Genomic DNA, 63,127 nt, shown 5'->3' on the forward strand with positions numbered 1-63,127 from the left:
TATATTTCCATCACCATGTAATATTAGGTATTACACAATGCTCCAAGTGCACTGAGCAATAACACGCAATCAACCTTACCAATTTCTCACACACAATTAAGTGATTTACACTTACAACAGGAAGTAAATAGAAATGAGATAGTAAACAATGCGAGGTAGATAATCAAACCATAAACTAGAGAACATTGGTTGTCGTCTAACCCTATCTTGGTTTCAATTAAAACTCAAGAACACAATAAAGGATTAGGGAAAAAAAGGATATGACACTTACAAAGTTGGAATCCGATTGCAGCCTTCGATCTTCCCTAAACGACCCGACCTTCGGATCTACCGATCGTCTTCAAGTTTTTTTGTTCTCGAATCTTGATCTTTGATAGATCTTTCTGTACGCGATCTGGTTCGCCCTCAAGTGGCTCTGATACCACTTGTTAATATCTGTAAAAATAAACAGACAACCAACTACTGTAGTACCAAGATCCACATCGAAACAAAATCAAAGAAATGAAAAATACAAACACAACACACACAATGTAAACAGAAAAATGAACATATCATTTACGTGTTCGGATCAAAATGATCCTACTCATGGTAGGGCTTCACCCTAATCAATCCACTAATAATATACCATGGATTTACAAAGACTTACAATGAAAGAAATTAACAAAACTCGAAAACTAACTTACAGAGCAACAAAGACGATAAACCAAAGTACACGTTCACATCAAGAGCAATCCTCGCACTCTCACATCGACAACTTCTCCCACACACCACCCAAGGAATTTGAAGGGAAATCAGTACAAACCTGTTGGCTTTTAGGCTCTGCTAGTTAGGGTTTCTTCTTGCTTGTTGATGCCTCTTTCTCTTTCTTGTGTTCTTTTTGTTTTCGCGTGTCCTGGTTAATAGCCGATTAGAATGCCCTTATATACAAAGAGGGGAAAAGATAACAACCATTTGATTGAGGGTTTCCAAGAAGAGATCAATGGCTACTACAAAAAATCAACGTTTTAGCGAAGAAAAATTCCGTCACTGAAATATCAAAATTCGTCACTAAAATTTTTAGCGACAAAATTAGTGACGGGTACCTTTTCGTCTCTAAAAAGGGTGTTGCTGAAATTTAATGACGGAGTTAGCGACGGAATTTTTTTAGCAACGGAATCAGCGACGAAATTAACAAAGGAGTTGATCTTGTCGCTAAATTTTAATTTTTTTATTTAATTTTTTTTATTTTTTAGAGACGAGGTTGAGCTCATTGCTAAATTTTAATTTTTTATTTAATTTTTTAATTTTTTAGCGACGGGGTTGACTCTGTCGCTAAATTTTAATTTTTTTATTTAATTTAATTTTTATTTTTTAGCGACGCTGTTGCTAAATTAAATCCCAAAATTCAAAATTCAACGTGCGTCAGGCCCCGGCCTCCCTTCATGTGCGCCATGTGGCCGTGCCTTTGCTCACCACATGGCAGCGCTGGGAAATTACTTCCAACTATTATTTCAAGTTCTCTATCGGATTCGAACTCCCAACCTCTCATGACCAAATTTCGCGCGTGTGCCAGTCGATCTAGAAGTCTTCTTGTTTATTAATGTATATAAAATATATTTATAATATTCTCTTCTAAATAATTCAGAATTATATTTATACATTAAAATTTCTCAAACTTATTTAATGATATTAATTTTACTATTATTAATGTTAGTGAAGGGAAATGAATATTAATTTTAATTTTATTTTGGTATTAATTCAAATAAAATTTTATTAATTATTATATTAGCAGTGAAAAATTATGTTTTTATTTTTATTTTAATTTGTAATATATTTAAAAAATTATTAGTTTAATTTTTACTAATATTAGTGTTAATAATATGTTTAAATGTAAAATTTTTTATTTTTTATTTTTTAGCGATGGGGTTGACCTGTCGCTAAATTTTAATTCTTTATTTAATTTTCCTTTATTTTTTAGCGAACGGGGTTAACCCGTCGTTAAATGTTAATTTTTTATTTATTTATTTTTTATTTTTTAGCAACAAGTTTCACCTTGTGGCTAAATTTTAATTTTTTTATTTTTTAACGACGGGTTGACCCGTCGCTAAATTTGAATTATTTATTTATTTATTTTTATTTTTTAGAGACAAGGTTGACTCTGTCGCTAAATTTTAATTTTTGATTTAATTATTTTTTCTTTTTTAGCGACGAGGTTGGCCTCGTCGCTAAATTTTAATTTTTTTTATTTTTTAGCGACGCGTTTGACTCCGTCGCTAAATTTGAATTATTTATTTAATTTTTTTTATTTTTTAACTACGGGGTTGATCCCTCACTAAATTTTAATTTTTTATTTAATTTTTTTTATTTTTTAGAGATGCAGTTGATCCTGTCACTAAATTTGAATTATTTATTTAATTTTTTTTATTTTTTAACTACGGGGTTGACCCGATCACTAAATTTTAATTTTTGATTTATTTTTTTTTATGTTTTAGCGACGGAGTTGGCCCCGTCGCTAAATTTTAATTTTCTTATTATTTTTTTTTATTTTTTAGCTACGAGGTTGACCCCGTTGTTAAATTTTAATATTTATATTTAATATTTTTTATTTTTTAGCGATGAGATTTCTGTCGCTAATTTCGTCACTAAATTAAAAAAACATTTAAAAAAATTAGCGATGAAAATTTCGTTGCTATCCGTCGCTAATTAGCGATAGAATAATTTTGTCATTAAATTTTGTTGCTAAAAACTATTTTTCTTATAGTGGGCCCGCAAATAACTGAGCCATTTTACATGACATATATAAACCAAATGCAACATAAATGCACATGAATTGAAATCCAAATGTAAATGAACAATTATCAATTGATTTTGAATCACAAATCAACAATTATGAATTGATTTTGAATCACAAATCAACACTTTATTTGTGTTTTGTTGAATAACAGTGGCCTTTAAAGTAGGAGTCGTGGGTTAAGGGCTACATAAAAATAGCCAGTGGTTTTCCCATTATTTCCAATTCTGTTAGTTGCGTCTATGGTGGGAAATATCCACTTCTGATTCCTGTAATGCATGGCTGATAAATAGCCAGAATTGTTTTGAAATAAAGTATGATGAATTAAGCCCAAACTCTTTTCTTGTGTACTTTCTTCTTCTTTTCCTCCATGTTAATATTTTAGGTGATTCAAAATGTATTTGATTATTGCATTTTATGTTTGCAATTGGATTTCATGTGAATTTGCATTTCATTTATATTTGCATCTCATTTGGTTATCTGTTGAATATACATTATGTTGGATATATAGATTGATGGGCCGAGTTTTATTAGCAGCCCAACCCAAGCTCTCATTTGGCCCATCTCTATTGTTTGGCCCAAGTTTCCAGCGCCCAAGTATTTAAGGGCTTGTTCATGCCTTAACCTGCAAAAGCTTGCAATCTATCTGTCTCTCTTGTTTGAAACCCTAAATCTGTAACCGACGGACTCATTGTGAATCCTCTCTGTTCTTGGCAAGAATCGACTTCAGGTATATGTATATCTCGATGCAAATCGCCTATGACGTGTGAGATTGGTTGGTAAGAAGCTTGTTTCGTTTCTATTACTAGTTCTGAGATCGAGTTGTATTTTTCGTTATATTTTGCTTCTATTTTGATTCTGATAGCTTTGTTTCTTGAGGGATTCAGATGTAATCTTGGTTGTATAATCTCCTATTCGTATAGTGGATTGACTAGAGGCGGAGCCTCTACCGTGAGTAGGATTCTTTTGAATCCGAACACGTATATGCTGTGTTCTTTATTTTTCTGTTGTGTGCGTGGTGTTGCAGTGTTGTATTCTTTCCGATTTTGTACGGATATTTGTTTTGGATCTTGGTACTGTGGAATCTGGTTGTGTGTTTGGTTCATAGATTTCTCAACACTCCAATTTAGCAAATTCTTTTAAAAGTGGTATCAAAGCTAGGTTACCACAAACCTGGTTACTGCCATGACTACTCGCAACTAGTCAAATGCCAAGTTTCGTAAATCGTAATGAAATGCATTAGATATTGGGTTAGCATGAATCCAGTATTGACGAAGAATATGCGACATTGTAGACTGTGTTAGCCGAGCTCCAATCCTTTCGAGCCTCCCAAACACATTCACCCAACCAAACCGAAATAAACCCATTTGCCTCCATTGAATCCTCACAACATATGAAACCTCCATCAGCTGGTTACTCACAATCTTCCACAAACTATAACAATCACCATCTCAAATTGAATTTCCCTAAGTTTAATGGAGAAGATCCACAAGGGTGGATTTATAAGGCAGAGCAGTGTTTCAATTTCAAAGAAGTGGCTTTCGAGCAACACGTCGAACTCACCTCCTTCCATCTTGAGGGAATAGCCTTTAATGGCATAGGTGGCTCGCCAAGATCTGCGGGCCAATGACCTGGATGGAATTTACCAAGGCTTTATTGCTTCGTTTTGGACCAACTGACTATGAAGAGCTTCGGAAGCGCTTATGAGACTCAAGTAGCTTTCTACGGTATCTATGTACCAGGGAGAATTCGAGAAGCTTTCTCAAGGAGTGGATAACTTACGATAAAAGTTCTTGATTGGTTGTTTTGTAGCTGATTTGAAGGATGAAATTGCGTTGGATGTAATGATTAAGTAGCCTCGTTCTCTAGCGGATACGATTGGAGTGGCTTGATTAGTTGAGGAATGTAATTATCTACAAAAGAAAGGGTTTTCAGTACTACCCCAAAACCTACAACCAACAACCCTGCTGGTATGTTGGGACTGCCACCTATGTCAGAATCGTCGATCAGAAACAATACCAACCCTACGATATTCAAACGAATCACTAGTCAGGAAGACCAGGAACGAAGAGAGAAGGGGTTATGTTACTATTTCGATGAATGGTTTGTTTCTAGCCACCAATGTCAGAGGCCGCAACTTTTCATGATAGAAGATGTAAACGACATCGAAGATGAGTCACTTGAAGGATTGATCGAACAACAAGCAAGTGAAGCACTACTAGAAATCTCTTTCCATGCCATTGTTGGCACCTTGCACCCTCAAACTATAAGACTCCAAGGACGGATATGAGAGGTAGGGAGGTAATTGTTTTGGTAGATAGTGTAAGCACCCATAATTTTGCACTGGTTAAAAAGTGTGGGTTAACAATAGCCAATGACCATATTTTCCAAGTGATGGTGGCAAATAGGAATAAAATTGATTGCACTGACAGATGTTTGGGCTTGCCTTTGGAAATCCAGGGGTACCAGTTGAAAGCGGATTTTTATGTATTACCTAAGGTCGTTTATCCACTCGTCTTGGGGGTTCAATGGCTGGCCGCTCTTGAGCCAGTGGAGACTGATTTTTAGGAGCTCACTATGACCTTCAAGGAAGTAGGCAAGACCTATACTCTTCAGGGGATCAAATAGATAGGGTTTGAAGCTTTACAAGACAAAGAAAGTCATTGCATCCAAGGCTCCAGTTTATTTCTTCAACTAATGTTCCCTGGTGAGACCAAAAACAAAGACATTTATTCTATTGATCTTTCTCATCTCCTTCACAGATTCAAACAAGTATTTGAGTCACCTACTCAGCTTCCACGGGTCCGCATACATGACCACCAGATTCCTTTACAACCCAACACTGGACCGATTGATGTCTGGCCTTATCGATATCCATATTACCAAAAATCTGAAATTGAGAGGATGGTTCAAGAGCTCCTACTTTCGAGATTAATCCACCACAGTCGCTGCCCCTTTTCATCCCCAGTTTTATTGGTAAAGAATTCAAATGATAGTTGGCCTTTTGTGTGGATTATGGGGCCCTGAATGAAATTACGGTAAAAGATAAATACCTAATTCTTGTTATTGATGAATTGCTTGACGAACTTCATGGCTCTAGATATTTTTCAAAGTTGGACTTGCGTTCAGGGTATCACCAAATTAGGGTCCATGAAAGTGACATTCCAAGACTGCATTTCGAACATGCAAAGGACATTACGAGTTCGTGGTGATGTCATTCGGACTCACCAATGCACAAGCCACCTTCCAAAGCTTGATGAATGATATTTTTAGACCCTTTCTTCGTAAGTTCATCCTTGTATTTTTTTATGATATTTTGGTGTACAATAAATCATGGCAGGAACATTTAATCTATCTTCAAATGGTGTTTACGCATTCTGAGTGAACATCAATTATTCACCAAGGAATCTAAATGTCGTTTCGAGGTTGCACAAGTGGATTACTTGGGTCATGCTATTTTAGAAAAGGGACTGGTCGTGGATCCTACCAAAATTCGAGTTATCATGGAGTGGCCTGTTCCGACTACCACAAAAGGAGTCCATGGATTTTTGGGTTTAGCTGGGTACTACCATAAATTCATCAGTGGATTTGGAAGTATTGCAGCTCCTTTACACCATCTCTTAACTAAAGGGGGCTTCACCTGGACTCCTGAGGCCGAAATGACTTTCAATAAATTAAAGAAAGCTTTATCCTCTCCACTTGTTCTTAAATGACCTGAATTTTCTCAACAATTTGTGGTAGAATGTGACGCATGTGGTGTGGGCATTGGAGCTATTTTATCACAAGAAGGGCAGGCTATTGTGTTTTTCAGCGAAGTCCTGAAGGGATTTCCTTGACCCTATCAACCTATGAGAAGGAGATGCTTGCAATAGTGAAGGTTATCCAAAAATGGCATCCATATTTGTTGGGGCGGTCTTTTATTATGAAAATTGAGCCAGGGTAGTAATGCGTTGCTCTAGAAGGAATTTTAATTGGCTCTCTAAACTACCCGGGTATGATTACAAAATTGAATTCAGACCTGGGCAAGAGAATAGTAGGGCTGATGCTTTATCTAGACAAGTTGAGATTAATCTACTTGCTATATCATCTCCTGAGGAAGATTGGTGGAAAGAACTTCAATTGGAGGTAGAACAAGACTCTTTCTACTCAATTTTGACTTAGAAGAATTCCACTAGGGCCAAACCCCTTTATATCAGGCATGATGGTGTGTGGTATTTTAAAAATAAAATCTACTTGAGTCCTAATTGCACCGAACTTCCAACTATTTTAGCTGATAATCACTTTTCGCGAACTGGGGGTCATTTCGACTACCACAAAACATTGGCGCGCATTCAACAGAATTTTACATGGCCAGATCTCAAAAAATCAGTGAAGAACTTTTTACGAAATTGCAGTACTTATCAGTGCTTCAAAACCGATTGTATAAGCCCTGCCAGCCTTTTATAGTCTCTTCTAATTCCAAACAAAGTATGGATTGATTTATCCATGAATTTCATAGAAGGACTGCCCTCTTCGCAAGGCCATATTGTAATAATGGTTGTGGTAGATAGGCTTTCAAAGTATAAACACTTCGTTCCCTTATGACACCCATTCACAGCATCAACAGTGGTCAAGGCTTTTGTGACCAATATTGTCAAGCTCCACGAAATATCGAATTCTATAGTAAATGATAGAGATAAAATTTTTGTGAGTACATTCCGAAGCAATCTTTTTAAACTCTAGGGAACCACCCTCAAGATGAGTTCCAGTTATCATCCTCACAATGACGGGCAGATGAAAGTTGTTAATCGCATTTTGGAGCAATATTTGCGTTGTTTTCTTGGAGATCAACCAAAGAAATGGCTAAATTGGTTACCCTAGGCAGAATACAACTACAACACCAACCTACATTCAACCACGAAAACCAGTCCCTTTGAAGTCGTTTATGGTATTCCTCTTCCCACTTTGCTTCCATATATTCCTGGTATCACTCAAGTCTAGGCAATAGATGAATTCCTTCGTGACTGTACGACTATTCTCAGAACTCTAAAATGCAATCTGCAGTTGGCTCAAGAGCACATGAAGAAGCAAGTCGATCGCGGATGCCATGAAGTCCAATTTTAAGTGGTTGACGTGGTATACTTGAAGCTACACCCATATTACCAGACTTTAGTGGCCTTTCGTAGCTCCATGAACCTGTCTCTACGATTCTTTGGACCATTTGACATCCTAGAAAAAATCAGATAGGTTGCTTATCGTTTGGCCTTGCCTTCGAGAGCTCAAATTCACGATGTAGTTCATGTCAGTCTCCTACAAAAAAGATCTAGGAGAACGCCTGCCAGCTCTTCCTTCACTTTCTCCCATTTCAAATGACTCAACTATGATCAGGGGCTTTTATCGAAGACGCCACTTGGGAGAACTTGTGGAGGTTCTCTCGGACTTACCCTGACTTCATCCTTACAGACAAGGATGCTTTGGGAGGGGAGGAATGATAAGTGTGTAATGCGTGGCAAGGTGGGCTACATGGGTCTCATGAAAACAGGGGTGTTGCACATGCCCTGTTGTAGTGCATGAAAATAGAGGTGTTGCATGAGACGTGCATAGACCATGTAAGACCAAGTCTTTGTTTGTGTTTTGTTGAATAACAGTGGCCTTTAAAGTAGGAGTCGTGGGTTAAGGGCTACATAAAAATAGATAGTTGTTTTTCCATTATTTTCAATTCTGTTAGTTGTGTCTATTGTTGGAAATATCCACTTCTGATTCCTGTAATGCATGGCTGATAAATAGTCAGAATTGTTTTGAAATAAAGTATGATGAATTAAGCACAAACTCTCTTCTTCTGTACTTTCTTCTTTTTTTCCCTCCAGTTTAGCAAATTCTTTTATCACATAGATGAGTGTAGGGAGATGAAAAAAGAAATGGAGTAAGTGGTGAAAAGAGGTTGGGAATCTTAAGGTTTGGTGATGAAAGGCACGGTCAGGGCAATACTCAATTTCCTTATGGAAGACAAAACTGGGATGAAATTTCTTAAGAAATTCTCAACTTCACCATTAGAAAATTGTGGATGACAAGGTCAATTGCAATGGGTGGTCAAGCATGACATTAACACCATCTTGGGAGGTTTGGGGCCTACTTTCGTTCTGATAGGTGAACCTATGTGGCTACAGGATACACACACACACATATAGTGTTAACAAAGAAGTTGTGAAAAGAGCATGAAAATGTTACAACATTTTCTGATCGTGATTTAAAGGGTGTAAGGCTTCAACATATTGATGTTGTGGTTGGTACTGTTGTTATTGTCAACTATAATATAAAAAATATGTTGATTGATATAGATAGTTTTGTAAACAAAATTTACTCTCATGCCTTTGAATGGATGAACATTGTGTTAGATACTTTGATCTGAGCTAGGGTTTTTTAAGGAAGAAACTGGGAATAGAAAGAATTGGAGGAAGAATTAAAATAGAAAGGCTGAGAGAGAGATCAGAGAGAAATCAGGAGAGAATTTAAGAGAGAGATGATTGAAATTTAGATTATCATTCAACAACTAACTAATCCTTTAAGTTTTAGCCTATTTATAGGCTTTTAGTTATTAGAACAATTGAAAGGTACAATCAGGGAAAGCAACAAAGTATAACAAGAAGGAAATACATATAATACATAATCACTATTATATCGTTGGGGTTGTGACAATTTCTGTAATATCCCAACATTAATAAAAGTGTAAATTAAGTTTAATTAAATAATTAATATGATATAATTTTGTGTGGTTGTGTGCAGGTGCGTGGAAGCTGTGGAATGGCCAGTGGCCATATTTTTCAAAGTGAGCAGAGAAGAGACAGGGGGAGGGGCAGAGAGTGAGCAGAGAGTGAGAGAATGAGATCGGGTGAGGGAGAGAGTTTAGCAGTGAGAGAGAGAAAGAGAGGGAGAAAGGGGGGGTGGCTGCCATGGGAGCTGGCCGAGAGCTCGGCCATGGCAGCCGAGCAAGCAACCAGCAGCGGCGGGGCAGAGCAGCAGCGTCGAGAGGCGTCCGGCGAGCCAGTGGGCGGCCGCGGCAAGGCGGCCAGGGGCTTGGCCGATCGGCCATGGCCGCGGCTGAAGCAGGGGAGGCAGTAGCCGCGGGGAAGAAAAGAAAGGAAGAAGAAGAAGAAGAAGAAGAAGAAGAAAGAGAAGAAGAAGAAGGCGGCGCGCAGAGCAGTGCGCGGAAGAAGAAGAAGAAGAAGAAGAAGAAGAAGAAGAAGAAAAGAAAAATAAGAAAAATAATAGGATTTTTGGGATTTTTGGGTATGGGAAGTAATCAGGTACGTGGGTAAAAATTAATAGGAGCATGTTATATTTTAATTATAAATTTTTCGCGATTAAAATTAATTAATTTGGGTCCCGATTGTGTTATTTGCTAGAAAATGATTTAATTTGCATCGGGAGCTCGAAAGAGACAGGAATCAGCCGATTTCAGGCAAGTTCCTAATCCTTTCCTCGTATTCTTTAATTCCCGTGAGAAACCCTGTGATTTCTCGTATTTTATACCCTCCCTTCGTCTGTTTCGACTCGTTTATTAATTATGGAATTTTGAGTCGTTGATTTAAATTTAATTTATTAAGCTGGCTTCGAGGATTTTATTAGCGTGATTTAATTTAAAATAAATATGAGACTCGTTGAGATTTTAATTGTGGTGCGCTTACGTGGGATTTTAGACGGCTAAATTAATTATATTACACGGTAGATTTATTTAATTAAAGCTGCGATTTTATTTATTGCCAGCAAACGTTTTACTTCGCAGCGGGTGCGTAAGAAAAGCAAGGAACGGCCGTGTAAAGGCAAGTTCTTAACCCTCTCTTCCTGATCTTTAATTCCCGTGGAAGACCCCGTAATTTCCTGTATTTTATCACCTCCCTTACTTTAATTTGGCACCTTGCCTTATTGGTTGAACTATTATTCATTTGTTTTAATTTAAATTAAATCCGAGGCTTCTATAATTTTATTCGTTGTGAGCCTATGGGGGTTTGTACCGCCCCCACTCCTTTCGGGAATGATGCTGAACCAGTTTGGGGACTAGGTTCCTAGATGTGAGGGTTTAATTACGATTTTATTGGATTTACTTACAGTTTTTTCTCAAATTTATTTATGGTTCGGTTAGAGCTATCGAGCAGTGGGGCAAGGGTCGGTTGTTGGTGACGTTGGGGTAGACTATGGTACGGCCCTGATGTGGACCGTCGGGTGGACACCCCTAGTCACTGACCGTTGACCGGTGCCGGGCATTGCTGACAAGCTCTGCCGGTATGTGATTTACTGCATGATTAGATACATTGTATCACTGTTCATGATTTGATATGCACATGGGTACGGGATGCATATTGGGATATCCATTTATTGAGAATGCTTGGACACGGACATTCTAGTTTGGTTAGGTTGCATCCACCGCGAGCATATGCATGGCGTGTGGTTTACTATGTGGGCGGAGCATGGCCTGATGCCTGGATGTATGGGCGCCTTGTATCACGTTGATGCTCATTACGCCATTGCATTTCTATGTGCATTGCATGGATACTGGTAGTATTTAGTTCTCGGACGGGAGTACCGTTCCGAGGGAGCCTATGGCTCGGTTGTCGGGAGTACCGACGGATACAGGTGACGGGAGTACCGGCCTGGGACAGCGCGCGCAGGTTTGTGGAGACATTTGTTGCCTTTCAGGGCAGCGGCAGGTTGGTATGGGACTTGGGTGCCAAGTGTCTTATGTGGGCCCCAAGGACCGGTATGTGCTTTTATTTTATGATGCTATTGAGCTGTTGTGTTGTATCGTCTCATGGCTTGTGTGTGCCTGGGGGTTTATTTTGGGGTGAGATTTCTGGTTTTGTGTAGCCTTCAGCCTTTTCTTCCTTATGCTTGCTGAGTCTCTCGACTCACCTTGCTTTCCATCATTCCAGGTAGTGGCGGCGTGGGCCATAGCAAGGGAGTCAGCTTTAACGGCAGAGTCGGTGTGGTGTACAGGCAGTCTCGTCAATCCCTGTCAACTCTGATGATTGTGTAGGGTCTACTCTATTATTTTCTTCTGTGCCAGGTGTTTTCTCGAGTCTTGTGTATTTCGGCACAGGAGTTTGTGTTTGTTTATTTATCTTGTGACCGCTGTGTTAGCGGGGTACCCGTAGTGCATGCATGTGTTTTTCTTCGCTTCCGTTGCTCTCATCTTTGAGTATGCATGCCGGGGTGGTTTTTGTCTCTGTGTTTATTACTTTTCTCCTCCCGTAGGCGCTCCCGTTCGGGTAGTCCGGGCGGCTGGGATATCCGAGCGGGGGTGCTTACAATGATGGTATCAGAGCGTAGTTGAGTCAGTTTTTGGGACGAGTTCCTGTACACCAAGGTTGTCGGGTAGAGTTAGGGGAGTTTTGGTGTGAATCGAATAGAGTCTGGTTGCGTCACGTTGAGTTGCTAATTCGTGGGAAAGATGGTGTCCTAATTTATATTTGCGCAAGGGTGATGAGTGCACGTTAGGATGGGACCGTGAGGTGGTATAAATGAGATTTATTTAGGACTTGTGCCTGCCCTAAGTGTTTGGGTAAGAGGTTGTTTTAGCAAGGGATTGACCCTGCAATTGAGCCGGGTAGCCTTGAGGAATAAATGTCCTTCGTCCCGAGCAATGATTTGTCGAGGTAACCCTGGGGTGTTTTCTAACGATTGTTTGTTGTACTCGTACGACCGTTTTGAGTTCGTGGACATGTCATTTGGGTTGACCGACGTTTTCGTAATATCTATGGATTGGTCAGGACCGGTGACAGAGATAGAGGTCTGGAGTTCCCTTGGTCTCGCTAGGTGTTGTCAACGCTCTATTAAGTCTTGCGTCAATTTCATGAGAGATGAGGTCATCGTAAAATGTGAGATGGAGGTCCATGATTGGATTTTGCCAGGGGTGGTACGGAAGGGTCCCACCATGTAAGAATGTGCTATAGGAGTCCAATGATAAATGGTAGACCCGTAGGTACCGAGATGTGTACATGGTGTACTGAGACGGGAAACTAAAGGTTGGGTAATGTGGTAGCTCGTGTGTAATTGATAGTTAAATTGTCTGTACATATTTGGTCAAGAGATGTGTTATGTGATGAGGTGTGAAGGTAAATTGAGGTTCTGAGGGGTTTGCATTTCCTTGGAGGTTTAGGGCATCAACCCTAAGTTTTAATCAAATCTAGATGGATAACTCGAAACACTAATACAAAGTCCCAAAAGAGATCTGTGATGAGAATTCACTGAAAGACTATTATGGAATTGAGGACTTGGCTTTTACAGTGGTTTTGCTGTTTGGAGATTTGGCATTACTACCTGGCTAGGGTATAGGTGTTTAGTTCTCACAGGTGGAGCGGAGTTCAGGTGACGCCGCGATTGGCGTGTCGAAAGACTAAGGCTGTGAGATTCTGTAATAAATAGGGTAAAGCAAAGATGATAGTAGACATTTTGGATCGCTGTGGAGCATTTGTGATAAAGTGAATTAGGAATAAGAAGACCCCTCTAAGATTATTGTTGTGGGAGATACCCAGGTGTATGGCCAAGGCCGAAATTGGATATAGGGTTAAGTAACTGTTGGGTTTTGCTGCAAGGATAGTAGTTGCTATGAGTACGTGCGGTGCTAATCACGGACCACATGCCCTAGGGTCGGTTATTGACCGGTTGAGGAGATGAGATTTTCCCTAGGTGCTGGTCAAGTGGTACATCGACAGAAGCATGACATGGCTTGTTATACCAGCCAAAAGAATGCTTAACCCACTTCAGTTACTTTTCATGGTTGATAAGACTTATGAGATGCCTTAGGAATTAGAACAGTTGCTGATATGGGGAGGTGCTTTCAGTCGAGTAGGCTACAGAGCGGATAGCACCAGTTCTAGAGCTCGTGTTCTAGCTAGCCTATTGAGTCTTTGAGGAGGTCAAGTTTAGTATTTAACGGTCAAGAGGAGGTACGGTCTAATTAGTTATTTGGAGTTAAGATCAGCAGCAAGACCAGGCTAAGGATTGGTGGTCACCGAATAAGTCATGATTGAGTATGTTGTATCGTTTCCATGTTCCCATGGATCGTAAGTACGTGGCAGTTTCGGTCACGTTATTGAGTATTAGCTTCTCGACATGCAAGATGGTGGCTTCACCTCTGTTACTACCGGTTGTATTTGTAGTTAACTGCATTTGCTTGGGGCTTTGTGCTATGAATCGGTTTATTATTGAGATTGATATGTGGTCGAGATAGTATTAAACGGAAGTGCGATGGAAACGCGAGATAGCTTTAGGGAGACAGTTGGATTATGATATTGTAATAGGCGAACCTTGTTATTTGTATGTGATATAATTGGTGACGTTCCTCTAGCTGGTTAGGGTATCAGGTGTCATAACGTGGTTCAAGCGAGGTGATGGATTGGGAAGATATGCTAGTATATTAAGTCAAACCGGATGTGTAGTAGACTTTGACTCGGGAGAACTGGAAAATGATGATATGGAATGTCCTGGAGGTGATGTTGGGTAATATATCGAGCGGTGTAAGTGTATCTTGAGGACATGGACTGAATGCGAATTTCGAGGACGAAATTCTATTAAGGAGGGGAGAATTGTAATATCCCAACATTAATAAAAGTGTAAATTAAGTTTAATTAAATAATTAATATGATATAATTTTGTGTGGTTGTGTGCAGGTGCGTGGAAGCTGTGGAATGGCCAGTGGCCATATTTTTCAAAGTGAGCAGAGAAGAGACAGGGGGAGGGGCAGAGAGTGAGCAGAGAGTGAGAGAATGAGATCGGGTGAGGGAGAGAGTTTAGTAGTGAGAGAGAGAAAGAGAGGGAGAAAGGGGGGGTGGCTGCCATGGGAGCTGGCCGAGAGCTCGGCCATGGCAGCCGAGCAAGCAACCAGCAGCGGCGGGGCAGAGCAGCAGCGTCGAGAGGCGTCCGGCGAGCCAGTGGGCAGCCGCGGCAAGGCGGCCAGGGGCTTGGCCGATCGGCCATGGCCGCGGCTGAAGCAGGGGAGGCAGTAGCCGCGGGGAAGAAAAGAAAGGAAGAAGAAGAAGAAGAAGAAGAAGAAGAAGAAAGAGAAGAAGAAGAAGGCGGCGCGCAGAGCAGTGCGCGGAAGAAGAAGAAGAAGAAGAAGAAGAAAAGAAAAATAAGAAAAATAATAGGATTTTTGGGATTTTTGGGCATGGGAAGTAATCAGGTACGTGGGTAAAAATTAATAGGAACATGTTATATTTTAATTATAAATTTTTCGCGATTAAAATTAATTAATTTGGGTCCCGATTGTGTTATTTGCTAGAAAATGATTTAATTTGCATCGGGAGCTCGAAAGAGACAGGAATCAGCCGATTTCAGGCAAGTTCCTAATCCTTTCCTCGTATTCTTTAATTCCCGTGAGAAACCCTGTGATTTCTCGTATTTTATACCCTCCCTTCGTCTGTTTCGACTCGTTTATTAATTATGGAATTTTGAGTCGTTGATTTAAATTTAATTTATTAAGCTGGCTTCGAGGATTTTATTAGCGTGATTTAATTTAAAATAAATATGAGACTCGTTGAGATTTTAATTGTGGTGCGCTTACGTGGGATTTTAGACGGCTAAATTAATTATATTACACGGTAGATTTATTTAATTAAAGCTGCGATTTTATTTATTGCCAGCAAACGTTTTACTTCGCAGCGGGTGCGTAAGAAAAGCAAGGAACGGCCGTGTAAAGGCAAGTTCTTAACCCTCTCTTCCTGATCTTTAATTCCCGTGGAAGACCCCGTAATTTCCTGTATTTTATCACCTCCCTTACTTTAATTCGGCACCTTGCCTTATTGGTTGAACTATTATTCATTTGTTTTAATTTAAATTAAATCCGAGGCTTCTATAATTTTATTCGTTGTGAGCCTATGGGGGTTTGTACCGCCCCCACTCCTTTCGGGAATGATGCTGAACCAGTTTGGGGACTAGGTTCCTAGATGTGAGGGTTTAATTACGATTTTATTGGATTTACTTACAGTTTTTTCTCAAATTTATTTATGGTTCGGTTAGAGCTATCGAGCAGTGGGGCAAGGGTCGGTTGTTGGTGACGTTGGGGTAGACTATGGTACGGCCCTGATGTGGACCGTCGGGTGGACACCCCTAGTCACTGACCGTTGACCGGTGCCGGGCATTGCTGACAAGCTCTGCCGGTATGTGATTTACTGCATGATTAGATACATTGTATCACTGTTCATGATTTGATATGCACATGGGTACGGGATGCATATTGGGATATCCATTTATTGAGAATGCTTGGACACGGACATTCTAGTTTGGTTAGGTTGCATCCACCGCGAGCATATGCATGGCGTGTGGTTTACTATGTGGGCGGAGCATGGCCTGATGCCTGGATGTATGGGCGCCTTGTATCACGTTGATGCTCATTACGCCATTGCATTTCTATGTGCATTGCATGGATACTGGTAGTATTTAGTTCTCGGACGGGAGTACCGTTCCGAGGGAGCCTATGGCTCGGTTGTCGGGAGTACCGACGGATACAGGTGACGGGAGTACCGGCCTGGGACAGCGCGCGCAGGTTTGTGGAGACATTTGTTGCCTTTCAGGGCAGCGGCAGGTTGGTATGGGACTTGGGTGCCAAGTGTCTTATGTGGGCCCCAAGGACCGGTATGTGCTTTTATTTTATGATGCTATTGAGCTGTTGTGTTGTAGCGTCTCATGGCTTGTGTGTGCCTGGGGGTTTATTTTGGGGTGAGATTTCTGGTTTTGTGTAGCCTTCAGCTTTTTCTTCCTTATGCTTGCTGAGTCTCTCGACTCACCTTGCTTTCCATCATTCCAGGTAGTGGCGGCGTGGGCCATAGCAAGGGAGTCAGCTTTAACGGCAGAGTCGGTGTGGTGTACAGGCAGTCTCGTCAATCCCTGTCAACTCTGATGATTGTGTAGGGTCTACTCTATTATTTTCTTCTGTGCCAGGTGTTTTCTCGAGTCTTGTGTATTTCGGCACAGGAGTTTGTGTTTGTTTATTTATCTTGTGACCGCTGTGTTAGCGGGGTACCCGTAGTGCATGCATGTGTTTTTCTTCGCTTCCGTTGCTCTCATCTTTGAGTATGCATGCTGGGGTGGTTTTTGTCTCTGTGTTTATTACTTTTCTCCTCCCGTAGGCGCTCCCGTTCGGGTAGTCCGGGCGGCTGGGATATCCGAGCGGGGGTGCTTACAATTTCCCTCCTCGAGAGATTTCTTATCCCCAAGAAATTATACCAACGGCCATTGTTTTCTTCATCCAATTCTTATTTCACTATCTAGTTCATTCGTTTTGTCTTGTTCCTTTCTTTCTTTCTTCTTCTAAGCCTTTTCTTATTTTCTCTTACATTCTTTTTCTTTTTCTTTTCTTACAAATATAAAATGTAATCCTTAAAGATCTCCATGTCAAAGCTCTCTTCTCCTATTGATTTGTAAGTTCCAGTGATTTCCTTGGCCTTCATGCATTCATTACGCCTTTCTTCAGTCTCTAACTTCTTTCTTTGGTCTAAGAACTTGTTGATTGCCTGTTTATGCACACCAAAAATTCTTAAAGCACCATTCCTCTTGTCCTTGATGATTACTTGCATTGTCTGCTCCCATGTCTAATTGGACTCAACATTTATGGCCTCCAACAGTGCTTTTGTTGTTGCCTAATTACAACAATTAAATTTATTTATCTTAGGGAACAACTTAGCAGAGTCTAGGAAAAATGCTAAGGTCTATGGCACCACAGGAGCGTCAACGGGTGTCGGGCTTGATTCGTTGTCTGGGAGAGCTAGGAGGATGCAAGGAGTCTCTGGATCGCTTCTAAGAGTCTTCGAGGGTCTTGCTCCCCAAAGAGTCTTCAGATGGCTAGTTTTCCGCAGGGTCTGAAGGGTCTTCAGAAGGGTGGCGTTAGATGGGTCTACAATAAAGGAGCAATTAAAAGGCACGCAGGGAGCTTCCCCACGCGAACCCTCCGATGCCGAAATCAAATGATGGTGCCACAAAGTAAAAGTATGAATATATGTATGTGTGTATGCGGTATGTCCCAGATGAATATCTTTAGATAGGAGTCTTCTGATCCGTCTCTCGCTGTGTGGATTACGGTTAAAGTCTCCGAGTCCTGAGTTTATGTGTGTGTGTGAGAGAGAGAGAGTCTAAAAAGGTCCTCTTATGTAGCAAGGGATATTTATAGACATTGGTGCTAGGGTCCATGTTACACCTGGCATGCTGATCTGTGTCTTAACTATTTGGGTGAAAAGGCTTCGGATGAGGCTGGAGGTATCTTCGGGGACAGAGTGCCCCAATGAGTATCCTCCGGAAGGGTTTGAAGACTCCTCAAAGTCATTGGATGGCTTGGGCCTAAAGGACTTTTCAGATGAGTCTTGGGCTTTGGGGGTGGTAAGAACTAGGCTACCCCAGAGACTTTTTAGAGTCTCTGGGAGACTCTTACTCAGAAGACTCTTAGGGTTCATCTAAGTTTCGGCCTTCTTGGGATATGTTAGAATTATTAGTATAATTGTAATTATTATATGTGTGTGTTTTATTCATAATTAGGTTAAGCCCATAAGTGAGCCCATAGATGTTTAAGGCCCATTATGCCTATTATAAATAACAAACTAAGAGAGACTAATCTCTTAGCTTTTTCTCTCATAATTATTTTCTCACATGGTATCAGAGCCACCGGTGAGAAAAATCCTAGCCGCCATGTGTATCTTTTTTCAACGATCGTCAAACCCTAGCCATCACCGTCATTGTCACTTCCCATACTAGAACCCCATTGTCCGACCACCACCTGATAACACTGCCATCACCCTAAGGTTCGCCTCCACCAGATCGACTGACCGTAGAATAATCACCATCGTAGGGCCACCCATGTGCCCCCACGCACCGCAGCCAGGCATTGCCTCTGCCCTCACGCACTGGCGCGTGACAGTGCATTCGCTGATAGTTTTTCTCTGACTTCTCCAGATCTGACCTTCGACGACCCCTAAAACTACTTCCGGTGTCAAAGTCCTCACCATGTTTGATCTCAGTGAAGCAATTTCTTCCGGTGATACTCTCGCTCCTATTTTTGCTGTTACCTCTCAATTCTTTACTGTCTCCAATCTTGGGATGACTAATATTACCACTATCAAGTTGATAGGGTTTGCCAATTATCTCTCATGGGAACACTTTGTCAGAATGTGGTTCAAAGGGCAAGGCCAAGAGGATCATCTTACCACAAAGGCTGAAAGTGTGCCAGAAGCTAATCGGGCTAGATAGGAACAAGTTGATGCCCAGTTATGTAGCCTCATATGGTAGTCTATTGATTCATCCATCATGTAGCTCTTTCGCCCCTTTGAAACTTGTTTTGATGCGTGAAAGGAAGTTGAAGAGTGTTATACAAACGACATCCAACATTTGTACACTGTGGTCTCTAATATCAAGAATCTCAAGCATGAGTTGTTCATGGAATCTTATCTAGGGAAGATTCGGGCTCTCATGCAAGAATTTGATGCTCTTCTTCCTCTTACTATGATCCACACCGAATAGATTGCTCAACGATAGAAGTTTTTTATGGTTATTACTTTCTCCGGCCTGAAACCAGAGTTTGATGCCATGAGGCATCAAATCTTGACCAACTCCAATAGTCTTACTGTGAAATACTCTTTTAAACAGTTGTTGAATGTGATAGGTGCTCATGGTATGCCTTCTTCTTCTCATGTTGTTCTTCTAGCCAAATCTTCAGTTCTTGTGTCTCTAGTTTCCATCGTAAGAGGAACTAGAGGACGCAATAATGGTCGCCCACATCCACAGTGTACCTTTTGTAATAAACTGGGTCATCTTGAGGACAAATACTGGAAGAAACATGGTCGGCCAACTCTTCCACCTACATCATCTACCAGTGCAGCTTATGTATTTTAGACCGATCATAGTCCTGCTTAATCTCCACTAGGTTCGTAATTGGTACCTATGTTTGCAGCTGAGTATGATGCCGTCCCGAAGTTTTAGGCAACCCAACAGTCTCATCTTGGTAATCATGTTGCTTGTGTTGCTTAAGGCTTGTCTGTTAGTCCTTGGATTATAAATTCTAACACCATTGACCATATGTGTGGTAATGAACTTCTTTTCTCCTCACTTACCTATTCTGATACCTTGCCTATTATTACCTTGGCTGATGGCACCAAAATTGCAGTTAAAGGGATCGGCTAAATCACACCCACCTTGTCTTTTTCATTAAATTATGTTTTATATGTTCCTGATAGTCCTTTTAATTTGATTTCAGTTAGCTAACTCACCAAAACCCTTAATTGTTATGTAATCTTTACTCCTACCTCTGTTTGTGTTTAGGACTAGGGTACGGGGCAGATGATTGGCATCGAGCGTGAGTCACATGGTCATTATCATCTTGCCATGCCTAGTTCGCCGGTAGCTTGCACCAGTGCTGCTTCTCCAGATCTTCTCCACTATCATATTGGTCATCCTAGCCTCTCCAAACTGAAGAAATTAGTTCTTAGTTTGTCGTTATTATCCATGTTTAATTATGAGTCGTGTCAACGTGATAAACACGCTCATAATTCTTTTTCTAGTCGAGTCCATAATAGGGCGGAGACTCCTTTTTCCCTAATGCACTCTGATGTATGGGGGCCCAATCATGTCTATTCTACTCTTGGTCTTTCATATTTCGTTACTTTTATTGATGAATTTTCTCGTTGCACTTGGTTGTTTCTTATGAAGAGTCAGTCTGAGTTGTTTTTTATCTTTCAGACATTTACTTTTGAAATAAAAATACAGTTTGAAATTTCTATACGTGCCTTACATAGTGATAATGCCCCTGAGTATTTTTCTTCTCAATTTACTACCTTTATGAATGCTAATGGCATCTTGCATCAATCCTCTTGTCCTTACATATGTCAACAAAATGGTGTTGCTGAGCGTAAGAATAACTATCTTATTGAGACTGCATGGATGCTTCTTTTACATGCCAATCTTCTCACCAAATTTTGGGGCGATACTGTTCTAACTGCATGTTATCTAATCAATCGCATGCCATCTTTAGCATTACAGGACCAAATTCCTCATTTTCTTTTGTTCCCTACACAACCGCTTTATTCTGTTCCTCTTTGTGTTTTTGGTTGTATCTGTTTTGTGCATTCTTTTGTCAATGGCTTTACACAAATCTATGGGTTGGATTACAGTGATACATTCTTTTTTGTTGCGAAAATGGTCTTTATTCGTCTTTCTCTATTTGCCTGCCACGCGTCATTGGCCATTCTATCAACTTGATATCAAAAATGCCTTTTTTCATGGTGATTTGTAGAGAAAGAGGTATATATGGAGCAACCACTTGGTTTTGTTTCTGAAGGGGAGTCCAATGTAGTCTGCAAACTCAAGAAGTCTCTCTATGGTTTGAAACAATCTTCATGGATATGGTTTGGTAGGTTTAACACTGTGGTTCAGGCCTTTGGCCTCACTCGAGGTGAAGCTGATCATTCGATTTTCTATCACCATTCTTCTTCCTTATGTATCTACCTTGTTGTTTATGTAGATGACATTGTTATCACAAGGAGTTATCAAGTTAGAATACAGACGTTGAAAGAACATCAACATTAGCACTTTTAGACCAAAGACCTAGGCCGACTTCAGTATTTCTTGGGTATTGAAGTTGCTTAGTTAGGAGATGGTATCTTAATTTCTCAAAGAAAGTATGCCATTGACATCTTAGAGGAAACTGGTATGGTGAATTGCAAATCAGTTGACACCCCAATGGATCTAAATGTCTAACTCTTGCTGGGACAAGGGGAGCTTTATTCAGATCTTGGAAGGTATAGGAGACTGGTAGGCAAGTTGAACTATCTCACAGTCATTCATCCCGACATTGCTTTTGCTGTGAGTGTAGTTAGTCAATTCCTCAGTTCTCCATGTGATTCTTACTGGGATGTTGTTATCTGGATTCTAAGATATATCAAAAAAGCACCAGGTAAATGGCTACTCTATGAGGATAAGGGACATACAGATATTTGTTATTATGCAGATATAGATTGGGCATGATCTCTTTCTGATCGTCAATCAACCTTTGGGTATTGTGTTCTTATGGGAGGAAATCTGGTTTCTTGAAAATGTAAGAAACAAAATGTAGTAACTAGATCTAGTGCAGAGGCAGAGTATCGGGCTATACTTAATACAACTTGTGAGCTTATCTGACTTAAACAACTTCTGTAAGAACTCAAGTTTTGTGAAGTGTCCCCCATGAAGCTTGCTTGTGATAATCAGACTGTCTTACACATTGCTTCCAATCTAGTGTTCCATGAGCGGACTAAGCATATTGAAATCAAATGTCACTTTATTAGAGAAAAGCTGGTTTAAGGTGTTATTATTATAGAGTTTGTTAACTTCAATTATCAACTTGTAGATATCTTCACAAAGTCTCTAAAGGGTTTTCGACTGGAATATATTTGTAACAAACTTGGTGCATATGATATCTATACTCCAACTTGAGAGAGCGTGTTAGAATTATTAGTATAATTGTAATTCTTATATGTGTGTGTTTTATTTGTAATTAGGTTAAGCCTATAGGTTAGTCCATAAATGTTTAAGGGCCGTTATGCCTATTATAAATAACAAGCTAAGATATGCTAATTTCTTAAGTTTTTCTCGCATAATTATTTTCTCACAAGATACTTCTAGGATTTTTTTGGGTTTAATTTTGGCTTTGATTTTCCTAGGGCACCCAACAACAGCTTTAAAAGCATCTGTTGCTTCCTGCTTGTTATCATGCACCAAAGGCTCAACTGTAATAAATTTATCCTCTAATGTTGTAACAATAACTTTTCTTACAACTACCATTCCTTTCTTGGCATCCTAATTGTAGAAGAAGAGACGGGAATGTCTTGTAGGTTCCTCATTGGCTGAAACATGACCTCCATATCTAAATTTAAACCTTTTGTAATGAATTTCTAGAGTCCCAAGGTCCAAAATTCCTAGACTTAGGACCTTATTTGCCTTATAATCAGTTTCCTTAAAGCCAATATAAGATTGCTCTAGTCCGATTTGCTCAATTAAAACTCCTTTAACCACATGTGGAGCATCAAGAACTTGATCCAACCTTGGATAGATGTCACAAGCATATGTCTCATCAGTTGCATGAAGGATCTCTTCATCACAGTTCTCACCTTCGTCCTGATTTATAATCGACAGATCTAATGAATCAATGTTTTGTTCCAATTTTGATTGTTCCTTAGTTTCTTGTAAGTTAGAAATATGAGGAAGGACTCCGAAACTAGTATCCGCAGAGATGGATGATCTTTTAGTCAGAATTGCCTAATCTTATGCTAATTCATCAGCTTGTTAGAAGCATTAGATAGGAGTCCAGTGCCTAGTCGAATTGGTTCTACAGTGGAACTTGAAAGAAATTCCACTAGTAGACTAATATAAACTTCTTTGATTCTAAAATCGCTATTTCATCTAGCTTTTGGTTAACATCAATGAATTTTTTTTGTAAATCTTTTGTTTATTATCAGTACACTTCTTTCCAAGGAGTGCACACTTTCTTTGGTTTTCGTATTCTCTAATTGCTTCATGTAATGCCTTTTGCCATCTCCACAGTTTAAATTCTTTGAAAATTCACCTCTACTCACCTTTAATTAGAATTGCAGGTCAACAACTTAGGATAAACTATGCTAGAGTAATTGCTAAGGATCTCCTAGATCAATCAGCTTCAAGGACTGCCTCTGAAAAAGTTTGTTTAAAAATCACCTGAATCTACCTTTGAATTTGTCTCCAAGAATTGCCTTTAGATCAACTTCTCTGATTCATTGCTAGGAATTGCCTATCAATAATTGATAAAGAGAAATCAATAGCCAAGAATTACTTGCTTTGCTTAAAAAAAACTGTCTTTAATCAACTCGAAAGGTCACCTATGATCAACAATTGCCTATGAAATTGCTTCCAAAATTGCCTGAATTCCACTCTTAAAATTGCCTTTTTGAACGCCTAAGTCCAATTCAGTAGCCGAGGACTACCGACTCTACTTGGCCTTTAAAATCTAAACCTAGAATTGTTGCTAAGAATTTCCATAATCATAGTCGAGAATCAACCAGCTCTAATACCAAATCTTAGATCCTTAGATCTGAATAGGTTTTTTTTAGGAAGAAACCATAAATAGAGAGAATTGGAGAGAGAATTGGAACAGAAAGCATTGAGAGAGAGAAATTGGGAGAGAATTGAAGAAAGAGATGATTGGACTTCATACTATCATTCAACAACTAACTAATTCTCTAGGTTTTAGCCTATTTATAAGCTTTCTAGTCTTTCAGTTATTAGAACAATTAAAAGGCACAAATAGGGAAAGCAACAAAGTACACTAAAAAAGAAATACATATAATACATAATTACTATTATATCTTTAGGGTTGTGACACATTGATAAAAAGAAATTGGAATTGGCTAACCCTTTGACTGGCTTTAATGGTCAAACTGTGATATTAGAGGGAGTGATAGCCCTACCAATCACATTTGGGACCTGAGGAAACAAACACTAACGGTTGACTTTGTGATTGTTTTTGCTCTAAGCTCTTATAATGCGATTATTAGTAGACCCTTATTGAATGAATATTAGCAGAGTAGTTTTGACTTTACACTTGAAGATTAAGTTTCCAACAGACAATGGAGTAAAGAGATGCTTGGTGACTAATAAGTAGCAAGAAAATGTTATGTTGATGGAACTAAGCGGAAAGATATATCTTCAATCATGAAAGTTGCATAAGGATATTAACCTATGCCTTTTGTACCATTAGAAGAATTGGAATCAGTTGAAATATACTCTAATGAACTTGAGAAAACTTTGAAGGTAGGAGCTTCACTATTAGGAAAGATCTCATTCAATTGTTGAAAGAATACTATTCACATTTTTGGATGGAAGCCTTTAGATATGTTGAGAATTGATTCAAGCGTTATTGTACGTTAACTGCGAATTAACAAAAGGGTTTCCTTAATGGTATAGAAGGGAAGGAACTTTCCTTTAGATTGACAAGGTGCGATTGCCAAGTAAATTAACAAGCTATTGAAGACTCCATTTATTAGGGAGGCTCAATCACCAAAGTAAGTGTCTAATGCTCTGATGGTAAAAAAAAAAAAAAAAAACAATGGAGACTGGTGGATGTGCATTGATTTTACAAATTTGAATAAGTCTTGTTCAGAGGATCCATTCTCTCTGTTGAAGATTGATCATTTAATTGACACTGCCCTGAGGAACGATATTATGAGTTTTATGGATGCCTACCTCTAGATACACTACAAAAAATTTAGTTTTTAGTGATGAAAAATTTTATCGCTCAAATTTTAAATTCCGTCGCTAATTTATTTAGAGACGGATTTAGCGATTGATAGATTATGTCGCTAAAATTGGCGTCGTTAAATTTTAGCGATGGATGGATTTAGAGACAAAATCAGCGATGAAATTTTTTTCCGTCGCTGATTCAAGAAAAAATAAAAAAAAATAAAAAGTTAAATGTAAATAAAAAAATAAAAAATTTATATTTATTTAATATAAATATATAAATAAGTTTTTTGTTAATTAAAAATTTATTTTAATTAATTGAATAGAAATTGAAAATTTATTTATATAATCATTAATTTAGAGACAAAAATAAAAATTAAAATATTTTAAATTTAAATTCATATAAATATGTAAGATAACAAAAATGAATATGATGAAACATTTAGTTATGTAGATATTTTTCATCTAAGAAATATTTAAAGATGCATTTAAAAGTTACAATGATAAAATATTAAAAATATAATGCACACGGAGAGGAAAAGAAAATACCTTACAGATCTTGGTGATGTTCGTATCTTTTAAATAAAACTAGATTGCAACAAAAAAATTCGATAAAACTTCTTTTTCTTAGTGAGAGTAACGCAAGGGGAAAGGGAGTGCAAATGAGGGGAGGGGAGGGAATGTAAATGTGGGAATTTTGAAATTTGAAAAGGTGTGGCAGGCACTAGCGCCCTAGGGGGGGGGGGGGAGAGTCGAAATGTTAGCAATGGGTAGTTGTCCGTCGCTATTTCAAATATTTTAAAAAAATAATAAAATATAAATAATAAACACACACAAAAAAATAATATTTTATATTCAATAATAAATATAAAATAATATATATAAATAATAAACAAAACCCCAAAATTGGAGTACCATATTTTCACGCAATTCACAGGATTCAACAAGCAATCGATATTTCACGATCAATGGTGTAATACTTTTTGTAGCAACGATCCTTATATATTGTATATTATATTAACAATCAAAATATGGTCGAAAGAAAAAATCTCTATTTGATAGGGTTTCTTCCTATACCTATGAATTTGATTAGACTCATAAATGATTTATTGAAAAACCTTTTTAGGTCTTCCAATATCAATAGATTGATTGTTTCGCTCCTGTATCTTCTAAAAAGAAAAAAGATCTTTGAGAGTTATTTCCTGAATCTAAAAGAGTATTTGAATTCTTCTAATAATTAAAAAGTGTAACATGCTTAAATTTAAATGGGGTTCGTAGTGGTGGAGGAACTAGATCAAAAAAAGAGATATTCTATTTGTAAGATATCTAATGGAATTGCCACTGAAATTAAGATTTTATTTAAAGAGAATGATTAATTCATATATAAGTAATATATAAATAATATACTAAATAAAAAATAATAAACCAAAAATACTATATAAATTATATACTTATACTAAATAAACAAAAAAATATATGTATAAATAATATTTTTAGACTCCGACTTAATGTTAAACTATAGAAAAAAAATCATTCACGATTTATATGTTACAGAAATAATTTTGTAAGTTGTTGCAAAAAATACAACAATTAAAATTTATGATGTGGGGTTCGCTCGAGCTCGGTGTTTGGTGAAGTGAGGTTGTCGTGAGAGAAGTTGTTGCAAGGGAGTTTGCCATAAGGATGCTCGCTGCAAGGGTGTTTGCCACAAGGATCTGTCTCACTGCAAGGATCTTGCCTGAAGCTCATTTTCCTTAAGACTCTCGCCGCAAGAATTTTGCCTTCGCCACAAGGTCTCGTAGCGAGGATTTGATTTCGCTACAAGGATTTTACCTTCACCACAAGATCTCACCACAAGGATTTGACTTCTCCACAAGGATTTACCTTCGCCACAAGGTCTCGCCATAATGATTTATCTTTGCCACAAGGTCTCGCCGCAAGAATTTGACTTCGCCACAAGGATTTACCTTTGCCACAAGGATTTACCTTCGCCACAAGGAGTTGACTTCGCCATAAGGATTTACCTTTGTTGCAAGGATTTTGCCTTCACCACAAGGTCTCGCCGTAAGGATTTGACTTCGCCACAATGTTTCATCGCAAGAATTTACCTTTGCCACAAGGTCTAACCGCAAGGAGTTGATTTTATCGTAAGGATTTACCTTCGCCACAAGTTCTCACCATAAGGAGTTAACTTCGCCATAAGGATTTACCTTTGCCACAAGGTCTCACCGGAAAGATTTACCTTCGTCACGAGGTCTTGCTGCAAGGATTTGACTTCGCCGCAAGGATTTACTTTCGCTACAAGGTCTTTCCACAAGGATTTGATTTCGCCACAAGGATTTACCTTCGCCACAAAGTCTCACTGCAAGAATTTGACTTCGTCGCAAGGATTTACCTTTGCCACAAGATCTCGCTGCAAGGATTTGATTTCACCACAAGGATCTCGACGCAAGGATATGACCTTGTTGATGTTCAGAAATGGATTAGAAGGCTCGCAGGAATCCTCGCCCGCAATGACCCTCCAATGCCTAAGTCAATGCCGAATCAAGATAACTATTCACGAAAACCATTAAAATGCAGTCAATACGTCAAAATTTTACCAAAATTGGAAGTCCTTTTCAATGTCCCGTAGCTAGGTATTTATAGGGCGCAATTCTCAAGGATGCATGGTGCTGACACGTGTCTCTTGTTGAACTAGCCATGCACAAGCTATGTGGCTGCAATCAAGTCTTTGCCGCAAGGCCTTGCCACAAGGCTTGCAGCAAGGCCGCTGCCACAAAGGGGGCTGCAAGGCCCTTGCGGCAAGCCCTTTGCTGCAAGTGGGCTTGTGGCACACTACCGCGAGTCTTTTTATTTTTTCTTTAAAAATTCTTATTTTTCTCCACTCGATTCTCCTAGCACAACATAAGTAAATATTTCTAAATATTTGATAGAAAATATCTTCAAAATGTAACAAATTTTGTAAGTAACTCTAAGTTTATTTTTACTAATAATTTTTGTACAAATAAACAGTGATTGAATGCCTCCCATAATATTTGAATATGCAAATATATGTATGTGTCTTGTATTTAGATATGTTTTCTTATTTGTGTTTTGTATCGGATATGTAAACACTCCCGTTCGGATATTCCCAACCACTCGGACTACCCGAACGGGAGTGCTTACTGAAGGGAAAAGAATGAAACACAAGACGGGAATTACCCTGGCATGCATACACAAGAAATAAAACAGCGAAAATAAAGCTATACACATGCACGCACATGAGTACCCCACTAGTACAACGGTCACATAGTATATAAATACATACAGACATCTGTGCTAATAAATAGAAAATACAAGAAATGACCCGGTACAGTAAAAAATAAAGGGACCAAAATCCCATCAAAACATCAGAGACAACGGGGGAAACTGACTGTACACCATACTAACACGACTGCTAGGTACTACGATCCTCGCCCTCGACTTTAGCTTTGCTCTTACCTGGAACGATGGAAAGTAAGGTGAGTCGCAAAACTCAGCAAGTTTACAAGAAAAGAAGGGTTATAAGTTAAATAGAAGGAGTGAACTCCCCAACATAGTCCCACACATACACACAAGCCATGAGATGCCATAACACAATAGTATAACATAATGAAAGCACATATCAGTCCTTGGGGCCCACACAAGACACCCGACACCCAAGTCCCATACCAACCTGTCGTTGCCCTGAAAGACAACATAAGTCTTCAACAAATTTGTGCGCACTTCATCGGGTCAGTGCTCCCAACACCCGAGCCTCTGAATAACCGAGCCCTAGGCTCTCTCGGAATGGTACTCCCGTCTGAGATTGCTGAACACGTAGTAACCATGCAATGCGCATATAAGATGCAAGGCATAGGAAGCATCAACTAAATACACTGGTGCCCATATATCCAGGCATCAAGCAGATGCTTCGCCAACATAGTAAACCATACGCGATGCATATGCCTGTGCCAGATGTAATCTAACAATACTAGGATGTCCGTGTCCAAGTATAAACAGAACATGAAAACCCCAACATGCACCCTGTACCCATGTGCATACCAAAACCATACAATAGTAACAGAATATATCAAGTCATGCAGTAACCACATAATGACAGAGGTAGTCAGCAGTGCCTGGCACCGATCGATGGTCAGTGGCTAGAAGTGTCCGGTCGACGGCCTAAGAAAGACTGTACAATAGTCACTCCAATATCTCCAAACAACCGACCATTGCCCCCATTACTCAACAGCTCTAGCCTATTCCCAACCAAAGAATCCATACCATATCTGAATATCTAAGAATCTAATCCCCAAAGGAGTTTGACATCATTTCCAAAGGCATGGGAGTGACACAAACCCCTATAGGCAACCAACAAATAAAATTTCTGAAGATAGCTTATTAAATTTAATTTACACCAAAAACTCATAACTCCATAATTAATAAAAGGACTGAAATGAATGAATGGAGAGTAAATAAATTTACAATGGAAAGAACTTCGTAGAGGGAGTAGGAAACTTGTCTCATAGAAGAGATCCTTGGGCTTTTTCTATTTAAACACGACAAAAATTATATAAATTGTAATATCGTATAATTTTGTCAAAATTAATAAAATTGGGCTCTAAATAAAATTCTAATCGTACAAAATTTATTAATTGGCCTTTTGAATTACCTGATATCCTCATACTACGATTAAAAAGTGAGATTTTCCAAAATAATCCCAATTTTTCTTTGATTTTTGGCTGCTCGCGCGCACTGCCGCTGCTTCTGTTTCCTTCTAATTTGGCTTCAAAATGGCTTTTAATTGAGCTTTAAACGAGGCTGCCGAGCACGTTAATAGGGCCATTAAAAGGGCTGAATTTTTCTTTAATTTAAGAGGGAAAAAAACTTGGGCTGCTTCTATTAAACTTAGCTTTTCCAGCACTTCATGCAACTTCACCCCTCCAATTTCTTTAATCTTGATACTTTATTACTATTATTATAATTGTTACTATTATGATTCTTATACTTCTTATTACTATTGATATAAACAAAATATATTAATATCCCATTTAAATTAAATTACATAATAAATTAATAATTAAATTAAATTACGATTTACAGGTTGCAACATAATATGTTTTACTTGTATTTGCCTTATATCCGAATATTTATTTTTTTTTGCCTTGTATTTGAATATAGGTTTATTTGTTTGTCTTGTATTCAAATGCTGATGAAATATTCCGTCATTAATTCAAACGAATATTAATTTTAATGTTTATTAAATTATTTCGTTATTAATTCAAATGGAAATTTTATAAATTATTATATTAACGATGAAAAATTCAGTCTCTATTTTGATTTTAATTAGCAATTTCATGTTTTATTAATTTTACAACTTAACGATGGAATTTTTCGTCACTAATTTTGAATTTAATTTAAATTTTTATAAATTCTACATTTAACTATAAAAAATTTCGTTATCAAATGAGATTTTAAATTTAATTTAAATATTTTATGAATTTCACATTTTAGCAACAGAATAATTTGGTCTCTAAAACTTATAATTTAGTTTTTAATTTTAGCGATGAAATTATTTCATAGCTAAAAGATTTTAATTTTAATTTAATTTTTCTTCCATTTTAGTGATGGAACTATTCCGCCACTAAAAAATTTTAAATTTAGTTAAATTTTTGTTACTAAAATTTATTTATATTATAGCGATGGAATCATTTCATCACTAAAACATATAATTTAATTTTTAAATTTTAGCAACAATTATTTCGATGCTAAAAGATTTTAATTTTAATTTAAATTTTTTCCCATTTAGCTTATTTTTATTTTCTTTTAGATGTGAAATTATTTGTCTCTAAATTAAAAAAAATTAATAAAAATTTTAAATTAAAATTAAATTTTAAAATTAAAAATTATTTAGTGACGGGTGTATCTATTGCTAAATTTAAAAAATATTAAGGTTAGGGTCTTCCCAACCGCTTTGTCAATCGACTTAGAGCTTGGCGTGATTTCCTTTCTCTTGTTGTCGAACAATTTCATGTCTCCCTTAGAAAGCTTTGGTGCCATTGTGCATGCAGAAAGCATACATAGGCATGGGCATATACGCGTTGGACAAACATAAGAAAAAGAGTGAGCGAAGCCTAAAAACCACTCATGTACTTGGAAAAACCTTGCAACATCCCGACGCAAGCCCACAATAACGAAAGGAATCCAAATTCAAAGGTTTACCTGATCAGAGTCATGGATGGAGGGGGAAAGTAAGAAGGAAGAACGATCTCGATCGTAAACCGCAAAGGCAAAAGGAAAACACCAAGAGGTTGCGAGATTACAGGAATTCAAAATCTTGAAGAAGCAAAAAATAGAAACTCTAGGCAGAATAAGGCATTTATAATGGTCGTTACACGGCGTATCCGATGGTCGGGAGTCATCCCTCGCCAATCCATCGCTAGGAAGCCACCATTTGTCGCACATTTAAAATTGCGAGCAAAATAATGGGCTGTCAGTTACTTGTTTGCAACGTCCCACCTTCTGAGCGTGACGCCTCGAATCTCAACATTACACGCACCACGCATCAGAACCTTAAGAAAGTCACTTCATCGTAGGGTCAGAGCTGACTTCAGGTACCTATAAGACCTACATCTGCCCATACACGACCACACATCAGTTTGGACATCAATCTTGGACATACCCAAAGCCTTAGCCCAACCATTTATCTAAACTATGCCCTAACGCTAGCTCGACTATAAACCTCTGCTAAAGCAAGAGTCACCCAACTTCCCTTGTTTCTAGCTCAGATGCTCGCTTCATGATCAACCAACATAGAGGGCTGTGGACCGTATCGGCCTAATCTCGGCCCAGCCTTGACTCGGTCTTAGCCTTGCGTTAATCTGCAACAACATCATTACCACCGCATGCTGGGTACTCTCGCGCCTGCTTCAGATCCCATCCGCATTTAATGAAGGTCCTGTTGGCACCATGCCACCGTCAGGGAGTCCCGTCGGTCCCGAATATCCAGTCCCATCACCCTGCAATACCTGATGCAAACATGCATGTAGGAGAACCTCTCCTCATTCTATATAAACCAGCTCTATAAAGAGATAAGTTATGTTCTTTTCTAGCCTATCAATACTTTGTCAATTTACTTTTTTACTTACTTGACCGTTAGAGTTCTTGCAGGTAGCAGCTGCCCCTCGATGAACCAATCGTCGAAGCCCGTTCCCCACTGCCATAAGCCATGTTCGATCATCCCTTTAGGCCGAAAGGAACAAACATATTAAGGGGGAGTATCTTAAGTAATGTGCAAGTGATCTATGAGTCATGTTAAGATGACCAAGAGTCAGATTTAATATATATTCATTCAACTCCTATGTACTCAAATGATTGTATATACTAAATGAGAAGAACGTTGCTTATGTGCTCCACAAAATTCTCTTGCCTCTTAATATTCTCTAACAAGGATTATGTAATTTCTGTTTTAATTTGATTACTTCTTGAAGATTATGTGAAATTCCCAATTCTTGCGAAACATCTTAAATCAGCAGAGGTGGTCATGACTTCCCAATTTTCATCTTTTTCTGTTTCTTAAACCTTTCTATACTCAAAAAGTTTGAAAACATTTGGGTTTCGTTTAGTCTTAAAAAATATCTTTTACTTTTTAAGCCTAATATTTAATTTTCAAATTTCGTTTTCATTCATATAATAATATAATCAGATTAAGAATACATGACAGTGTTATACAAACATTAACTGTCATATATTCAACTCACAGGGCTTGCATTAATTGAATACTCACTTCTACACATTATTTCACCATCCAGCTATGTTTTCTCACTTTCAGACTACAGAGTTCTCCGTCAAGAAGCTGCCTGAAACAGAAACAAATTTAATGGAACAGTACCATTTGAATCCAAAGGGCCTACTCCCGATAGACCATTTTCTGCTCAAACTTTCCCAAGGCCCCTCACGAGAGAGAGAGAGAGAGAGAGAGGTTAATGGGCAGGAGAAAGATGAAGACTGCAGCCCCTATATAGTTCCATTTTATCACAATCACAGTCGGATTGGATCATCAATTAATATTAACGTACGCGTATGACATGTAATAATTTGGCGTAGCTACTGATATTTATTCGACTTAATTTATATACATCTATATAGAATTAGAATTCAGAAATCTGGGTTTTAGTACTAACCTTTCTTGTAGGTTACATTCTCCCCAGAATAATGAAAAACGCATCTTAACTTGTTCATGTAGTTATAATTATCGTCATGACGCGTAAATTCTTTGGCTTAAGTCGATCCGCTCAAGCCAACCCATCTTACAACTGAATTATTAATAGAGGTTGGATGAGAAGAGTGAATGAAAGAGCACAAGTAATTAGCAAAATATATAGAGAAAGAGGGCTAAGAAATGCTTGTTATGACTCATTTAATGCCATGATTCATCCATAATTAAATCAGAGGTTGTCCATAATTTGTAAGTAACAATTATAACTGGATTAGGTTTCTAATACTGGAAATTTGTTCCTATCCTCCTATGCATTCACACAGATTGAATTTTATTTAACAGGGTCCATGATATTCAAATATGAATTATTTGAGAAGTTATATATTAAATACTTAGTAATAATATGAGTTATAAAAGTCCAAAAAGATAATTAATAATTTAATAGATGAGAAAGAGTGACTGTAGCCTTCAGATATATATATATATAATTGATATTGCATAATGAGATTAATTAAAATTACTTGAAATGTATGTCGATGGTATTGGTGCAGCAAGCAAGCAATTGTCAGAGAGGTGAGACATGAGGTGACATTTTCTGGCGGCCCCAAGTAGACAAGGGTAGGTGGTAGGGCATTAAGAGGGCCAAAATGCACAGAAAGGGATGGCAAGTAACATGCAGAAGAAAGCACAGAAAGTAGAGAGGAGTTATTTTCACGGCCAGACTTTCTCTCCTTCAGGAAAGACAAATTCTAAGATGCCTCCTTTCCTTTCTGCACACAGTCTTCTAGAAACTTCCCATACGCCTCAAACATGGTAATGAAACTCATTGCACTTTCACTTTCATATATCAGTTGGGGAGAGAGAGAGAGGGAGAACTTGAGCTTTAATAAGGAGAAAACAACAGATGAAACAAAAAAGCGCCAGCCCACTCACAGGAATCTGCTGCTGCTATGTTCAAGAGAGTTGGATTTGCAGGTGTTTTCAAAGTGAGACTTGAAATGAACCAGAAAGACCAAAATGTGGTCAAACAAGCTTGCTACTGACGAACTGTTCTTATCAATATACTTAAATATTCAGGGTGTCATTTTAATTGGGCTACACAATTAAGTTTAATGCATTTGCCACCTATTTTATTTATGCATGGAGGTTGCTTCAACTAATTTACTTCTCTGCGTTTAGAGGCCCTGTTCCTTCAGGCGACAAATCTCACGCAAAGCTATCTTGGGCTCTATGGGGGCTCGCCTCATTGCCACACCAAAGGAATTTACCAATAATTTGCTCGATTTCATAGATCACTCTTTTCAAGAGGATGAACATAGACACCCAATACACATAGATAGTAGATAGAACAAATTGAGCCAACTTCAGACACTCCCCAAAGAAGAACAACCTACTACGCCAACCACAAATCATGTTCTTTACTTTATTAATGATGGGCTGGCAAGCCCCGTAAGACAGGTTGGTGGATAGTAGAGACACCCCCAGATATCTCATAGGCAAATCAACTCTACAAAAACTAGAAGCATTAAGAATATTCTCTCTCAAGGATTCGTCCCTACAAGAGATGAGGCAATCATTCGTCAGAAGATTGGCCTTGAGGCCAGATAAAGAAGAGAATCTCTCCAAGCAAGATTTTAATATGCTTATACCGAAGCAGGGTCACCATGGGAGAACAAGAGAAAATCATCTGCAAACATGAGCATCGCCATCTGAGTCTGCTCGCATTTTCAATGGAATTGAAAATCTGGGGACCTCGCATAGTGGCTCACAATACCATGCAAGGTATGCATCACAAGAATAAAGAGATAAGGGGACGAGGGGTCCATTTGCCTCAAACCTCGACCCCCACGGAAAAAGCCATTTAATTGACTATTAATCTTAATAAAATAACAAAGCGTCATAATACACTCGTGGATCCACATTTAGCGCACATCGAGGAAGGCCTTTATGAAGATGATATTGGAAAACCAACTCTTGGGCCACCAACACATTATCCCCGATAGAATAGCCTGGCACAAAGGCAGCTTAAAACCATCCACCAAGCTAAAGAGCATCGATTCGATCCTATTAGCCAAAATTTTGGTGATGACTTTATACAAGACATTACAACAAGAAATATGTCTGAATTGGGACAACACCTCAGGGTGGGGAACCTTAGGAATGAGACTGATAATGGTTGCATTCATTTGCCCCAGAAGGCGACTGGAAGGGAAGAAACTACTCACTGTCTCCACAACATCTAGACCTACAAACTCCCATGCCTTCATAAAGAACTTAACAGTGAACCCATCCGGCCCAGGGGCCTTGTCATCACCCATACTGAAGAGGGCGTTCTTAATTTCCTCAGTCGAAACTTTAGCAATGAGCCCTCCCCACTGATCTCTCTTCAAAAGCTTAATAATAAAAGGGGTAATTTCCTCTGAACGCAGAGGAGTTAGACGAACTCTTTGACCTTCCCTCTCCCAAGGAGTCAGAGGAAAAGACCGATAATAGGAAAGATTCGAGAGATACTAACGTTCAAGAAGAAGAGAATGGCGAAGACGTGGAATCTGATAGGGTATCGAGTGTGAGTTCATAACCGAATAAGATGAGGGTGAGAATTCAAGCCAAGAGGGATAAGAAGAAGAAGTGAGAGCATGAGAAGAATTAGCACGGGTCCACGAGTTTGGACCTAACCCATAAGGAACGTTTATGATGCAGATTGCAATATGGAATGTGAGGGGGTTGAATCAAACCCATAAGTAGTGGGAGGTTCTATCGCTTATTTCTCAAAGTAAATTGTCTCTAGTGGCTATTCTAGAGTCTCGAGTCCGAGAAATGCAAGTTGAGGGAGTTTCCTAAGCTATTATGCCCTATTGGAATTGGGAATTCAACTATGATATGTTCGATAGGGGTCGTATTTGGGTAGGTCATGTTCCGTTTGCCATTAGTTTGGTTGTTTTGAACAAATCAAACCAGTTCATTCATGTCAGAGTGTCAGGTCCTGACATCGTCACTCCCTTCTTCTTGTCTTGTATTTACGCTAGGAATGAGGAAGTGGACCAAGCTCGTTTATGGAATTCTCTAAGATGAGTGGAGATGTTGGTAGCTAGCGACCCTTGGCTCCTCTTGGGTGATTTTAATGTTTGTTGCAATAGTTCTGAGATGAAAGGTGGAAACATTTCTCTATCTTGGGGTATGTATATGTTTAATGATTTTCTCTCTTTTATCTTGCTTCAGGACTTGGCTTTTAGTGGGCCAAAGTTAACGTGGAACAACAAGCGGTTTGGAGAGAAGTGTATTTTGTGTAAGTTGGATAGAGCCTTAGTTAATGATGGTTGGCTTGTTAGCTATCCAGAGAGTAAGGCTCATTTCCTTCAGCTAAGGATCTTGGATCATAGAACTGTTTTTAGCTAGAAATAATCGAAATAAGGAGAGTCCTTTCAGGTTCCTTAACCATTTTGTTGATCATCCCCTATTCTTGGATAGGGTGGCTGCTAGCTAGAATAGGTGGGTTCCTGGGGTTCCTATGTTTCGAGTAACTCAGAAGCTCAAAGTTGTTAAGGATGCTATGAAGACACTCAACAGGTCTAGTGGTCATGTCTCAGAGCTCGTTGCGTCTCTCCGTGATAGATTGTGTAGTATTCAACAAGAGATGCATGATAACCCTCATAACCCTACTTTTCGTTGAATAGAGATTATTCGGTTGCTATTGCTCAAGAATCTGAATATTTTTGCATTCGAGCTCGAATTCGATGGTTTCCGAAGGGGGATTAGTGTCCTTTTTTTTTTTTTTTTTTTTTCTGATCTATGTTGGCTCAACGAAAGAACAATCGTATCATTAGCCTCCAAAAAGAGGATGACATGGTCGTGGACTTTAAGGAAGAGGTGGCGAGCATCATGGTGTCCTATTTCCAAAATCTTATAGGTCAAAGTGCTAATCTAGCTCCTCTACGATCAGAGGAAATTGCCCATTTTATTATTAAGCGTTTGAGAGGGATCAGTGGGGAGGGTTCATTGCTAAAGTTTCGATTGAGGAAATTAAGAACGCCCTCTTCAGTATGGGTGATGACAAGGCCCTTAGGCCAAATGGGTTCACTGTTAAGTTCTTTAGGAAGGCTTGGGAGTTTGAAAGTCCAGATTTTGTGGAGGCGATGAGTAATTTCTTGTCCTCCGGTCGCCTTCTGGGGCAAATGAATGCGACCATTATCAGTCTCATTCCTAAGGTTCCCTACCCTGTGGTGCGTCCCAATTCAGACTTATTTCTTGTTGTAACGTCTTGTATGAAGTCATCACCAAGATTTTGGCTAATAGGATCGAACCGATGCTCTCTGGCTTGGTGGATGGTTCTCAAGATGCCTTTGCGCCAGGCCGTTCGATCGGGGATAATGTGTTGGTGGCTCAAGAGTTGGTTTTCCAATATCATCTTCATAAAGGCATTCCTCGATGTGCGTTAAAGGTGGATTTAGCGAAAGCTTATGACTCAATGGAATGGGATTTTCTCATGATGGTGCTTCAATTAATGAATTTCGCTCCACAATTCTATAGCTAGATCTGTGAGTGTATTACAATGCCTCATTATTTTGTTAAGATTAACGATAAATTAAATGGCTTCTTCTGTAGGGGTCCGCAGGGTTTGAGGTGAGGAGACCCCCTATCCCTTTATCTCTTTGTTCTTGTGATGCAGACTTTGCATGGTATTGTGAACCACTACGCGAGGTCCCTAGATTTTTAATTCCATTGGAAATGAGAGCAGACTCATATGGTGATGCTCATGTTCGTAGATGATCTTCTCTTGTTCTCCCATGGTGACCCTGCTTCGGTAAACATCTAAAAATCCTTCTTGGAAAGATTCTTTTCTTTATCTGGCCTCAAGGCCAATCCTTTGAAGAGTGATTGCTTCGTCTTTTGTAGGGACGAATCCTTGAGAGAGAATATTCTTAATGCTTCAAGTTTTCGTAGAGGTGATTTGCCTATGAGATATCTGGGGGTGCCTCTACTATCCACCAAGCTGTCTTTCGGGGTTTGCCAGCCTATCATTGATAAAGGAATAGGATTTGTGGTTGGCGTAGTAGGTTACTCTCCTTTAGGGGGCGTTTGCAGTTGGTTCAGTCTGTTCTATCTCATCATCTCGAAAAGGGTAATCTATGAGATCGAGCAGATTATTCGTAATTTCCTTTGGAGTAGCAATGAGGCGAACCTCCATAAAGCCAAAGTAGCTTGGCGTGAGATTTGTTACCCGAAGGAGTAAGGGGGCCTCGATCTTAAGCCTCTTTATGTTTGGAATCAACCCTTGGTTACGAAGCTTATTTGAGGTTTGCTTGTAGGGGATAGGGAATCCATGTGGGTGAAATGGGTGCATTCTTATAGGGTGAAGGGGACGTGCTTTTGGCTTCTTAGAGTTCCTTATACCTGCCCGTGGTACTGGCAAAAACTGCTCTTGTAAAGGGGGGGCTCTAAGATCCCGCTTTGGGTGGAGGATTGGGGATGGTCAGAGCATGTTCCTTTGGTATGACTAGTGGCACCCTTTTAGTGTGCTCATTGATTGCTTCTCTTGCCAGTTGCCTCGACAATTAGGAATTTCTATAATGGCTAAGGTCTCGAATTTTATTGAGGATGGTTCTTGGATATTGTCAGACCTTGTTTGGAATCATCTTCCTAGCCTCTATCATCTTGACCATTGTGATGAGCCTTATTGGCTTTTAGCCTCGAACGAGATTTTTTCGGTTAGGGCTGCTTTCCAGGACCTTTAGGGTCAGCGTTCTCAGGTTCCTTGGTATCGATTAGTTTGGTCGATCATCTGTGGGTATTCCCACCCATTCGTTCATTCTCTGGTTAGCGATTCAGGAACGCTTATCTACTTTTGATCGTATTAACCTGTTTTTGTCCTTTCCAAATATATGCTTTCTTTGCAGGGCAGATGCAGAAAGACATAGCCACATGTTTTTTGAGTGCCCCTATTCCTGTGAGGTGTTGTCTTTCTTTCGCATATCGAAGAAATTTAGCTAGCCTTGGTATCAATGGAATACTAGTGTGTAATGGGCAGCTGCGAGATAGAGTGGCAAGAGCCCCTGGTAGGTGGCGAATAGGTTGGCACTGCATACTTTGGTGTATTCCATCTGGAGAGAGCGTAACAACAGGCGCTTTCGTGATCATGAGAGATCCACTCCTCAATTGGCTTGTTAGATTCAGTACGTAGTGTGGGCCTGTTTGATAACTGTCCATTTCAAGTCGTTTATTCAAAGTCATGCTCTTTATCATGTCTGGCAACTTCCGAGAAACCACACTGTTTCTCCTCATTGAGCAATCGTTTGTTTTCTTTTGGAGGCTGGTTATTGTAATCCTAGAGTTTCATATTAGTTTCAGCTTTTATTTCTGGATGTTGTTTTCATTTTTCTATTTGTTGTTGTATATATTTTTAGTTCTTTTCTTTTCTTATTTTTTTTTCTTGGCCTTGAGGGTGATGGTTACTTTGTCTTAGCCCTTGATTTGCGTTGGTGGTTCAGGGTATATTTTGATCTTGGTTTGTAATCGTTTTGGCATTGTTCTTATTTTATTTATTCTTATTTACATAAAAAAAAAAAATAACGGAGCCATATAACTAGCTAAGAGCAAGGTAAACTTGACAACTGGAACAAAATTATCTAGGAAGTGATTGAGGCCATACCGTTGAAGAATTGCCTCAAATCTGCAAAAACCTTGATACTACGACTTGAAGACTTTTGCCATGGATTTGCAAGAAGGCACCTATTAAAACCACAAGAAATTTAGACTTGTTAATTGTCAATTGATGTTAGATGAGAAAGAAAATGATTAAAAGCCATATGTTGAAAATTGAGTGGAATCCAGACTATGGAAGCCTAATACCAAATAGTTAAAACCTAGAATAGAGAAGGGAGTAGAACACGACAAATTAAAGGTTATGGCAAGGGAAAGAACGAGGAAAATAAAGGGTGAAAATAGAGTAGAACAAGGATAAGTAGAGAAAGGTTTTACGTGAAGTACAATTGAGGCTTTCAAGCGACTTCAAAGTTGGTGATTAGAGAGAAGGCACAGTGGAGGGAATTAGGTGAGAGTTAGAGAGTTAGAGAGTTCTATGGGAGCCTGGAGTTTAGGGGAAGGTTGTGATAGAGGTGCAACGAGACTTCTTAAGATGCCTAAAACTTATAGCATCATGTGATTTTTTTTTAGCATATGTCGCATGGAATCTCACAAGAGATCAAATGAGAGACGAGATTTTCATGAAATTTGAAGTACACTGCACGTGGTGATAAAAAGAATTAAGATACAATTATCAATTTGTTTTGAAACACAAAATTCATAAAGTACTCAAATATTCACTCATTTTTAGTAATAAATTGAAAACTATTTTCGCTTCAAATTTATACATTGCACTCTTAATTAGTTTAAAGCTTTTTGATCAGTTCTCTTTTGAAAAAAACGTCTATATATACAAAAAAAATTCACTCTTTCTCCGATATATCTTCCCAAGCTTCAGTATATAAACTTCATATCAAGCATAGCTTTTCTCATCTCTCTTTCCCCACCCCTCCCGTGCGGAAGGAAAAAATGTCTGCGCTTAACCATCTCTTCGACCTTCAAGAACAGATTTGTTATGTCCAGTGTGGCTACTGCACCACCATTTTACTGGTAATATATAATACAGATTTTCATCAACCTCTTATATGTTTTATGCATTTTATCATCTTCCTCGTCTTCTTCTTTGGGTTATTGTGATTACTTTCTCCTCCAAGTTCAGGTAAGCGTTCCATATAGTAGCTTGTCAATGGTGGTTACAGTTAGATGCGGCCATTGCACCAGCCTCCTCTCCGTCAACATGATGAAGGCCTCTTTTGTCCCTTTCCATCTCTTTGCTTCTCTCAACCAAGACGATGAGGTGATGGTTCTCTCAATCTCTATTAGCTTCTTTTTTCCTCCCGAAGAATTTGGTTTCTTACGTTTTATACTTACATCCGGGGTGAGTCCTCAAATTTACTCATGAAGAATAGTGACTACGGGTTCTCATCATTACCAAAATACTTATTTGGTGATCCCTACGCTTAATTTGGTTTTCATCTCTCTCTCTCTCTGTCCAGCCAAAGCTAGAAGTTAGTCCTGAAGAAGCTGGAACTGATCAGAAAAATTTGGATAAGGGAAGCCCATCTCTGGTAATCTCATTGGATGATGAGGAAGAAGATGTAGTCCCAGTGAATCATATTGTGAACAAACGTATGAATTTCTTCTTCTTCTTCTTCTTCGTCAGGTTGCTGGTTAAGTAAGGTAAATTTTGCAACTTTTTTTTTTCTAATTTTGGTCTAATTCTCATGATCTCTCAACAGCCCCAGAGAAAAGGCAACGAGCTCCATCGGCTTACAACAACTTCATCAAGTAAGAAGCATTTTGTAAAACTGATTGACATATGTACACACACACACACATGATTATATACGAACTAATTCTAGGTTTTGTAAACCCTAGCAGAGAAGAAATCAGGAGGCTCAAGGCTATATATCCTAACATGACTCACAAGGAAGCCTTCAGTGCTGCGGCAAAAAATGTAAGTTCTTTTACGGGGAAAATTCATATTTGTTTGATCCAACAAGTTTTAAACTGGCTGTTCTATGAGTTTTCCAAAAGATCAAGAAATTAGTAACAAGTTTTGTACAAGAAATGAGAACAAATCTAAACCAAAACCAGCTCAAACAGAATTAATTTCTATTTCAAGGGGGAAATTATGCTAATTGGGATCTTTTTCGTGTTCATGGGCACATTCAGTGGGCTCATTTCCCACCGATTCAGTCCAAGAAAGACGGAGAGAGCTGTGGGCAGGAGGGTGCTGAGGGAAGTATATCGAGGAGCCCAGGTGCCGAAGATCATGAGGTTATGATTCTGTAATAGTTTATTACAATTGTAGGGAAATGGAAGTTGCTTCAAATTGCCTACCTGAAGTTGGTGACGTTGATCATCACAAACCATTTGACTCCTCTGCAAGTTGCTTTTGACCATGATTACTGACTTTATTTATATTATTGAAATCGTTAATTTTCAAATATTGACGCCACAAGATATATGTAGTCATTATGATAAAACCCTATATTTATATATTTATGGATCGAATATGTGAGATCAAGCATCTATTTGTTAATTGGCTAGCATGTCCATGACATATATAAGTTTCCTTTTTCTTTTCGATAGACTTGAATGGGAAAACGCCATGGTTTGCAATGCTAGTTGAGCCATGGAAGCAATCCAAGCAATTAATCATTTTAAAAAAAAGCACTATGATTGCACTCTAATTTCTATATTCGTCCACATATAGATAGAGAGAGAGAGAGAGAGAGAGAGAGAGAGAGAGTACTGCAGTACTCGGAGTGATTGAAGAGCTTGCAAAACAAATATATACATCTTTAGCTCCTTAATCTGAAACTCAAATGAAGTGGAGGCAGTCATTGGTAGTACTTTCGCAAGCTTGCTTGTCTGTTTTGGGGATATTTTTTAGGGTTTAACTAGCTAGGTAGGGGTTAGATGATGCATGGCACTGATTCTTTGACCTAGAAGGGATCTATCAAACTGCTGGCTGATCATCTTGGCAACATTTTTAACTGGTTGCTAACATCACGTGTTCAATGCAACCCTTGTGATTTCTCAATCTGTTCACAACTTGCAACTAGCATATAGGGCATGTTTCAAAAAGAAAAGTAATGTGGTGGTAAAACTTTTATAATTATAAGCTATTTTAAGAGCCGTGCTATATTGTTGGAGGGGCTTACTGAATGGGATTAAAAAGACCAAAATGCTCGTGCCCAAAATACAAATTTGCAAGGGATGCCATTGTCTTCGTCTCTCTCATTTCTCCCTTCTTATGGCTGCAATGTGACTGCCACCTCGCCGCCTCACTGCCATCGCCTCGCCTCGTCGCCTCATCGATCGTCATTACGTTCTCCGACGGTCGGTGAGGCGCAATGAGACGAAGGCATTAGTGCTCGACGGTCAGAGGTCACATCGTGGCCATGGAAATGAAAAGAGGAGAGAGGCGAATGCAGTGACATCCCTTGCAAATTTGTATTTTGGACGAAAGTATTTTGATATTTTTAACTCCATTCGATAAGTCTCTCGGGCGAAGTAGATTAACTCGTTATTTTAAAGAGTTATTTTCCTATTCAATGAATGGATACTGACGAGTCATGCCAAAATCCAATATAAAAATTATGTTTGTAGTTTTATGTACCCCTCCAGCACATGGCTTGCGTACAACGGATCGCAAAACAACGGCCTAGAGGGGACGAAACTAAACTGAATGGGGGCAAGTGCTATAATGGAAATTATAGATCTCACTAGCTAGCTAATCTGACTTTGAAGCTTGTCCCTTTCACAAGAGTTAAATGACTGGATGTCAAATTTATTATGCAACCACTCATCAGGCTGCTTCAACACACTGATCAATTGAAAACTCCTTTAGCAATGGTAGTGGTGTATTCATGTAATTAAGGGAATTCATGACTTTCTGGTTGCAAAGAAATTCAGGTCCACGAAGAAGGCAATGGTTGCCATGGAAGGAAGGCTTCAAGGCATTAATCCACGGGAACAAAGACAGTGCCCTTTGAGTAAAAGAAGCTTTTATGACTAGTACTGTGGCCAGAAGAAAAGAGGAGTTTTCTCTTTTGGGTTTGGTTTAGGGTTTCAATCATTTTCCTTTCTGAGGTAGATGCTCTTGGGATGGGGTTTTCTAAAGTCCAGCTTGTTGAGAACTCTGTGCTAAACAAGAAACTGATGTAATTGGTCCAAAGACAACCCTATCTTTCACTTCAGCCTTAGGGTTTCATTCACTTCAGTTTTTTTCTTAATAAATTGAAGTAGTTATAAAAAAAATAACTTCAGCCCTAGATAACAATAGCATATTACTAGTTAATATAATAATTATAAATACAGAATTCTGCAGAATTTAATGCTAGAATTAGCTGTATTGATTTCTTAAATGGCCCAATTCAGCTGTCTGGCCTGTCATCTTCCTCGTCGGATCAGTTTTGAAATTGGAATTTAATTATTTCTCAAAGTTCACAACCACCCGAACATGCATGTATGGAGAAGATTTATCTCATGATCACGGGCTCCATCGATGGATTAAGAGAGAGGCTGTTTTTAAAAAGGTTCATCTGCCTTTGACATTGAAGATCATAAATTTGTTTTTTGCTTGATGACATTAGTGAAGATCGTACATAAAGTGTATATATATAGAAAGAAGCTAAAACTTTCAATATTCAATGGTTGACACCACTGCTAAACTCTCTGTTACTTTCTTTTTCAATGGGATTAATTTATGATTCTTATTCACCTCCATGGTTTCCTTCTTGAAAACCTTGGATTCTTTTGGATCTGTCTCCCTGAATAAGAAACAAATCAGGCTCAGATGGCTGACATATATATAATGACACCATTTATATAAAATGATAACAAAAGTTAAAAACCTTTCATGTGTATATATTAGTAGGAACTTCTAATATGACAATATAGATGAGATCAAATACATGAAGTTTCAAACTATTTTGTAAATACAACGAAGTTTGAGCAAAGTAGAGCCATTTTTTCAAGGATTCATAGAAAATTGAGACCACTAAATCAAACTGCAAGGGCTTGGCTTACCCATGAAAGGCCTGGGAGAAGTAACTTGGAAATATGCTTGGAAGAAGCCGCTGTTCTCCTTTATTAGTTCTCTCCACACTGAAAATGTAAAGACGCTACCATAAGCTTACAAGTAGATAGTTGGAAATCAAACCATGTTAGAAGGGTGCCCCTAGTGCATAATGCTACTTTCAAGAGTTTATGCCTTTTTACAAAGAGGCCAATTTTGAACCTGTGTCCACTGCCAACCTTCTAGTTAAAAGGAGAATATATATATGTATAGATATATATTGTAATATGATTTGATTCTTAGAGGGCGAGACCTTAGTAGCAACAGAATATATATATATATATATATATTTAGAGAGAGAGAGAGAGTACTGGTCAGTGTAACGATGGGTCTGACATTGGCATGTTCTGCAAGAGCCTTGATGCATTGATCTCGGGTCATACGAAGAAGCAAACACCTTTCTATAAGATGTTGGACCTGTCGAAATTTCACAAATCAATTATCAAAGAGCTAATTAAATTCAAACCTATATCTGTGAACACTTTGTAAAGCTATCATCGATCGTTCATTTTCTCTCTCTGAGAAAGAGAGGGAGGGAGAGAGGGAGAGATATACCATGCGAATGTAGCTATGAGGGTGGCAATGGAAACAAGGGAAAGAGTGTTGGCTGCGAAGCATATCAATTTTTCTTGGCAGAACTGGACAAAACGAAGGGAATATATTATGAAAGACGGGACAGAAGAAGAAGAAGATGGCAAGAAAGAAAAAGAAGTCAGCGGGAAGCAAGAAAGAAATATGGTGCATTGCAAATAACATGTGGGGAGAGAGGCAGTGAGTGAGAGTGATTGGTTATCCAGAGAGATCCAAGTGAAGGGCCAAAAGAGCACAAGAAATCCAAGTGATAGATTCATCTCATCTGCAAAGGGATAACAGAAGAGGGTCGGCTTTTCCAGATTGAAGGTGAAGTCTTAACGTACGGAGATCTTCGTGGCCAATCTCACAGCCACTTGAATCGCCATGAATATGATAGACGTACGTACGTGGTCCAGCCTTTTCACCTTGTCCCACTCCATTGAATCGTAAGCCTTTGCTAGAACCACCTTCAACACACAACTGGGGATGGGCCTTATGAGATGATATTGAAAACCAACTCCTAGGCTAGCAAGACATTGTCCTCAATCGAACACCCTAGCACAAAAGCCTCCTGAGATACATCCACTAAGCCAGAGCACAAAAGCCTCATGAGATACATCCACTAAGCCAAAGAGCATCGGTTTTACCCTATTGGCCAAGATCTTAGTAATGAATTTATACAAGACATTACAACAAGAAATAGGTCTAAATTAGGACGACACCTCAGGGTGAGAAACCTTAGGAATGAGATTGATTATGGTCGCATTCATTTGCCCCAAAAAGTTGTTAGATGAGAAGAAGCCATGCACTGCCTTTACCATATCAGGACCTACTATCTCCCAAGCCTTCTTAAAGAACTTAATAGTGAACCCATTTGACCCAGGGGCCTTATCATCACCCATACTGAAGAGGGCTCTCTTAACTTCCTCAACCAAAACTTCTGCGATGAGCTCGTCCCACTAATCCATCTCCAAGCACTTATCAATAAAGAGGGCAACTTCTTCTAGACGCAGATGAGCTATACGAAAGCTTTGGCCAAAAAGATTTTAGAAGTAGGAGACCATAATACTCACCACTTCCTCATTCGAATCAGTTATCGAGCCATCCTCTTTCTGGAGGCTAATGATATGATGATTATTCCGCCGAGCCAACATCGATTGGAAGAAAAATCGAGAACACCAATCCCCTTCTATAGGCCACTGAATCCAAGATCGAAGGCGAAAATAATTAGATTCTTAAGCAAGAGTCGCCGAATAATCCTTATTCAAATTAAGCTCACGCTGACGAATAATAGGGTCATGAGGGTTATCCTGCATCTCTTGCTGAATACTGCGTAATCTATCTCGAGGAAAAGCAACAAGTTCAGAGACATGACCACTAAACTTATTGAGGATCTTCATAGTCTCCTTAACTGTTCTAAGCCTATGAGCTACTTAAATCATAGGAACCCCAGCCACCTACTCCAACTAGTAGCCACTCTATGAAAGAATAGAGGGTGGTCAGCTAGATGGTTTAGGAACCTGAAAAGACTCCCCTTATTCCTAATATTGCCAGATTAAAAAACCACTACAGGGCTATGATCGAAGATCCCTAGCTGAAGGAAAAGAGCTTTGCTCTTCGAATAGTGAGCAAGCCAACCATCATTGACCAGGGCTTTGTCTAACTTTCGATAAATACACTCATCTCCAAATCGCTTATTGTTCCATATCATCTTTGGCCCACTAAAATTCAAATCCTAAAGCGAAACAAAAAGAGAGAAAGCCATTAAACCTGTGCATACCCAAAGATAGAGGTGTTTCCACCTCTCATCTTAGAATTATTGTGATAGACATTAAAATCACCTAAAAGGAGCCAAGGGTCATTAGCCATCGACACCCTTACTCCTCTTAAAGAATTCCATAAACAAGCTTGGTCCACCTCTTTATTCCTAGCATAAATGCAAGACAAGAAAAAGGGAGTGATATTATCAGGACACATCACTCTGACATGAATGAACTTGTCTGACTTACTCAAAACTACCAAATTAAGGGCAGACGGATCTTGACCTACCCAAATACGCCCTCTATCGCACATGTCATAATTAAGATCCCAGTCCAAAAAGGCATAATAGTTAGGGAGACTTCCCCCAGCCTGCTTTTCTCATACTCGAGATTCTAAAATAGCCACTAAAGACAACTTATTATGGAAAATAAGCGACCGAACCTCCCATTACTTACAGGTCTGATTCATCCCCTTCACATTCCATGCAACAATCTATATTATAAACACTCCTGAGGGGTTGGTCGCTTGCACTCTCGTCTTCGTCTTATTATCCTCCGAACTCATACTCGTCGCCTTATCGAACTCTAAGTTATCCCCATCCTCGCCCTGTTGAGCATTAGACTCTCCTGGATCATCCCTGTCATCTGCCTCTCCTTCCAACTCCATGGGAGAGTTAACGTCCTTAACTTCTTCCACTAAGATACAAAATTTATTCTTATTTTTTTTTGCTCATCAATATCCTTCGGTTCATAAGGAACCTTAATAGATTGGAAATTTAAACAAGCTCCTAATTCATAAAGGTGTTATCAGGCTCAGAAGGTATAGCAGATGGGCCTACTTCCTCACCCCTAACACTCACATTATCCTTCATCTTTTTACCTTGCACTCTAACAAAGCCCTCATCTTGTCCCCCCCCCCCCCCCTTGATCTTGAGTCTCTCAGCACCCTTAGGATCAGGTTTGGGCTACTTTGGGCACCGCGAATCTGGGTGACCAAAAACCCAACAACGAGAATAAATTGATGGTATCCATTGATATTCAATCGGAAGCCTAGAAATACAACGATCATCGGTAGATTCATCATAACCCTTATCAACATCAATATGTTTGAGAAATTTAGAGGACACATTAACCTCAACACAAACCCTGGCATATCCTAATCTTGATCTATCCTCTATCATAGGATTTTCATGAAGAGGTCTCCCAATGTCACTAGCCATAGCTGAAATTCCTTTTAGCGACCATCCCTCTAGCGGGGGATTATAAATCTTAATCCAGAGGAGAATTGATGAATAAGACTCTTTAGCTAAATTCATACCCATTTCTCAACATTTTAGAATGAATGGGCGGTCCGCAAAATGATAAAGACTCACATCAAAAACTTTCAGCATGCTTCCTTCGAAATCAAAACAAAAAAAGAAAAAATGGCAATTATTCAAAAGAACTTCTAAAAGACCATGGTGTTGCCACATACGCTTAGCAATATTTTGAACCACTGGAAATGGTAGTCGCTTCTCAATAAAATACCTAACTAAGGTATTCTTCCAATATTCAAAGCATTCTTCAATAATATCACTAGGGAGTTTAACTAATGGAATTTCAGAGGGCATACCTACCTGATGGTGAAAAATATTTCAAGTGAGTCGGAACACGTTGGGCACGACCTTAAGTGACATTAGCCCAAGATTTGATGGGACGCACAACATTTCTTACTTGATTGTTCTTGTTAGGCCTCACCTAGTTCACATATGCACGCTGGCACTTATTGAAATTGGACCCATTCTCCTAGCGGGCAGCGTTGCTTCCTCCTTAAACACCCGCGGGCCATACTGACCCATCCGACCTGACCCACCTTCTCGATTCAACCCACAATCGGCCCCACCCAACGACCCATCAGCTCTAGAAAACTCCCAAAGCTGCAAGTTGTCTAGCTGCCTTTCCTTTTCCAAACGGTAATGTTCGCCTTAAGAATTAGACCGAGAATGGTGGATCTGATCCCCAGAAATTAGCTTATACGATTGCCCGTCACCTTTGCCAATCACACTACTATTCCTTCTTAATGCTTCCTCAGAGCCTTTTGCCAACGGAATGTCTTCCATACCCTCCGACACCACCTACCAACGCGATAACTTGCGAGAGTTCTGACGTTTTATTAGAGGGTGGGAAGGACGATGGGTCTCCCGATCTCATCGTTCCATCAGAGACTGCCAAGCCCCGATCCATCTTTCTAAAATCATCGTTGACTCGATCCATTCCTACACAATGATTAAAATCTTCCTCCAGCAAATCATCCCCATCAAACATAGGGTAGTATCTTTGCTCAAAACTATCATCCACTAGCATCAAACCATCCTCGTGCCCATTAACATCCTCAGCTGAAACTGCATCAGAATCAACCCCACCACTTTCTGTCATTGAAAGATCTTCACCCCGACTCACCAACATACTTGCAATGGTTGAATTTTGAGATCTCGACCAGCGATCCTGTTTAGAGATGCCTCCATTGCTTCGGCCAAGAGATGGCAAACTCTGTGGACGTTTATCTCACCGGCTAAGAACGAAGGGAATGCACCATATGCTCGGTTTGCTTGAGTTTTGCCACAAGTTTCACAATTTTCTCTCTAGCCAGATAGAGAAAGTTAAAACAAGCTACCATGGTAATTTTAAGGTGACACTATATAGGTAGTATATAGGTTTGAGGTTTTCAGTGGAATCTGCCTCTGATAACTTAGCATGTGAGTGGCCATCCCATGCTTCTGTGTCTATGGTCCTATCTTGACCTCGTCCACAACGATGATACATCTGGTTAACGACAAACAATTATGTTTGTGTGGGATAGGTGGAGGGTAGCAAGGGCATGTACAACCTGTCCAACTCTACTGACTCCTCAAGGTTGGGTACGGGGCCTGATCAACATCATCAGTAAGGTAAAACATGGATAATATTACATCAAGATTAAACTCACTACTTTTTCTTTCAGTTTTTTTTTTTTTTTTTTAGCTAGATAACTCATTATCTTTTCTCTTACAATTTTTATTCTTTTACTTTTATCATTTCATTAAAATAATAACTCAATTCATGTATATGTCCTAATTTTGAATGAAATTCATGATGGTTAATCAATATAAATTTAATATAGAATTGCTCCTTTCATAAGTGGTTATTCCTAATGTTTTACTCTTGTGATTGGTTTTGATGATTAAAAATGACAATTGATTTTTCGAATTCTAAGTCAAACAAAATCAATTTAACATTCAACAGAAAAATGATTCCATAGACATTGCCAATATGATCATTCAATCTATATTCTTATGTATATATTTGAAAACATAAGTCTCCTGTTAATGTGCCTAAATTAAATTCAAGAGATTGTTTGAACCATTGGTCAAAATGGATTAAAATGCAGGAAATAAACTCATCTGTCGACCATTTTGCAACTTTAGCTTAAACTGTCAACAGTTCAAAAGAGATTGTCAACCATTCTCATTGCAAGGCTTCTGGCTGTCGACCGTTTTCCTTAGGGTTGTCAATTAGCAATATGCTTGTTCTTAATATCCTGTATCTAGCCTTCATTTGTAGACATATTTTATATCATCTGTCAATCGATCCTTTATTTTTGGCCATCTATCGACCATTCTTCAATGAACTGTCGACCGACAAAATGTCTAGCCTTAATGTTCCTGAAATATGCCTTGTATCTATCAACCGATACACTATCATCTATCAACTAATAGAAAGCAAGCATATGGACTCTTTACATTCTATGCTTCTGATTGTTGACCAATGCCTTACACTGTCGATTGAATTTTGAATTTCTTAACTAATCTGTCGACTGTTTCAATGTCAGAAATCACCAACGGCTAGTTTATCCACTAATCCAAAGTGCTCCCTCCACTTCTAACGCTAAGATTCTTGAATGGGCTCTCAAGCCACTATAAATAGAAGTCAAACGGATGATTCAAACTATTCAAGTGATCATACTACAAGCTCCCAAGTGCTCACCAATTTTTGTGCTCTATTGGTGTATTTCATCTTTACTTCAAGGCTTTGTATTTGCTTTGTAAAATTCGATTTCAAGTGCAAGATTCTTGAATGGGCTCTCAAGTCACTATAAATGGAAGTCAAATGGATGATTCAAACTACTCAAGTGATCATATTACAAGCTCCCAAGTGCTCACCCATTTTTGTGCTCCATTGGTGTATTCCATCTTTACTTCAAGGCTTTGTATTTGCTTTGTAAAATTCGATTTCAAGTCTTGCATCTATTTTTAGTTACATTGTAACTAAGAATGCATACTCTTAGATATTTCTTTCTTGTGTCACTCTTTGTGTTCCTAGCTTATATAGCTAGATGACCTACTTTTATTAAAGTAAAAGGTTACATATTTCTACCTAATTTTACTAGAGGGCTTGTTTGTTTAAACAAGAGGTTGTATATTCCTAGTTTGGTGCTAGAAGGCCTATTCGGTGGGATAATAGAATTATAGTGATTTGCTTGAAAATCCTTAGTGAGAAGCTAAGGTAATGGATTAGAGTTGGTTTAAGCCGAATCACTATATATTGCTTGTCACTCTATTGCTCTTACTCTTTATTTCATAAATTGTGATTTGCATTCTTCTAATCATTTTTAAATTGCATCAAAATTCCATCCTTCACCACAAAAGAAATTTCAAGTTTTCAACCAAAATTTTAAATAACCCAATTCACCTCCCTCTTAGGTATTGGTGCCATTGTTATATGATTATATCAATTCCCATATAGAATCGCTAGTTTCACGAGAGATTCTATTTTATGCGCTATTGCTGCACTAGCTAGTCATGTGCAAGGTAAATCTTAGTTTGGTAAATAGTTTGAATTGGATCTTATTTTGGTAATATTTTATTAACATAATATTATTTAAAAAAAATTCTCAATTATGGATGTTCATAACTATCTTTTCAATTCTTGATAATTATTTATTGGTTTTAATGGATTTTTTGGAGAAAGCTAAATACTTTTTTGTTATTATTATTGTAACACCCCGCCTCGCCAGGTGTGTCACTATAAGGGTATTCTTGAGAATCCTTTTTTTTTTTCAAGTTCATCACGCGTGGTGATTTCAAGAACAATCTTCACATGTAGAATAATGAATCCTAAGAACCCTAGTCTTGCCCGTTTAACTAACAAGATCAATAATCTTAACAACTAAACGAGACATATTATAATGCAACGGATACATTAACATCAAAATACCGTGGCCTACCACGAGTTCATACAAGGTATTTCTACACTGAAACACTTATTACAAAACTACCAAATGATAACAACATTATCATGCTACCGTTCATACACAACCAGAATACATACTAAAGCTTCCAAAATGATACAATAACTAGCAAGCTAAACACTGTTGGTCTCAACTGGCCACGTGACCTTGCAACAGTCCCTGGCTAGAACGTTTGAATGTTCTAGGGGCATAACCCAGATTAGATGATAAAACATCTAAGTGATGGCATGAAATAGTATATTGAATGCATGAAAGACACACGAGCATGGCATATACAGACAACAACGACATGCAACACCTCTAACTTGAGAAATCTCCCTAACATACTCAACCTCCCGTGGAAAATCCATTCCACACACCGTTAGGGTTAACCTTACCGCGACATACTTAATCTCTCGAGTGCTCTGCCGTGTCACTCGTTCACCTGGATTAACATTGTCCCATTCTCAAGAAGACCCCATCCCGTCCCACATAGACACAACACCGACACAAATACCAATATCCCAATGATATGAAAATCACACGCCATGCACCGACTCTTTTGTAAGTAAAAACAGTTGATGCAATATACCACATGTTCAATATGCAAATAAAACCACATGTACATAAGTGAAACACCGATGCATAGTATCCCAAGTTCTAGAGGGTACAATCGCTCACTCGAATTGGTTCAATCACGTGTGTCCTAAGCTCAGGAGGGTAAAACCACTCACCTGAACCCACTACACACATTCCAACACACTTTAAAACAAGGTAAGACTAGAATCAAACCACTCACCTCGAACATATTTGGATCGCCTCGATCCTCGTGCACTACCTTGATTTACGTACCAAATCACAAACACTCGTATTTATACTCCACCTCAAACCACGATACTCCCTAAACATCATATTTAATTAAAGAAGCATCAAAATCCTTTTTTCTCAATTTTTTTATAATTTTCTCTATTTTTCTCCCAATTTTCACTTCGATAATTCCAAAATAATTATCTCCTCACACATTTTTCCAAAATTTTCAACACAATAATTCCTAAAATAAATATAGAAAAATACTGGAAGAAAAATTATCGAAATACCCCTTCTCATGCGCCCTCATGCTCCCAGCGCGTGAAGTGTGGCGCGTGCAGCTCACGCGCCACCTTCTTCGCTAATTTTCAGCTAGCGACAGCTCTTCCGATGATAGATTTGAGCACACCCCCTTCAAGCCCCCTCTATGTCGATCACGATGGGACTGGTTTCAGGCCGAAAGACCATCGAAAAGGGGCCCAAACGGCCGATTGCAAGTGCGACGAGGCGGACTGCCTCCAGTTTTCGGCCGACCACCAAACGCACTCCAACCGCGCCAAAACACTCCCGAAACGTTCTCCTTGATGCAAGGATCAGAAGCCCCTTAACCACTCCCTTCGATTCACTCATAATCGCGAGCAATTTGAATGTGAAATCTCGGCCAAAAACCTAGCTATTTATAGCAAAATTCCAATTGTTTTATAACTAATCAGAGGCCAAGGCTTGGCCCCCAAGCCTCCTTGTGCCGTATACTACCTTTCTCGAACCACCCTCGGCCGTCTCATCGCCGGAGATAACCTCCACGTGCCACTACAAAAAAATTGGCATTTAGCGACGGTTTTTTTTGCATTTAGCGGCGGTTTTTAACCGCCGCTAAGTGATTTAGCGGCGGTTTTCAAAACCGTCGCTGAACCAGCCGTTGTGGAGCATTTAGCTGCGGTTTTGACCAACCGCTGGAATAACCGCCGCTAAATCACTAATTTTGCGGCGGTTTTAAAACCGCCGCAAAATCAGTGATTTAGCGGCGGTTTTTTTAATTTTAGCGGCGGTTTTAAAAATCGCCGCTAAAATTAAAAAAAATTAAAATTTTTTATTTTAGCGGCGGTTTTTAAACCGCCGCAAAAATTAAAAAAAAATTAAAATTTTAAAAAAATAAAAAATTAAAAAAAATTAAAAATTAAAAATTAAAAAAAAATTAAAAAATTTTAATTTTAGCGGCGGTTTCTAAAACCGCCGCTAAAATTAAAATAAAATTAAAAATTTTACTCTCTCACCCCCGCCCGCGCCCACACGGTTGCCCACCGCCCAGCCACGTGGCCGCATATCCGCCCGCCACGTGGCGAGGCTGGAAATTTAATTTCCAGCCTCCCCCCTTCCCCAGTTTCGAACCCACAACCTCCCATATGCCATTGCATGCTTGAAACCGCCTGATCTACCAACTTCCTTTGTTATATAATTACATATATAAATTATATACCACTATTTTTCATAATTATATTTTATATTTTTTAATATAGAAAGAAAACATTAATTAATTTATCATTTTTTAAAAGAATTAAGGAATAAATTAAAAATAAATTAATTGAATTAAATTAACTAAATTAATTTATTAAAAATAAAAAAATTATATATATTTTAAAATTATTAAAATTTTGTTAAATTTATTTTTATTTTTATTTTTTTAAATTAAATTTTTAACTAGTGGTGAACCCGCGTGATATGTGGGAGAGTTTAATTTAAAAATAAAAAAATAAATTTATTATTTTAAATAATTTTAACTAAATTGATAATTATAATTTTTTTAATCTTTAATCATATTGAAAAAATTTAAGTTTACTCAATTATTCACTATTCAATATGCTAATGGAGAACACTTTTAATTCAATATACTTATAATTTTTTTTATTATATTATATTTATTTATAAATAAATATTATAAAATCTATAATATTTTCACTTAAAGACGTTGGTTATTTTCTATTTATTATATTATAATTATAAATATAAATTAAAACTCTTAAATATGAGTAAGAATAAGTTTTTTCAATAATAACAAAATTTTAAAAAAATGAATTTTGATTTCTTCCATAGTCGTAAAAATGTGATACCTTAAATATTAATTAGCATTGAAAAACTCTAATACTTGACAACCCTAATAATTGACATTTGGCAAAATACTTTATTTGACTATCATATTTTATTATTATATAAATATACATAGAATAAAGATATAAAAATAATATATTAAATAAATAGATACTTTTCTATGACTTAATTAATAGTTTAAGTTGTCTATTAATATTTCTCATAAAATTCATGCAAATTTAATATAAAACAATTAACATTGAAAAACTTGTATATTTAAAATTTATTATTAATTTTACATAATTAGTATATATTATTTCGAAACAATTGAAAGATTTAAATTATTAATGCAAATTACAAAATATAAATTATTAATGTAATAAGTATTAAATGCAAGTTTTGGGGGAAAATTTTATTACTACTTATCATTTCAAAGCAATTGAAAGATTTAAATTATTAATGTAAATTACAAAATGCAAATTATTAATTCAATCAGTATTAATTGTAAATCATTAATGCAAGTTTTGGAGGAAAATTTATTTTTTGAAGACTATCCTATTTTTATATATGTAAAGATGCAAATTACAAAATGTAAATTATTAATGCAATAAGTACTAAACGCAAATCATTAATTTGGGAGAAAATTTTATTACTATTTATTATTTCAAAATAATTGAAAATTTTAAATTATTAATGTAAATTACAAAATACAAATTATTAATGCAATAAGTATTATTTGTAAATCATTAATGCAAGTTTTGGGGGGAAATTTCTTTTTCGAAAACTATCCTTCTTTTATATATATAAAGATGCAAATTACAAAATGTAAATTATTAATGCAATAAGTATTAAATGTAAATCATTAATGCAAATTTTGGGAGGAAATTTCTTTTTTGAAGACTATCCTACTTTTATATATATAAAGATGCAAATTACAAAATGTAAATTATTAATGCAATAAGTACTAAATGCAAATCATTAATTTGGGAGAAAATTTTATTACTATTTATTATTTCAAAACAATTGAAAATTTTAAATTATTAATGCAAATTACAAAATACAAATTATTAATGCAATAAGTATTATTTGTAGATCATTAATGCAAGTTTTGGGGGGAAATTTCTTTTTTGAAAACTATCCTTCTTTTATATATATAAAGATGCAAATTACAAAATGTAAATTATTAATGCAATAAGTATTAAATGTAAATCATTAATGCAAATTTTGGGGGGAAATTTCTTTTTTGAAGACTATCCTACTTTTATATATATAAAGATGCAAATTACAAAATGTAAATTATTAATGCAATAAGTACTAAATGCAAATCATTAATTTGAGAGAAAATTTTATTACTATTTATTATTTCAAAACAATTGAAAATTTTAAATTATTAATGCAAATTACAAAATACAAATTATTAATGCAATAAGTATTATTTGTAAATCATTAATGCAAGTTTTGGAGGGAAATTTTTTTTTCGAAAACTATCCTTCTTTTATATATATAAAGATGCAAATTACAAAATGTAAATTATTAATGCAATAAGTATTAAATGTAAATCATTAATACAAATTTTGGGGAAAAATTTTATTACTACTTATTATTTCAAAGCAATTGAAAATTTTAAATTATTAATAAAAATTATAAAATATAAATTATTAATACAATAAGTATTAATTGTAAATTATTAATGCAAGTTTTGGGGGGAAATTTCTTTTTTGAAAACTAAATTAAATATTTTAATTTAAAAAATCACCGCAAATATTAATTTAAATATTACTACTTTAGTTTAAATATTTTAATTTAAACTTAATTATATTTGCATTAATATTTTAATTATTAATGCAAATATAAATTAAATATGTTTTGAAAAATCGCCGCAAATATTAATTTAATTTTAATTATAAATTATTTAATTATTTTTGAATTTAGCGGCGGTTTTTCAGAAACCGCCGCTAAATTAAATTTTTTAACGAATTTTGCGGCGGTTTTGAAAACCGCCGCAAATATTAATTTAATTTTAATTTTAAATTATTTAATAATTTTTGAATTTAGCGGCGGTTTTTCAGAAACCGCCGCTAAATTAAATTTTTTAAGGAATTTTGCGGCGGTTTTGAAAACCGCCGCAAATATTAATTTAATTTTAATTTTAAATTATTTAATAATTTTTGAATTTAGCGGCGGTTTTTTAGAAACCGCCGCTAAATTAAATTTTTTAACTAATTTTGCGACGGTTTTGAAAACCGTCGCAAATATTAATTTAATTTTAATTTTAAATTATTTAATAATTTTTGAATTTAGCGGCGGTTTCTGAAATTTAGCGACGGTTTTTCAGAAACTGCCGCTAAATTAAATTTTATTTTTTAATTATTTAATTATTTTTTAAATTTAGCGACGGTTTTTTGAAAACCGCCGCAAAATGTAAAAAAAAACCGCCGCTAAAATAGTATTTTGCGGCGGTTTGCAAACCGCCGCAAAATTTCATTTTTTGCGGCGGTTTTAGAAACCGCCGCTAAAAAACCGCCGCTAAAAATCAATTTTTTTGTAGTGTGCGGTGGATGCGGTGGCCATTTTTGGTTGTTGCATTCACACCCCAAACTTTCCATTTTTTACACTTCCACCCCCTAATTTCTTCCAATTCCATTTTAGCCCCTACCATGATACCCCTGATCTTTCCAACACTATTACTAAGGCCCACAAGTTTTGTATACTTCATTTTATCCTTGAAATTCTTGAAAAATTACTATTTTGCCCTTCCTCGGGCAGAATTAGAAAATTACACTTAAGCCCGGTTGATCGATTTGACCTTAAATCTCTTCGTTTCAACCCAAAATCGCTCAAGGGTTGTTTCATATACAAAATCTAAGTCTTCAAAACACTCCATTGATTTTTTGGATATTCCTTACGTCAATTCAATTTTCCCAGCCCGGTCAATAGTTGTACTGAAAACTGTTCCCGATCCAATTTCGTTTATCACCTAAAATCATAACTCGTATTACTTGTCGATACCATTACATTCTCCTTGGCTATCAAAGGTCCGGGGTACTCCCTCTGATCGATTCGGTCGCTTAAGACTACAATAGTGTACCCTAAAGCCTCATTATCTCAACAATTCCTTTTATATCCTTCATGAAATACCATTTGTAGCCTAAAAAGATTCCCGAGTATTACAATTATTTTTATACTTTTCATGGTTTTCTTCTACAATTATATGTTATGCTACTTTTAAATTAATATTGACATGACCACTAGAAGATTTTAAACGTTATTGTACTTGAAATCTTGACTCTTTTGATCAAGGTTATAAATTGAATGCAATTCTTCCCCATATGATGAAAGTCTTATTTATTTCTTTTTGGCTAAAAAGTAGCAAGCCATTGCCTTCTTAAGTTGGATTTAAATGAGTCTTGAATTCATTCGAGAGTATCACATTATTATCACTAACATACTTTCTTATCTTTGAATATAATGATCAACTCTAAAAGAATAGACACCCTCATGGAAGAAAATGTCTTCCTTGAGATACACCATTCATTCATCATCTTCTTGTACTGAAAAACATTCCCTGAATAGAAACTATTGAGACAACTAGACATGGAACACCTTTAAGACTATCGCACATTATGAATAATACAAAGGTTTTCTTTTTATACATTCTTCAACTCTACAATCATTGTGTATTTTGTCTTCAGTCAAGGAGATGACAATGATGTCTAGATAACACTAATTTTCAAAGATTGTTTGATATGACACGCTTGAAACATATTCAATAGTAAAGATATATGGCATGAATTTTATTAAATACAATGAAAAGGTAATATATCTACCATCAAAATTAAGATGCCAAAATTTTGAAACTTAAATATCAAACATTTCTTTCACATAACAATCACAGCCATAAGAAATAAAACTAAGCTAAAAAGGAACGGTGGTAACAAGAAAAAGGGAATAGTTAATGTAGTAGAGAAAATAAACAGGAAAAAAATGTAGCACTTGGAAATGCTTTTTATGTTAGGTAGTGTTTGTTAACTAATATATAGACTCTGAAAAAGTAAGATGTGGAAAGAATTCAAGACTTTTTTCATTTCCAATGTGCTTTTTAAACGTATCTGGAGACTCTTGAAAAAGAAGTCATGTGACTTCTTCTTTGGCATTTTTCAGATATGCTTATCTCTCTCCCTTCCCTCTAGATAAGTATATCTTGGATCTTACAAATAAGAAAAAATGATGCATATGTCCTCTAGAACATTTCAAAAATTTGACAAATAGTTTGATAAAAATCCTGAAATGCTTACCAACTTTATCTTAACCATTCCATATCCTGTTTCAGAAAGCATTCTAACTTTATCTTGATATAACATTATATTACTCATTTTAACAAACGCTACCTTAGTGTACATAGAGTGCTTTTTATGTTCTTTACTTATTTTTTCTAATTGAATTTTTCCTGACACATCAAATAAATTTCTTGCAGGTTGATACAATAGCATACCATATGTGTTAAAGAATTTTTCCCTTGGAATCAATCTTATATCACTCTTCTGTGGAATTGGTGGAGTTGAAGCTTTGCACCGACTTGGATTCCTTTTCAAAAATGTGGTTTCTCTTGAGAAATCAAATACTTGTTGAGTCATTGTCCAAAGTTGGTGTAACGCCTCACTTTTCCAAATACATAACAACGTGAAATAGAAGCAGACATCACCTAGGGCGTTATGGAAACCCTTGCCAACGGAAGTATTGGATCGAACCTGAAAGCTTAATCAAAGCTAAATAAATGGGGTTTCCACTATAGTTCCTTTACAAGTATGAGAAATGCATACGACCTTCAATACTCCATAAAACATAACACATCATAGCAGGTACAATTGTAGGACACCCACACACACCTTTTTACAACATTGAGTATCCTAGCTACTATTTACAATACATCACTTGGTTACAAGGGTACATAATGAAATAAAACCCAAAGCTAGCCAAGCACCACCTCTTTGCCCTTTGCTCGAGCTAGAACTTGGAACACCTGGCACTTCTGAGAAACCTGGGACGTTGAATGTCCCAGGGGTATGAAACACCCGAGTTAAATAATAATATCTAAGTGAGTGACTCAGAAAATGAGAGTACATGCGTGCAAATGCAATAATGCCATTATGAAATCCACCCCTATGGTAGCAATGCCAAGGTGTTACAATCACCCCCACGGTCATCATAGTCACCCCTGGCTCACCGTAAGAGCACGAGTTCTTCCATGATGGCCCAACAACTACCCACAGTCACCAACACAAACATGATATATGACAAAGCAGAAGGAATATGCATAGCCAAGGAAAAATATGATATGTAAGCCACGAAGGCATGATATGCAAGCAACATCCACACACAAGTGAAGCAACAAATGCTCAAAATGTCACAAAACATGTAGGAATCACTCACCTTGATCGGTTACCTTAGGAAGCACGATTTACAATGAGCAGAATGGGTTTTCTCGCAGTTTTTCTTACTGCTTGGCACGAACTTCAAGAAAAATCCAAAAATTCTGTCAAGACTTATTCTCCCTCGACTTTCTCCCTTCTTTTCGATAGCGTTTCCTCCCTCAAACTCCCTTTCTTTTCCTCCTTACTTGGTGCCCAAAATGAATAACCCCAAAGCCCTTATTTATAGAAAACTTCGACGAACCAAATCGCGCCACGTGTCGCGTCATCATTCCATCCATGAGCATCCAATTAAAATATGCCACATGTCCCTAGGGATTTGTGCCTCCACACGTTTAATTAGATTTTCAAGATTCCCTATCATTACATTCCACACGGTAAGTTACATTTTCTACATTTCCCATCATTACAACTACATTCCACACGGTTAATTGCATTTTTCACATTTCTCATCATTACACTTCAAATCCTATCTCCAAATGGCCAATGAATGCTTGCCACATGTCCTTAGGGATAAGGTTTGGAGACTTTTGCAAACTTGGAAGCTAAGTAAGCTTTTTCTTAGCCAATCATGTAATGCCACCTCAAAAAGTCACTATGAGCCATCATGTGACCTTATCTTATCTTCCAAGTGGCCAATGGTTGATTGCCATGTGTCATTGGAGATAAGGCTTCATCATTTCTCCCAAGTGCATCTAACCCAAATGCACCACTCGTCTCTTAATTGAATTTAATAGAGTTTGGAATCCAAAGCTCCATTTGATTTGAATTTGAAATCCATGATACCTTGAAGAGATATTTTTAATGTAATACCCCATGTTCGTATGAAGTTGTCACGTAGTTCCGATGAGTTTGGAATACCGAAAAATTAATTTTATAGCAATTTCAGGTATCGAATCAACTGTAGGGAATGCCTCAGAGTGAAATTGTCTAAAGAAAATTATATAGTCTCGACGAGCATTCCGAAATAGGATTTATGGTATTGAAAGAAATCAGATCGGGAACAATTTTCGGTATAGCTAAAATACAGTTGCCATTTAGGCTGTAAAACCGAATCGTTGTAGGAGGCTCCTGAAAAATCAATGGAACCCTAGGGGGGCTCCGGTTTTGCATAACGAACAATCCTTCAGTGGTTTCAGGAGGAAACAATAGCTTGGTGAGGACACTGGGACAAAATCGTCTAAATCGAGTAACTTTGAAGTTATTAATTTTGCGTTTTTAGTATAGAAATGCAATTTAATCCAATGTTGAAGGTATAATTGAAATTACGGAATTGCCCATTTGATATAAGATGAAAATTAGAATTTAATAAAATAATTTCTTATAAATTAGTGTAATATATAATATATATACAACCATATATAGGCATATGCGCGTGTGCTGGAAAGCTTCTGTGAAGCTTTAATGGCCGAGATTCCGGCCACAAAATGAAGAGATTATGGCAGCAAGGATTGAGGAAGAGAATTGCAGCTGGATTTAAGGGATATGGCAGCCGATTTTGAGAGATTTAGCAATTAAATGCGAAGTACAAATATATAGATATGCATATATATGCGTTCGTCCATGGCTGCCTATAAATAGGCAAAGAAGTTGGCCGATTGAGGGCAGCAAGCAGTGAGTAATCGAGAGAGAGAGAGAGAGAGAGAGAGAGAGGGAGAGAGCAAGAGAGAGGCGGAGCAAGCCGTGGCAACTTGCGGCAGCCATGGCCGCGAGTTTCCAGCAACTCGAGCAACCATGGCAGCTCGGTTGAAAGCGAGTGGAGATGGTGCGATCGGCGAGGCCAGCGGAGGCCGTAGGGAGGCGGCCGGCGAAGCGAGCAGCTCCCATGGAAGCTCGCAGCCACAGCAGGCCGCGATGGGGAGTTCGCGGGAGGCTGGGGAGGCGACGCGAGCGGTGTTGTCGGGCGATGGTGGCTGATCCGAGAGCAGCGACGGATGAAGTCCCCCGGGGGTGGCAGCCGCAATGCGTGGCGAGGGCGGTCGCAACAGGCGGTGGCGAGGGCAGCGGCGGCGCGAGGGCAGCGCTGGTTCGGCCATGGAGGAGAGAAGAAACAGAGGAGGAAGAAGGAAGAAAAGGAGAAGGAAGAAGGAAGGAAGGAGAAGAAGAAGAAGAAGAAAAAGAAGAAAGGAGAAAAAGAAATAGAAGAGGGAGCCGTGCGCGGGAGCAGGGGAGTGAGAGGTTGAAGAAGAAGGAAGGAAGAAATAAAAGAAAAAAAAAAAGGAAAAGAGAAAAAGAAAAGAAAAAGAAAGAAAAGGAAGAAAAAGAAAAGAAAATGGGAAAAATGTCGAAAAAAATCCCGGAAAAATCTCAAAAGATAGGAAATTATATTTCGATAACATCCTAAAGATTTTGGCGAGAAAACGGCTCAG

The 63,127-nt window shown here is 37.9% G+C and overlaps 2 protein-coding genes across 3 annotated transcripts; one reads left to right on the forward strand and one right to left on the reverse strand.

Moving 5' to 3' along the window:
* Positions 1 to 40,721: 40,721 nt before the first annotated feature.
* Positions 40,722 to 42,212, forward strand: LOC127810174 (axial regulator YABBY 4). Of its 2 annotated transcripts, none has more exons than XM_052349492.1 (6): positions 40,722 to 40,820; positions 40,930 to 41,067; positions 41,267 to 41,399; positions 41,510 to 41,558; positions 41,649 to 41,727; positions 41,946 to 42,212. In XM_052349492.1, the coding sequence occupies exons 1-6, from the start codon at positions 40,740 to 40,742 to the stop codon at positions 42,063 to 42,065; spliced, it is 600 nt and encodes a 199-aa protein (XP_052205452.1). In that variant the 5' UTR covers positions 40,722 to 40,739; the 3' UTR covers positions 42,066 to 42,212. The 2 variants fall into 2 exon arrangements, with proteins under 2 accessions (XP_052205452.1, XP_052205454.1); XM_052349494.1 differs by having other exon boundaries at positions 41,652 to 41,727.
* A 2,092-nt stretch (positions 42,213 to 44,304) lies between these two features.
* LOC127809480 (uncharacterized) lies at positions 44,305 to 45,660 on the reverse strand. Its single transcript, XM_052348299.1, has 4 exons — positions 45,415 to 45,660; positions 45,171 to 45,276; positions 44,811 to 44,888; positions 44,305 to 44,551 (listed from the first exon to the last, which is right to left on the reverse strand). The coding sequence occupies exons 1-4, from the start codon at positions 45,613 to 45,615 to the stop codon at positions 44,499 to 44,501; spliced, it is 438 nt and encodes a 145-aa protein (XP_052204259.1). The 5' UTR covers positions 45,616 to 45,660; the 3' UTR covers positions 44,305 to 44,498.
* Between the last annotated feature and the right edge of the window lie 17,467 nt (positions 45,661 to 63,127).

The sequence above is a fragment of the Diospyros lotus genome, chromosome 9 (assembly GCF_014633365.1).
Source record: "Diospyros lotus cultivar Yz01 chromosome 9, ASM1463336v1, whole genome shotgun sequence".
Taxonomy (NCBI): domain Eukaryota; kingdom Viridiplantae; phylum Streptophyta; class Magnoliopsida; order Ericales; family Ebenaceae; genus Diospyros; species Diospyros lotus.

Coding starts and splice junctions, on each gene's coding strand:
- LOC127810174 (XM_052349492.1), top strand. CDS start 40,740: ATGTCTGCGCTTAACCATCTCTTCGACCTTCAAGAACAGATTTGTTAT. Junction 40,821..40,929: donor ACTGCACCACCATTTTACTG/GTAATATATAAT, acceptor CTCCAAGTTCAG/GTAAGCGTTCCATATAGTAG. Junction 41,559..41,648: donor GCTTACAACAACTTCATCAA/GTAAGAAGCATT, acceptor TGTAAACCCTAG/CAGAGAAGAAATCAGGAGGC.
- LOC127809480 (XM_052348299.1), bottom strand. CDS start 45,615: ATGTTATTTGCAATGCACCATATTTCTTTCTTGCTTCCCGCTGACTTC. Junction 45,277..45,414: donor CTCATAGCTACATTCGCATG/GTATATCTCTCC, acceptor AAATTTCGACAG/GTCCAACATCTTATAGAAAG. Junction 44,889..45,170: donor ACCCATCGTTACACTGACCA/GTACTCTCTCTC, acceptor TTACATTTTCAG/TGTGGAGAGAACTAATAAAG.